Genomic DNA, 72089 nt, shown 5'->3' with positions numbered 1-72089 from the left:
ATTTTTGTATATGGTGCAAGATATGGATTGAAATTCATTTTTTTTTTGCATATGGATATACAAGTGTTCCAGCGCCATGTGTTGAAATTGCTCATCTAATTTTAACAAATGGAGCACCTAATTCCAGTGTGGCCCATAGACTATCTCAGCATAATCATTCCTAGTGCTTGTTAAAAATACAAATTCCTAGGTATTGCACTATCCCTTCAAATTACAATCTTATAACAAATATCCTAGCTGATTCTTATGAATACTAAATTTTGGGAACAACTGGTATAATGCTATTATTATCCATTAATACTTTACTTCAAATCAGTAACATCTTCATCAAAGATTAGAAAAGACAATTTAGAAAAAGTTCAGCAAAAATTTACTTATTTGGGGAAAAAGTACCAAGGTAAAAGTGAGAAGGACTAAAAGTAGAAAAGATAGTATGAGAAACTGCAAAAATAAAAATGGTCAAAATCAATATTTTTTTCAATCGGTAAAAATCTTTAAAAAATGTCAAAATATCTTAAATGACTTAAAATAAGCATTAATATGGATGATTCTTTTAAATAGTATAAGTGATTAATTTATAAAGTTTATTAAAAATGAGTAAAAAAGGACACTGGACATAAAACATATCATTTATTACATTGAGAGAATATTTCTTATTCAGTATTATCTTGAAAAGATTTTTAAGATAATAGAGAAATTCTTATGGTAAAAAATATGAAAACAAAATTGTTTTGTATGTCTTTAAGTACACAAAATGAGGGTTTAGAAACAGCAACTAAAAGTACATTCAAAGGGCACCCAACTTAGATGGTTTGACTTGTGATTTTTTACTTTATCATCCATGGTAGAAAAGTGCATTGACACAACCATTCTGTTTTCTATTTTTGGTATAGTATTCAATGAATTACATGAGATAGTCAGCACTTCGTTTTAAAAATGGGCTTGCTGTCAGACGGTTTTGCACTAACGTATGCTAATTTATGTGTTCTCAGCATGCATAAGGTGGGCTAAGCTAAGCTATGAGGTTTAGTAGGTTAGGTGCATTAAATGTGTATACTTAATTAATGATATTTTCAAAGTTTGTTGGGCTATTAGGACATTTTTCTGTCATAATCTAAGGAACATCTGCATGCTCTTGGGTGATTATTTTCTAAGTTATCTATCTACAATGAACATGTATATATTGCTGATGTAATCATAAAAGAAAAATAATCAAAGTCAGTCTTTGGCAGAGAGTACAAAGATGGTCCAAAGGAAAGGTATTGGAAGCTACTAAAGACAGGATTTGCACAGCCACACTTTAAATGAGAAGGGAGAGATAAGTGTCCTGTCTTCACTTGCTGAAGACTGCCTCCATGTGATCAGAACAGACCAAAAGAACTGGCCAAAGCAGACAGATTCTAATGCTTGTGTTTATCTGTTTTCCTGATAAGGTGTGGACCCTGCTCAAGTCAAAAGACCTCTTTCTCAAGTCAAAAAGGGAGTGTGGTATGGAGGGGTAAGTTGAAGCTGTCAGCCCTTTCTACCAACCCAAAGCCACTCAGTGTATGAAATGTGTTTGTTCAAAGTCTCAGAAGGGTTCACCTCATCCCTGTTCTGCAGTTCAGAATGTAAATCTTAAGTATTCACCAAATTGGAAACCCACTCATATCTTCTGGGTTTGTACTTCTGAACTGAAATTGAACTCTGGGACTTTGGTTCACATGACCTTAGAACAATGTAACTTTTTGTTTTGAAGAAGAATGGCTTTAAAAGTCTCATAAATAAGTCCTGCCTGTTCTTGGATATCAAGTAGCACTTATAAATGCCAGTTTCTAAATATCATGAAATTGTGAATAAATAAATGTTACAGAACCAGAAATGTACAGATTATACACTTCTTATTACATTCAGGTTCAGAAATAATAAAAAAAGTATTTGTCACTTTAAAACCTTGTATTGGAAATTTCATCAAGAATTCTGAAATAGGATATTAAAAGACACAAACAGATTATGATCCTGGAAAACATACTAATTAATCTAAGAAAAGCAAATTACATTGTCAAGTAAAGGTAGAGATATCTCTAAACTACTAGAAAGTTTTGAGGAAGAAATTTATATATACTTGTTCTTTAGATGATTCTTGACTTTAAAGTTCCAGGTAGTACAGATCAAAATTTGTATGTTGTCTTCTTTTTTGATCAGTACTAAAATAAACCCCCATCAAAACAATGATTGAGTATCCAAATATGCATAACATAGTTCATAAAATAAACTAAGTGAACAAATGTGTGTGAAAAAAGTTTCTCTTAGGCTTGTCAGAAAGATAATACAGCATGACTGTGAACTATAAAAACTGGGCAACTTCTCTAAAATAGCAACAGGCAAGATTTTCTGATGGAAACCCATATGAGATTAAAAAATAGATTTAAGAAGTGATCCAAGTTATTTTCACTATTCTTGTGGACTCTCTTTTCAAAACCAAGAATTGAAACATATACCACAATGGTTATGATTTTACTTGAAAAACAGAATCCTAATTTCTTATATAAGAATAGGACTAGATAAATCTATTCTTATTGTTTCATATTGTGAAATGCATACTATGAGATTTGTCTAACCTTAAATACCAGCATATTAATTTCACTTACTTTTACATATTTGTATGAAGTATGCTAAAAAGGGGAATAGAAAAAAGATTAAAAGGTAGGATAATTAAGGGAGAGAAAACTCTGAATCCCAATTCACCAACAGGAATAGACAGCATACTCAAATTTCTAGGCCTGTGGGTCTAACTTTGCATGCACTTTCCACTTAACCTGTTGAATAGTAAGGAGGAACAGCTGTTTGACTGGAGGGAAGATTGTATATAGAGATTTGGTGAGTCCTGTTAAGGAATTTAGATCTTTTTTTAATAACGGAGAGCTATTGATGAGTTTGGGTGTGTTTTGGGAACATGGTCCCTCCTGTTATCTGTACCACAGAAGCTGTTTGTGAGGACTAGAGACAGGAGACTTGTGGGACTGTGGGACTAGTCCAGATGAGAGCCAATGAGGACCTGATCTATGGCACTGCTGATAGAGGTGGACACAGAGACTGAAAATGTTTAGAAGGTGCATGTCAGGATGTTTGGCTGCAATCAACCATCATAAGTTAAAAGGAGGATTACTGAAGAAAGAAAATTTCTGAAGAAAGTTTCAAAGGAATGAAATGCTACAGAAGCCAGCATAATTTTAGGCCCTTGGGTGCTAAGCGACAGAGCAGGGGCCATACTCAGGCTCTCCCACAAGAGGGAGGAAAGAGGGTCTATTTCCAGCTGTGCTTTTTAAAATCCCAAGACCACTCTTTTTTTTTAATTTATATATTTTTTTAGTTGTTAATGAACTTTATTTTGTTTATATTTATGTGGTGCTGAGAATCAAACCTGGTGCCTCACACATGCTAGGCCATTGCTTACCACTGAGCCACAACCCCAGCCCCCAAGAGCACTCTTAGTGTTGGGTTTTGTGCTCCATGCTCAGGCAGAAACTTTGCTGGGAGCTCCGTGCCATCATCCCTAGCATTCCTAGAAGTGGGGAAGGATTGCAGAATAGAGCCATCTGTTCTGTTTGGTTATTCAAGTTGGCTTGGGTAGATGTTATGATCTGAAGGGGAAGGTTGGGAATGCCTCAGAAGTTTGTGGCCTGAGCAGACCATGATGACAGCATTTCTGTGCAAGAACAAGAATGCATTAAGTAAGCAGAGTTCACTTTCCGATCAGTTTAGTTTGGGATGTGACTGTCAAGATGTTATGTTTCTGTGACAATTCACTTGACGTCATTCACTAATAGAAGCCTCTCTAGGGATTGCTTATTTTCTTTGCTATGACTTTCCAGAGACTAGCATGGATTTTCAGAGGTACCTTTATTAGCTCTTAGATAAAGTAATTAAAATTCATTTTATACAGTGCAGCTTGTTCTGTTTTTATGTTTTCTGACTTTTTTTTTTTTACCAGGAATTGAGCTCAGGGTGCTCAATCACTGAGCCACATCCCCAACTATTTTTTTTCTTGAGACAGGGTTCTGTTAAGTTGCTCAGAGCCTCACTAATTGCTAAGGCTGGGTTTTAACTTGCAAACCTCCTGTTTCATGTTTACAAGCCACTGGGATTATAGGTGTGTGCCACCAACCTGGCTGAACAGTTTTTCTTAATGGACAAAGAACAGTAGATGCTGTTTAACTGGTTCTTGCTCCTATGTTAGTGAAGTCTGAATTGAAAATTTTTTATGCATCTCAAAAAGTACAATATAATGTATAGCAATTCTATAAGGGTGGAAGTTATATGGTTTATGTAAACTTCTTTTCTGAATATAATCCATGAACCATCAGTGTGTGTAGCAGTTAAATAGCAATTTTGGTCAGAGGACATTGGAAGACTGCGCTGGCATTAGACTGTTACTCCAACAGCATCATTCAAACACCAGCTTTCTGGGCTGGGGATGTGGCTTGCCTCACATGTGTGATGCCTTGGGTTTGATACTCACTTCCACAGAAAACTCATTGTTCTGTTTTCATTAATGAAATACAAAGTCATTTTTGGAGAAAAGAATGATAATTTATATATCTTATGTGATATAACATGACATGAATCATTTGCTTATGTGATAAACACTGCTACATTTAAGATCAGAATTGCTTTGAATATTTAAAGTCACTTTAAACATGGTCAGGATTGATAATAGCATTGCTGGTAAGGCCATTCCATAGATACCATTTTACTAAAGAGATCTTGATCTTGCCTGGTTTTGCAAGATATGACAATGAAGGCTAGTTGAATGCCAAAACTTTGAAGATAAATTATTGCCCACAACAGCTCTGCCACTATGTTTTTTTCTCCTCCATGCCAAGGCAGATGATCAGATTAAGGTGAACTAGAAAAAAATAAATTTGCTGAGATTAAATGGGAGGTACTCATGGTGGGATGAATCCATATTCTCTGGCAGGTGTGGTCCCATTTAGGGCCCTCTTGATAAAAGATTCAAGATATACTCTGTGCTGTTAGTAATGGGAAGTAGCTCAGTGACCTTGGACAGTGCCAAAAACATTTCAAATTAAAATTAGTTCTTACTCCACACAACAGTGTTTTTCTTCAAAGTAAAATGCAACAGGAGGGCAGTAATTGACAGCAGAGGTATCACAAGGAACCACAATTGACTCTTAGCTTCAATGGAACTCAAGCTGTAGCAGGTGTTATTTCACAATTTTAATTAAAATCGGTATCAGAGGTGAGATGTAAATTTACATAATTTTAACTATAAGCAGTTAAATTTCTGTGCTTTTTTCACCAATTTACCTAAAGCAAGCTGTTTTTATTTGTAAAACTCTAAAAATCAATAAATAGAAGATGCAATAACTGAATACTATGGTTGGTTTCATCTTTTAGTGGATACTGCTTCTCAGTGAAGATGAGAATACTCTGATATTGTGCTTGCAGAGCTCATGATCTAGGTCCCATGGTTACTGAACACTCAGGATTAGTAATGTTTAATGTCGATATGAATTTGGGTATGATGTGTTTGGAACACGTGCAGAGTAATCATGTCAGTCAAAATTCACTAAAAGCTTATGGTTTAGCAAAATTGTACCTTTGAGAACAGAAAACATGACATTTCTGAAGAATCTGAAAAAAATTAGAAGAAGAGTAACCTTCTACGGGAATCTGAAGCACATGCCATCCACAGTTATCACTGAGCAGTGATTTTTATAGATTTTGATGGACGTGGCATGAGTTTGTTGGGTTCTTTTTTTTAAACAAAATTATTCACTAGTTCTAATTAGTTATACATGAGAGTAGAAAATGCTTCAATTCATCATGCACAAATGGAACAGGTGTTCTGTTCTTTTAGAGAAACAACCTTAAAGGGTAGTTTCTTTGCAAGGGAAAAAAGATAGTGGATGGTTTTCAAATGGATATCCTTGCTAAGCTGTAAAATGTCTTGAATATTGTGGCAGAGCTATGGATGGTTATATTTATGATGAATAATTAAGGTTGTATCTTCTATAAGATATAGTAATTTCAATTCTTGGTCCAGTTAGCTGAGCTCAGTAATGAAGAATGTGCTGTTACAGTGTTATATTTAATACCACCTGTTAGAATATTTACTTAAATTTTCCTGTTTGTTATTGGTATTTAAAAAAAATCATTTGGGGTCTGTCTTCACATCCTTTTATATTTCAAAGCCAGAAGGACTTCTTAGAGCTGGTAGACTCTATACTTGCTGTGTGTGGAATAATTGTTAAACTTTTTCTATGAGTTCACTTAATATATGAGAGATACTTGTCATTTTGGAATTCTAAGCTGCTAGGATACAGTTCTTCAGTCATGTTATCATTGAAATTTAATATTTTAACCTTTAATTAGAAGAGTCACTGTTCTAGGCTGTGGCATGTTTTCATTGCTATTCTTTCATCATGTGATTTAAGTGTTGCTATACTTTACAAATTATTCCACAAAAAGACATGGAATAACTTTGTAATTCGGTACTGTCTATTCTGCATGAAATCCAGCACTTTCAACAGTGCCATACAGAGAGCACATGTGCAGTAAATATTTATTTGAATTAGAGATTTGCTTTAGGGCAGCTTGTAAAAGTAATGTTTTCAGTATTCAGTGACTGAGCCTTCAGTACTGGTAGTTTACCTAAACATTCAGACTTCATTTGAAGCCAGTAAACAGACAACTGTGCAATCCAGGGAGACCAATTTCTTTAATTTTCTATCCAATAGTAATTTTCTTTTACAGTCATGTTTATATAGAGTAAAGGTCAAGGGAAAAGGTGTATTTGGAGCAGTTACATGAGTAAGTTTGCTACAGTGAAAGATTTTTGGTATGCTGATGAAAAAGGGACAACTTAAAATAAAAATTATAAAATTCAGGTAGCTCTTTTTAAAGACAGTTTTATTGAGGTCTAATTGATAACAAATAGACTTCATGTTTAAAGTGTATGATTTTGTCAGTTCTGGCACATGTGCACACCCAGGAAACCATCATCACAATAAGGACAATGAGCAGATCCATCACCGCCCCAAATTTCTTTGTACTTCTATCCTCATGGTTCTCTGCCCCTTTTTCCAGGTAGGCACTGACCTCCCTCTCTACTGTCACCGTAGGTTAGTTTGCTTATTCTAGGGCTTTATGTAAATGGAATTCTATCACATGAACTTTTATTTTTTGGCTTCTTTCACTCAGTGTAATTATTTTGAAATTTATCTCTTTCTGATGATATCAATAGTTTATTCCTTTTGTATGCCAATGAGCAAGGAGAGCTGGCAAGAGAAGCACCTTGGCACTGCCCTCTCCTCCGTCTCCTCTGTGGGCCTCACTGTAGCCCAAACAGTTGGCTAATACTCCAGAGTAACAGGAGGCAGGAATCCACTAGGCAGCTCTTTGGTCAGTCATATTTCTTAGAATGCTGCTGCTCTCTTTTTTTTGCATTCAAAGCAAGCTGTGGTTAGGTGCTGAGCAACTTGTTGAGGCAGCTTATCTTCCCGGCCTCCTCATGATGCACCTGTGGTACTCACTATGCATCCTGCATTCTGCCAGCCCCAGCCTCATGTGCTCCTGGTGTGGTGCAGGCTCTGCAGGTTACTGGGAAGGTAAGGAAGGATTGCCATGCCTGATGCAGGCACTCTGTGCTTGTGGACTGCCTTTGTTCCACTAGGCATCCCTTTCACAGCACAAGTTCAAGGATGAAATTGTTGAGGATTTCAAGATGGTGAGCACAGCACAGAAGAACAACTGGGAGGCTCTTCTGGGTTCTTTGGTACTTGTGAGGCTGGCACTATCTGCCCAGAGTCAGAAGAAGGAATGCTGTTGTTATTTTATGAAAATGTGGCCTTGGACAAAGTTTACTTGGACTGGAGGAAGGCTCTGTTTTGGGGACTCAGTGGTCAAAGACCTGAGAGAATCATAAGCCCAGTACTTACTGGAACTTTAAATCAATGGCACACAGAGACTGGGTCACACATAGTTGCTTCGGGCCTTGCTAAGTTATTGAGGCTGGCTTTAAACTCAGGATGATCTTGCCTTAGCCTCAAAATCCAATGGGATTAGAGGTGTGTGCCATGGAAACTCGTTCTATTTTATTTTTATATTGAAATATATATTACTTCTGAAAATAATTTATTCTTGATATTAAGAAAGCATAGAATACAATTTTCCCCCACAAATAACCCCCCTTTTTTTGGAAAAGATGTCATTTTTTTCAGAAAAGATGTCAATAGTGCCAGATATATAATTTATTAATGTCTAAATGGCAAGTTTATTATTATTATTATTATGCTTTATATTAGTTACAAAACTTTATCTGTTCATATTATTATAAGGTTATATACTCTTTTCTATAACTTCATAGCATACATCAGTGTGTATCAAAATAAACTTTTGGGGCTTGAGAGGTGAGGGGAGGGATCATGGGTTAGAAATGATGGTGAAATATGATGTATATTTTTATATAAAGTACATGTATACAAAAGTGAATTCATGTAAATATAATTGGTATAAAACCAGAGAAATGAAAAAATTGTGCTCTATATGTGTAATAAGAATTATAATGCACTCTGTTGTCATATGTAATTAAAAATATTTAAAATTAAAGATAAATGATGGCATTATGTTCTAACAGAAAATAAACACTACTCCTCTTAAAAATTAAAAAAAAAATGTCTGTTGGTCAGTTGTAAACTTTATAAAGTACAAAATGTATCCTGAACATTTGGTAATACATAAACCTAGATGTAGGTATTTATAGTGTTGTCAGCAAAATTTTTAAAAAAATTACTGTAGAGTTAATTTTTCGCAATGTATACACATAATTATATGAGATGCATTTTGTACATATACATGTATACTACCATTATATATAATTAATAAATGATTACTACATCTCACATTTACTACATTTATTTGAAATTAATTTGTCTTTTGAAAGCACCAATATATGGCACTCTTTAAGATATACACTTGGTGTGTCTTCAAATTTGTCACTTTTATGTATTATGTTCTTTTCTTTATTCTCCTTTTTATAGAATTTCTTTTTCCAAATTATTGAGATTAATGAATTTTAAACAATTCAGTTTAACAGTGCATTCTGTAGATTTTGTTTTTTAACCTAAGACAAAATTCATCCCAATTTTAATAGGCTTATTGTTATGTAAATGACTTTTAAAAACCTGCATATATAACACCCTAACCTGACCTTACTCTGGACTATTAATATCTGGGTGGAGAGGATCTCAAAGTGATCCATGGTAAAGGCAGAACAGGGATGGGTCAGGATGTGAGATTTGTGGATGCTGAGTATATAGTAGTGAGTATTCATGAAAAAGTATTGGTGGAATAGGTATGGGTAGAGAAAAACGTGCTGTGAAGGAAAGAGGGAAAGAATCACCTGCTCAAGTGTTCAGATTTAAAAAGTCTAATGGTGGATCAATGGTAGTATGAGGGTAAAGGGTAGTTTCTTTGGAGGCAGAAATAAGGTAGAAGTGAAAGAAGAAGGTAACTCTGGCACAGTCTCCAAGAGAAAGAGTCAAATGAACACTACTCTCTATATTCACGCCATATATATATATTGCAAACTTCTATAACATTAGATCAAAGTCAACCAGCCTCAGCAACTTAGTGAGGCTCTATGAAAATCAGCAGAACCCCTTTTCTTTATAGAATAATTTATAATTTATATAATTTATAATAATTTAAGAGAGTGTTTCTTAGTAAAAAAAAAATATCTGATTTCAGTTTGTCATATGAGAGAGGGTGGGGAGGGAGAGAGAGAGAGATCATGCAAAAATTTAAAAAAGTAATCAGTGACACTCTTAGTGTCAAGGATGTAAATAATTTAAAAGTAATAGTGAGCTAGTTGGAAAACTCATCTAGGTTATTAACTACTCCTTTGGAAGTTAGTCTACTCTCCAAAATATAAAAGTGAGAGAGGGATTCTTTATTAAAGTGTATATAAGAAAAAAGAGGACTTTTGATACAGCTTTTAGTTGACCCATACTGGGTCAACTTTAGTGGGTGATTAGGGTTCTGCAAGATGATAAATCCTTGAGTTATTTGGAATACAGTGATTTTATCTAGTCTTCATAAATGAAGATTGAGTTCTAATATAAATCAGGGTTGGCAAAGGAAAAACATTTCAATGAAAAGTAAATGTATGAATAAACACATAAAACAATATTTAACCAAAAGTCAACATTCAGAATATTTATGCAATTATGTAATCACCAGTAATGTAAAAACAATGACACTAAAGAAAAAGTGAATTAATAAAAAACAAATAAATAATGTTATGAATGAATTAATTAATGAATAGCTAACAAGTGCAATGATGTAATGTGACTAGAATTTTCAAAGTCAGCTTGTAGCCATGAAAAAGTGTAAAAGTACATAGAAATGGTGTTTTACTACTTACTGAGACATACCTTATGAACTATAAATTCCACTCCTAGGTGGGAAGAGTTGAACACAGAACCCATTCACCTGGCTCTGTCACTTGGAAACTGCAAAAATTACCTTTTTCTTTTCCCTAAAATTTTATTGCTGCTTCCAAGAACACTACCCTCTATATTCACACTATCATTGTAGACTTGTAGCATGTGAACCCCTCTACTGTTCAAGTTTTTCTTCTTTTTTTTATTTCTCTTTTCTCCCCACCCCCATATATCTACCAATACTTATTTTGTATAGCAAAATCTACATACTCAGCAATCACCAGGCTTATAACTTACTATGTCCATTTCCTATCTTGTGCATGACCACATTAAGATCCCCTCCATCAAAACATCAATAGTCCAAAGTGATCAGAAAGTGGGTAAAATTTGCAGAATATTAAAGGTCCGTTACACAACAAGAAAGCTATAAAAAGTGAGCTTCATTTAAAGGTGAAAATAAAAAGAAAATCTTTAGACTTCACTTGTTAAAATAAAAAATCAAAAATATATGAGTCTAAATAATTTGAATTATACCTGTGAGTCACTTTTTTGGGGAAAAGTGATATGAAGACATTGCTAATGAGTTTAAAGCCCAAACTGTTTTTTATGAGACAAAGAATAGAAAAATAAAAAAAATATTAAAGTAATTGTGATATCATTTACATAAAAAATGTATACATATTTTTTCACAAATTGCTTTGACCTTATAAACAGTTATAAGTTTAAATACTCTTCTCTCTGGGAGAGGTCCTATTATTGGAAGAAAACTCTGCCTTAAAATAACCCCATACAGAGGCATTTAATGCAATTAACAGGCCTCAAGTAATAATAATAATAATAATAATAATAATAATAATAATAAGAAGAAGAAGAAGAAGAAGAAGAAGAAGAAGAAGAAGAAGAAGAAATAGTAGTGAGGTGGGGAGGATTTCAGGGTTATGAAGCATACCTGTAATATAAGTTACTTGAAAAGACATCATAGGAGAATTTTATACAATGTCTGAAGACATATATGTATATATTATTTATAAAAAGTGTTTATGAGTTCTGTAGTGTGGGTGCACAAGTCCAATACACAATATTTTTTTCTTGAATATTTTTTGTTGTAGATGGACACAGTACCATTAGTATTTTGTTTGTTGGCATTTTTTAAATATTTATTTTTAATTTTTGGTGGACACACATCTTTGTTTGTATGTGGTACTGAGGATGGAACCCGGGCCGCCTGCATGCCAGGCGAGTGTGCTACAGCTTGAGCCACATCCCGTTTTGGGTGGCTTTTTAATGCGGTGCTGGGTGTTCAACCAAGTATCTCATGAATGCTAGGGAAGTGCTCTACCACTGACCCATAACCCTAGTCCCCAAAGTCCTTTACTTAATCTTTTTTTTTTGGGGGGGGGCGAGAGTGTATGTGTGTAGTGCAGTGGATTGAATCTATGGCCTCATATCCGCAAAACAAGCACTCTATTGACGAAACTATATTCTCAGCCATGATCTGTAGTCTTTTACCAATGACAATGGAGCAGCCTGTCATTCAGACTTTGATTCTGTGCCCACTTGGCTCAGGTTGGAGGCAGTGCCTGAAGCCTTGACCAATCAGTCTCTTAGGTGAGAACTGTGCAATCCTCATGCAGCTGGTGATGAGGGGGAGGTCTTCCACAATCTTCTGTTCCCTTGGTGTCTAGAGCCCACCATTTTTTTCAATCATTTTTTAGGCTTCTGTCCTGGATCCAGAGCCCAGGTGTCTGTGCTATGTAGAATCTGAAAACAAACCACAGGGAGAATGCTGAGAATCCTGAAACCCATGAAATGGTAAGTGTGACTTACTATCTTGAGACTGGGTAGGAAGGTGGCTTAATGATGACAGGAGTGGCAATGGTGAAAACTAGGAGTCATGGCTAGAGACTCCTCATGGTCCTCTCCAGAGTTTTTTGGCCAGAGGGTCACTCTGTGGCAGCTTAGCCTTCACCTCCCTCTGACTAGTATAGTGAGGCTTAGATCGGCAGTTGAAAACCTGGGCTTATTATTCCATCATTGTATAATGTTTTTAGCTACTTTCTGAAGCCCTTTTTGGGCATCCCTGTGCCAGGAGTCCAGCATGTCCCAGATTGTGTGGTGAAGACTGGGATAATTTTCAGGAGAGAACCCCAAATCCATTTGTTGTACTCATGCATGAGAGAGGCTTCTGATTTTAGGGCTTGTTACTCATGAGGGTTTGTTTGTTGGTTTGTTTGTTTATTTAATTTTTTTGTGTGAGTGTGTGTGTGTGTGTATGTGTGTGTGTGTGTGTGTGTGTGTGTGTACGTTGTTTTCTTTTTGGTACCAGAAATTCAACCCATAGGCATTCATCCACTGATTCCCATCCCCACCCCTTTTTTAATATTTTTATTTAGAGACAGGGTCCCTTTGAGTTTTTAGGGTCTCATTAATTTTATGATGTTAGCTTTTATCTCATTCTCTTCATGAGTCCTGAGATTTTTAAATGTAGGGGAAGCAGTATCTCAAATCCAGAACAAAAATCTGAAATCCAGAACTTCAGCTGAACTCTCCATATGTCTCAGAATAAACCCCTAGTTTTCTAGCTCTCTGTTCACATATCCAAATCTAGGGTTCTCTGTTCACAGTGAATAAGTATAAAATAGAATAGAGAGTATAATGACCATGTAATCAGGATAATGGGCCTCTATCAACAACCCCTGGAGTCTAACTGGAAGATATATTAATGGGCACCATTGAGGCCTATTTCAAATGTAAAAGACCTTGAAGCCCATAGGTGGGAACACCTTCAACAAATTCCTTTGTCCCAGATTGAATTTGAAGAAAAAAGGATAGGTCACTGAAAGGATGAAAGTGAACCCATATGGTAGTCAGGATGCCTTTTCCAATGCCTATTCTAAATGCATTTTGCTCCATGTTCTGCCCAAAACCATCAAGAAACTTCTAAGATGGCACACTAAAATGAGTTTTTTTTTTTCCTGGTATCATTCCTCATACCACATGATGAAAGTTTTATTTATTCTTGCTTAAATAGATTTTTTCCTTCAAAATTAATGAGACAAGCACCCAGATTCAATTTGCAAACTGAGAAATTTTGGTTAATCTCAAAACTGCACTTTCAGCATTACACTAATCATTATTTTCCCATGTTTTATTTCAAATATATGCATCATTTATAATGTTTTTCTTCAAGAACTAGAGGGCATTTTTTAAAGATTATAATTTGTCATTCTGAGATTTTCACATGAGAAGAAAGCAGAATAAAATTAGGTGACATTAAAAAGAATGAATCTCTCCTAAATGAGGTTTATGTGTCCCAATTTAGGATTTTTAAAAACTGTAATGGGTCATCAATTGAGGGTTTATTTATTTATTAATTTGTTTGTTTGTTTATTTATTTATGGTCAGACAATCTGGGGTTGTAGCTCAGTGATAGAGCACTCACCTAGCACATGCAAGGTCCTGGGTTCCATCCTCAGCAACACATAAATATAAGTAAATAATAAATAAGTAAATAAATAACCCACAGAAACATTCCAAACATTTCAGGAAACTATTTTACTCTTGTGTGGCAGGAAAAAATAAAAGTGGGACTAACTTGTATTTAAATTACATGCAATTTCAATCTCTCTCTCTCTCTCTCTCTCTCTCTCTCTCTCTCTCTCTCTCTCTCTCTCTCTCTGTATTGGGGATTGACCCCAGGGCCTCATGCTTAGAAGGCAAGCACTCTACAAGCTGAGCTATTTACTCAGCCCTATTTTTTTGGAAAGGAGACCAGGGATTGAAATCAGGGGCACTCTACCACTGAGCCACATCCCTACCCCTGTTTTGTATTTTACTTAGAGACAGGGTTTCACTGAGTTGCTTAGTGCCTCACCATTGATGAGACTGGTTTTGAATTCATGATCCTTATGTCTCAGCTGATATTACAGGCATGCACCACCATGCCTGGCCAACTTCAATCTTTTTTTTTTTTAAGAGAGAGTATGAGAGAGAGAGAGAGAGAGAGAGAGAGAGAGAGAGAGAGAGAGAGAGAGAGAGAGAATTTTTTTATATTGATTTTTCAGTTTTCTGCAGACACAAAATCTTTGTTTGTTTATGGTGCTGGGTATTGAACCTGGGCCACACGCAATGCCAGGCAAGCATGCCACTGCTTGAGCCACATCCCGAGCCCCAACCAACTTCAATCTTAAAGACTAAAGTACACACAAATTAGATCAAAGTCCATGTCAATATCTTGGTAATATATATATAGTTGTTGATAGACCTTATATTTTATTTACTTATATGTGGAGCTGAGAATTGATTTCAGTGCCTCACATGTGCCAGACAAGTGAGCTCCACTGAGCCCCAGCCCCAGCCCCCTGGTACATTTTTTATGGGGGATATTGGAGATTGAACTCACTAACACTTGATTACTAAGACAAATCCCCAGGATTTTTTTTTTTTTTTACTTTATTTAGAGACAGTTTTTCACTGAGTTTCTTAGCATCTCGCTTCTGCTAAGGCTGGCTTTGAACATTTGATAATTCTTCCTCAGCCTCTTCAGCAACTGGGATTACAGGCTTGCACCAACACACCCAGCCCCTGGTACATTTTTAATACCTGTTTTACATACATTTTAACCAGTAGCCTTAACTTTTTTTCTAATATATATTTGATTTGAATCCAAACCCCAGAAATCAGTGAAACAGAATCTATTTTTTATCTCCAACACTTCTTTTGGTTATGTCAGTGTCTGAGTTAAGATTCCCCATTAAAGAATTTACTGTCTTGTGTTCTCATTCTGACCTTCCATATGACCTAGTTCTGAGTTTTAGAATATCTGAAACAAGGTTCCCAGAGATTAAAAAATTTGGGGAGTATTTAGAAAACACCACTCTCTTGAGTCTTGCCTTCTAGGGACCAGTTTGAATTTTAAGTGTGTAGCTTCTAAAGGGATGGACTAATTGAATGCTTTGCAGCTGGAAGGCGTTTTCTGTTATACTTTCTATCTAAAAGGAACTATATTTGTTTCCTTTTAGTAGATACTTTGAATAAAGGTACAATAAAAATAGATGTGTGGCAATATATTTAGCAAAAGGATTCCAAATTTTTTACATATATACCCAGAGTTATTATTTCTGGATTGTATGGCATTTTTTTTTACTGAGAATTATTATTTATATATATTTTTATTTATTTAAATACTAGAGATTAACCCTAGGTCACTTTACCAGTGTGCTACATACCCAGTCTCCAACACTTTTATTTATTTATTTTTTATTTTTGAGAGAGGGTTTTACTGAGTTTCTTAGGACCTTGCCAAGTTCTTGAGGCTGGTCTTTAACTTGAAAATAAATCCCTAATTTTCTACCTCTTATTCTCTTAAGCCACTGGGAGTACAGGCATGTACAATTTTGCACTGCTACCCCAAACTATTACTAGTGGATTATGTGGCATTTTTATTTTGGGCTTTTAAAGAACCTTAAAACTTTCATAAAAATATATTTATTAAAATTATATTGTCACCAATATTTTTACATATTTGTGTACCCTGGAATCCTTATTAATTATGAGATATTTTCTTGGTTTTCTATGGTTTGGTGCTGAGAATTGAACCTAGAGGTGCACACCACTGAGATAAATCTACATTTTTTTATGTTATATTTTGAGACTGGCTCTCATTAAGTTGATTGTAGCCTTGTTATGTTACTGAGGCTGTCTTTGTGCTAAAAATTCTCCTGTGTCATTTTCCGTAGCTTCTATAATTTCAGGCATATGCCACCATAAGTGACAATTTTAGATTTTTATAATAGTCATTCCAACAGCACTGCATAGGTTGCAGAAAATCTATTTGATTAATGCATTAAATCTCTGAGGCAAGTTTATGTGAAGTAGCCAGTGTAGGAGTGTTGTGTAAAGATTAGCAAGGATTGTGGAATGTGATAGACATTATTATCTAAAGTACATATATGGGACTGGGGATGTGGCTCAAGATGTAGTGCTCTCGCCTGGCATGCGTGCAGCCGGTGCTCGATCCTCAGCACCACATACAAACAAAGATGTTGTGTCCACTGAACACTAAAAAATACAAAAATATTAAAATTCTCTCTCTCTCTCTCTCTCTCTCTCTCTCTCTCTCTCTCTCCCTCTCTCTTTAAAAAAATAAAGTACATATATAAAGACAGGAATTGATGTGAACATACTTTATATACAAACAGAGGTATGAAAAGTTGTTCTATACGTGAAATAAGAATTGTGATGCATTCCACTGTCATGTATTTAAAAAATAAAACAAAAAATCTTATATGTAGTGCTGAGAATCAAACTCAGTGCTTTGCACATGCTAGCAAAGAAGTCTACAACTGAGACACAACTGCAGCCCATGTACCCAGCTTTTTATACTCTCTTTGTAGTAATTAGAAACAACTTTAAAAATTAAAATTGCATTGATATCACTTTTCCTAGTACAGTAATGTATTACTAACTAAACTTATTCTTAGTATTTAAAAAAAATTATCTAATGGATGACTGTTATTTTTTCCAGAGATTATTTTATCACTTCTTTAGGGCTTGGTGAAGGGTCATTTTTTTCAGAATATAGATGTCTTCTATTATCAAATGGGTCCATGCTAAGTGTGTTGAAAATAGTGATTCTAAAAGTTCACACAATCTACACATTTCCAAGACTATAGGAAAGACAATATTCACAACTAAGAAACCATTTCCCATGGAAGCATAGTACCGGTGTCCAACCTGGTGTGTAATCCAGATCTTTCAGTGGTAAGGTTGTTTAAGAACCACAACCATAGGTTTTTGGGATCCTCGAAAGTACACTGCACTGAATGGCTTTAAATCACTTACTCTTCTTTAAAATAAAATTTCTGCCACCTACTTAAAAAATAAAGCCCTATGAATGAGAAAGGTGAATGAGACTTAAGTTCTGTGGAGGTACTGAGGTTGAATTTTAATTATAGTTTATAAATATCAAATAAGAAGGACCTTAGAGTTGTCTCAACTTTTCCAACACATGATATGGAATATTTAGATGAACTGACATGAAATAATGAAAATGCATTTCAGGGAAGTGATATCACAGAAATTTTCAGGGTAGAATCTTGGAAATGTGGGGAAAATATATTCATATTCATATGCATTTCTATAGAAAAATAAGTGATAAGTACATGAGTATGAGGGTAAATTCAGTGTGCCTCATGCATTGTAGGTTGAAGGTAATGATAAAGTAGTAACTGAGGAGATCCAGAACTCTATAATTGTGGGAGATATTAACAGCAATTTAGAAAAAAGAAAATATAGTTAAATCCCTTTAGATTTTCCTCTGTCCTCTGTTCCTCTTATGAATTTGATTCTGTCAAATGAGATTAGGTGGGTATGGTTCTCTCTGAATTTATGTTTTCTTTCGTTTTTAGGATTTTGGCAGCTATGTCATGTAAAGCCCTGTCTTAAACTCACTTTGGGGGCTCTTTTACCTCCTGTTCTGCACTACAGAGCAGAGACTCACCTCACTCATTGTGTGCAATGAATTGACTTTTGTCAATCTTTGCAAACAATGGTTGGGAGAACAAGCATAAGGGAGGGTCTTTCATATCCTATAATATGGTTGTCAGACCATGTGGGTTAAAGGGTAGTTACTTGCTATGTTTGAAGAATCTTCCCTATGAGAAGGGCTTATGTATATTTTTTGTTTTGGAAGCCCCATAAACACAGAAGAGAAGCATTTATGTTCACAAACAAAGGAATGCCAGAAGCCATTAGATATGAAAATATAAATAAATAAATAAATAAATAAATAAATAAATAAATAAATAAATAATATCTTCTCTTAGAGCTTTTAGAGGTAAAAAGTTTATTTTTGTATTTTGTAAGAAAACTAAAATTTCTCTTTGGCCTGACAATATTTTGATGTTTTAAACTTGCTTGTAATTTCTACCTGTGCTTTGAATTCACCTATGCCTGGCTATCCCTTACCAGATAACAACCCTCTCTAAAACCTTACTGGTGCCTCATAAATTCTGGCTCCTGCTGACCAAATAACAATTGTCTCTAAATCTCAGTGGCAGCTCATAAATTCTAATGTCTGAAGCTGAATTTATTTTCTACCTTGAAATGTTAGCCATGTAGATCCTTAATCTGCTCTTTGTCATTGTATTATGATTGTCAAAATCTTGTTAGCTTTAAGTACCTTAGACACGCACCTCCTTAGTAACTTTTTGTGCTGTAAAAACTTTTTCCTGAAGATCAGGGTAATGATCTCTAGCATGGGATTATGTAAGAGACAGTCCTGGACAGCTTTTGTGTACACAATACAATCTTTTTTTTTTAAGAGAGAGAGAGAGAGAGAGAGAGAGAGAGAGAGAGAGAGAGAGAGAGAATTTATATATATATCAAATAATAAGAATTTATATATATATCAAATAATAATTTATATATATATCAAATAATATATATCAAATAATATATATATATATATATATATATATATATATATATATATATATATATATATATATATTTTAGTTTTTGGCAGACACAACATCTTTTTTTTTGTCTGTGGTGCTGAGGATCGAGCCCGGGCTGCACGCATGCCAGGCGAGTGCGCTACCGATTGAGCCACATCCCCAGCCCACAATACAATCTTGATTTAATTTGATTTAAAATTTGAGTTGGTCGTCTTTTTTTGTGTTTTGGTTTAACATTAACCTTTTTTTTTTCAACTTCACTGTAAATAAAACCAAAGAACACAACAAAACTCCTGTAAATGAGCCAGGTGCATAAAAAATAGTCATTCTTTACTGAAAGCACAGTATTCATTATAGAAATGATATAAGCTTAAAAATTAAAAGATCACTCAAATATCAAGGGTGTTTAGGAGTTAGAAATCTTTTCTTTCAGAATATAGGTAGTAAAATAAGACAAAATAGAAAATGTGAAGCATAAATATATTAAGTAATATGCAAAAATCACCAAAATATTTATTACAAAAAAATCATATCTACAGAAATGGTTCAAAAGAAGCAGTCTTTTTGTCAGGAATAAACATTTGGACAGGGATGGAAGTTTTTGTTCTCTTTTTAAGTAGTTTTACTTCTAGTGAAAAATCTTTATATTATTTCTGTATTTTACTGGATGGAATTAATTATAATTCATATGTCTGCAAAAAAGGTACTGAATGCAGAAAAATATTATTGCTCAGGTTTAAATCACTTCCATTATTTGATCTTTCCCTTTTTAAACCAAAAATCTACATAAAACCATCTCTTAACTAATATCTCTAACTCTCTATATTAGCAGCAACTAAGTTACAAAATTTGCTATGATAACTTGTCTCTTCATGTACATAAAAAGACTATGAATTTGCTACTTAGCACTTAGGTATAATTCTCTATGATGTTCTCTAGTTATTTATGTCTCTGTGCCAAGTTTTATACCAAGCTCTTAGTATGTGCCTTAATTACTCTGTGTAGCAATGTAGGATTTATGTCTTTTTTGTGACACTTTGTTCCCAGAACTGTGTCTAAAGGGAAATATGTACAAAATGGTTATCCAGGAAAAAATCTATCTAATATTATTTTTTATTTTATATTTATTTATATATTTGTGTATACATATTTTTATTATTTACAAACACACTTTGGTCTGAAACTACAGTGATACTAGTGTATTTTACCTTGAATTGGTTGTGAGAAACAAACTAAAAAGACTTTTCTCTGTGTTGGTTGGTGATTTCTTCAACCTCAGGAACCTAGTGAATAATAGCAGAAATAAATAAGTAACTCTCTAGTTTCAGGCAGAACCACCAAATTAGATGATGTTTTGCTTCTGCTTTCTATCTTGATTATTAGAAACATACCCTTAAATTTACATGGAACACTTTTGGAATTCTGTTCTGTTAGTTCTTATTAAAAAATCAATGAAAGTGAAAAATAATGCAGGAAAGATAAATAGTTAATTTCAACCAATTCATTTCTTAAAATAAATATTTTTTTTTCATATCACCAAAAATTTTGAAGTTAGAAAAGTTAAAAGCTTTAGAAATAGCCTAAGGCAATTTTTCTTTTACTCAGGACTGTAGATTATATCTCCAACTCATTCCCCTCTAAAATTGGGCTGTATGCAAATATTTTTTTAAAAAAGTGCTAAAATGCCCCACATGGCTTATAAGTTTTAAAATCCTGACAGGAGCTCAAATCTGCCATTTTTCTACTTTACAAAATACAAAATCTTAAATTTGTATACTTAAAAAACATTTGCAGAAGTGTAATTCAAAATGACCTAAAAATAAAATTAAAAAAATCATTGAAGGACTGACTCACTTTACATGAGGGACTTATAATATTGAATCCCTTATATTAAATGTCTTTTTATCATTGTCAAAATTTTCCATGTTTATATCATCAATATATTAATCAAAAATTTTTACGCAATTAATATGACAAATATCTTAGTTCCTATTTTATTCAGTCTTTTAAAAATTTTGTAATTAATATTAATAATTTAATTCTCATACTTGTTAAAGTATGAAACATATACTTTAAAAGCAATGGCCATAGCTTGTGAAAAATCCAGCCTAATTTCCTTTTAAGATTGGGAGCCATCTCATCACAAAGGCATGAAAAGTTAATTTCTGCTTCATTAACAATTACTGTGATTTGTAAATTTGCTTGAAATGCCTACCAGTGCCTTGAACTTACCCATGTCTGGTTTTCCCTGATGAGATAACCACCCTCCCTGAAACTTTAGTGATGACTCATAAATTCTGTCTTTCCCTGACCAAATAACAACTCACTCTGAATCTTTAGTGTTTGCATCATAAATTCTGATATTGTGATCTAAATTTACTCCCTATGTGCTAAACCATTTAGACCATTAACCTACTATGTGTCTTTGTATTATGATTGTAAAAATCCTGTTATTCGTGTAAGTTCTAAAGTCACCCCACTTTTGTAATTTTTTGTGCTATAAAACTACAGTCCTAGAGAACTGGAGTGCTGAATTCTTTTCCCATGGGTTTCAGGAGAGACTGTTATGCTCAAATGCGGGATCCCCAGAAGACCACCAGAGACCAAGATCGATGTAAGCATCAAAGAGGTGTTTATTGCAAGCAAACTCAGTCCTCCACACACACAGAAACTGGTGGCTTAGAGGCCCCGAGCCCGGGGTTTGCAGCAGTTTTATAACTCTTTGGGAAAGGCAGAAACCCCACATACATCATAGTGTTACTGCTGTTGACTGGCGATTGTGAGGAGTCCTTGCTTCCCCACTGTTGAAGTACAACATTAGAGAAGCACTTGGAGGCAAGGGCAGAGTGGAAAATAGAAGTTTATTAAAGGATAGCAGAAAGGGGAAGAAGGGGACCCAAGAGGTGGAATCCATGGAAGTGCAGTTGTTTCCCCTTTTTATAGTTCTTTCAGTGATGGAATGTAGGTTCCAAGGCCCAAGCGGTGGGACACTGGTGGGCCAAAGAAGTAATCTGGGCCTGAAGAACTTCATTAACATTTCTTTGGGATGGGCTATCTTTAAGTCTTCTGGGGCTGTTCATTAACATTTCTTTGGGATGGACTTTGGGCCTAGGGCTTTTGTCAGAACTTCATTAACATTCCATGAGTTGTCCTGCATTTCCCAGAATTCATTCTCAACATGGCCTCCATTTTAGATCTGATTTACCTAAATACACTGACTACCTAATTTTAAATCTGGCTTCAATAGCATCTCTTAGCAAATCATCACACACCTTGTGAATATCATAAACAACTCTAAAACATGATTAGCACATTCACTAGTGGGAACAAGTTGGGTAAGCGTGATTGGTTAATACAAGATGGGGATTCATTTGAACAGATTGGCTTAGGCCATGAGGGGAGAATATGCTGAACTATATGGTTTCCCAAAATGTTATTAACCACCATAAACTACTGGAAGTGTCATTTGGAATCCCAGGAATTTTCCCTGTCTCATGCTGATTAGTGTCTGCTAGGGAGTTGCTATGGATCCCAACCTAACCTGACTGAGTCAGGGACACCAGACACAGCAGATCTTTCCTGTTACTTGTAGATAAACAACTCAGCAGGTTAGGCATGAGCCTAGGAGTGCTCTGTGTGTCTTTCCAAGAATAAGAGTCATGCCCCCTTCCTTGGACAGTCTTTGCTCTGAGGTAGAGACTGGTTTCTCACCTTGTGCCTTATGTTTTTGTATGTATTTTTTTTAGCTATAGCTGGACACAATACCTTTATTTCACTTATTTTTTTAATGTGGTACTGAGGATTGATCTCAGGATCTTGCACATGTGAGGTGAGCACTCTACTGCTGAGCCAAAATCCTACCCACTTATGTGTTGTTTTTATTGGGCATTTTTACTTTAGGGGTTTTCTTCCCAGTTCAAAGTTCAATCTATCACCTAAAAAGAACAGAGATCAAAAAATAAATAAATACAATTTGATAATTATTGTCATTATTTTATATTAAATCCTGAATAATATAGAAGCATATATAATCCATAAACTGAAATGACTTTATATGTAAGTTTAAATGAAAATGTTCTGTTGGTTGGTTTAGTTCCCACTTATGGGAAAAAAACCTCGCCTTAAAATAACAGCAGCCTGAGACTCTGGGGTACATTTCTCAGATTTAAAAAACAAACAAACAAACAAACAAACAACAAAAAACAAAACAAAACAACAACAAAAAAAACAGCACTCAACGACCTGAGATTCTAGCCCTTATTCATGACTGGATTTGATAATATTCCCTGTCACTCCAAAACAGGGCTCACTTCTCTCAGATTCAATATTCATGATCTGAAGCCCATTCCAATCAAGAGCATTTTGTGGGAACTGTCCAATCCTGTCATCAGGGAGGAAGAGGGTGGACTTTCACTTCTTATCTCCTGAGTTCTCCGTTTATGCCATCTATAATCTCACACTTCAGAGTCACAGGTTGTTCTTCTATGCAGGATGTGAGGATCCATGATGAGAGCCACAGCCAAGTAGAAATGACGCATGGCAATTTTCTTGTCAGCCTACCCAATTTTGCTTAGAGGGAGGCCTCTCCATTGTAGAAATGGGCTTGCCTTGGACCCAGGTTATTTGCAGTGACATTGCATGAAAGGTGACCTTGCTCAGGGATTAGGGTGGATCCGGGTTTAGGGCAGATCCTGCTTCTTCAGGCACCTGCTCCTTGAGTTCCCGTTTAGTTCTCTGGGATTCAGAGAGTATTTGGGATGCAGAGCCCAGTGGAGGTGTATATTTTTCCCCAGAACGTGCATGTAGAGTGCCGGTGAGAGTTCAGGAAAAAAGAGTTGCTGTTGGAATCTACAAGGTTTTTGTTGTGGCTCAGTTATTTTGTGCCTAACCAGACTGTGGCAGATCCCAAGTAGCCCTACTCCTGAGAGCCAGGAAATGGTGAGTGTGCATTGGCCTAGCAAGGGAGGCAGGGAGAGGAAGACTATTGGAACCACATGACTGGCTCTGTTGAAAACAGGAGCTAGCAGATTGGGACTCTGGGCAGTCTCTGGAGTCATCAGGCTTAACTCCTCCACTGGGCCACTATGTTCTCAGTCCTACTGGCCGACCAGGTGGGGAACATTTCAGTGGCAGAGACTGTTTGCTGCCTTCCTTATGCTCAAAGGGCATCCTCAGAATCTGTATAAAATACCATGTGGCAGGTGTGTTCCTGCAGCCCAGTGTCTTACCAGATGCTGGAGATTGACCTATGGAATAATTATCAAAATCAAATCTCCAACGTCCATTTTCCTGCAGTATAGGACCTGTCATTTTTGGGTACCTAATTTCCATTTTAGCTATCTAATTTTCATTTTGACATTCTTTTATTTTTACTTTCTTCATTATTATTATTTTGTTAAAATTAGGTGAACTCAGGGATACTTTACTACTTAGCCATATCCTTGGTAGTGGAACCAGATTTATGGATAGGTAGTTTGTGTAGTTAGGTAAATTGGGTCTAATTTCCAGTAAAATCAATCAAAACTCCATGTTGAGGATGGAGTCCAGGATAAAGGGAATTGAAAATGTCCCTAAGGCCCTAAGCCCACCCCAAGAAAATTTTAATGAAGCAGCTCACAGCAAACATGGAGATGCTAATCCAAAAGCCCTTCCTGCCCAGATTACTCCTTCAGCCCACCTGTCCTCCATACTTTGGGTCTTCCCACCTACATTCCAACACTGCAAGATAACAGAACAAAGGACAGCAATGTGACAGGAATGCAGGATAGCTGAAGGAAGACCTTAGCTCTAAAAAAGGTAATATGACCTTAATTTTTTTTAAAGTTTTAAAAAAAAATCTCTTTCATGGATTCTACCACTTTGGTCCCCTTTTTTCTTCTTGGGAGAAGTCTTTTCTACTGTCCTTTAATAAAGCTTCTACTTTCTGCTTGAAACCTGCCTTGGAGAACTTATCTGGTGTTATACTTCAGCATTGGGGAAGCAAGGACTCTTCACCAATAAACACCCTAACAGGTTTAAATTTATTTTGAGTAGGGCCCTAGCTAAGTAGCTGAGATTATTTTTGTTAAGGTTTGATTTATGTAGAATTTGCTATTGCAGTAAAGCATACTGTTTTTACATATATATATATTCATATGAGGATCTTATTTATATTGTGATTCTTTATTATTGTAATATTATATTTTCACAATATATATGAATAGTAGGCCATGATAAGTTCTTTTTTTGCTCTTATAATTGAAAAGATTTTTGGCTAAAGTTACATATAACTTTGTAGATGAATTTTAAAAATTTATGCTTTGATTTCTTAGTTCATTTAAAGTAAAGCTTGATGATTTTTTTTATTATTGCATTATTGTTGTATTTAATAGTCAGGTTTATTTTGACATTATCATAAAACATGAAATATAATTTGCTCCCCTTCAGTATCCAGTAATTCCCCTTTCCCTATTCTCATGCTTTCTTCTATCATATATTTACTTGTAGTTTTTTTTAATTATTGCTTTATAGAGTGCACATAAAAGTAGACTTCACTGTGATATATTTCTATTTGTACATAGCAGTTTTGGTGAGGTATATTGTCAGTTAATTTGGGGGAAAATGATCACCTTTGTAATGATGAGTTATATTATTTACATGGGATGTATAATTCAGTCTTTTATGTGCTTTTTGTGACTTCTATTTCCTCATAAGTTCTACATATTTTGTTTCTAAAAATGTACACATGTGAAATACCACTTGCATAAGGCACCTATGTAAAATTTATACATAGTGTTTTATGCCCTTTTTTAAACTGGATATATTATGAAATGTGACTGGCCCCAGTACCAATTTTTCTTCTTTTTTTTTAATTTTTAATGTTGGTTGTTCAAAACATTACATAGTTCTTGATATATCATATTTCACACTTTGATTCAAGTGGGATATGAACTCCCATTTTTACCCCGTATACAGATTGCAGAATCACATCAGTTACACATCCATTGATTTATATATTGCCATACAGTGACCATTTTTCCTACAGATTACTATTTATCTCTTCCAAGATGTATATTGTATTGATCTATGCCCTTGGGCTTCAAGTGTTTGGGTAAGTACCATTGCATACTTACATGCTATCATGATCACATATGCTCTAATTTCAGTAAGTCTCTGTGATGGGGAGTATCATGTATATTCAATAGCAAAATAGTTCCCACAAATAGATACTAATTTAAACTCCGTTTGAGTTAATGATTATTAATTTGTTTTAAATGTTCATCAATATTACCTAATTTTTTCCATGATGGGTTTTTTTTTGTATTTCTAAAATTTTTAAGATTTTGAATTTTTATAGTTAATAAACATATCTCATGTATAAATTTGAAGTTCAAACTTCTGTCTTTTATATATTTTTGGCTTAAAAAATGAGAAAAGGATCCAAAAATGCAGCTAGACATTGATTTCAAAAAAAGAAAAAGGTTTAAATTTCTAAAATTGACTTTTTTCTTTACTCATTATTTATTATAGATTTCTTGTATGATAGTAAGGGTAGGTTATTTAAAGTGGATTCTAGGGCTTATCTTTGTTAATTACTACAGGAAAATTAAATAAGGAATTTCTCTACACTATGGCTGCAGGAAAATGAATAAATTTCTTTAAAATCATATGGTAATAAAATTGTTAAATAACATACTTACTAAACATCCACTCCTTAAATTTTTTTACTGTAATATTTTTGGCAGTAAATCATGAATTCTATCATCTAGATTTTGGGATTTAGTATAAAATCACATGGAATAAAATTAGGCCAATCCTAGAAGTATTCATACATAATTTGTTGTTTACTTAATGACATGTTGTGGAGATAGCAACTAATGAACATATTTATTTTTAGACTTGGTTACTTTTTGGCTTTTCAGTTTCTAATAAACCTTTTAGATTTATTTCCTTACTGAGTCACTCAGGGCCACTGATGTTTGTTTTTTTTTATTTATGTATTTTTTATTTTTTTATTTTGTAATATCCAGGCATTTACCCTTCTAAGAAATCTGTCTTGGGAGCTCTGTTTCTGAAGAGTTTCTTAACATTAAAAAAAAAAATGTATATATGTTGCCCCTGAAATGTACTGTCAATGCACTCTCTTCAAAATGGAGATAAAATAATATTTTTCCAGACTGACATCCCTGTGTTAGGAGCTAAAAATACATTGGTGGTCTTTGAAGAAATTTCATACAGTTCTGTCTCTGGGTAGTTTTCTGTGGGCTGCTGAATTGCCACTTAGTATCCAGATACCCATGTTTTTTCATCTGTACTATGGGAATAATTTCAGAGGGCACAGATGAATAATGCTCTTCATGGAGGCTATGAATACCTGTATGTTCTATAGTGCACAGCTGAAAAAGCCCCTGGAATACACTGTGCAGATTCTATTTGGTTAACCGTTATCTGCCACTCACATGAATTTTCTTTCAAAAGCTTGTAATAACCTCTTCACTTTAGGCATCCATGTCATCCACATTCCCAAGTAGAAAAGTTTGAATCTTTCTTTTCTGAATTCCAGGTTCCATTTCTCTTGTGGTTCAATGTGGTACATATAATTACGTTTTTTTCTTTCTTTTAAACTGTGTTTCTAATAAAAATGTTCTCTGTTCCAAACCTATATTTCCCATGTCCAGCTATGCTTAGAAAATGACATAGATAATTGTATTTGATAATTTATAAAGGGGAATTGAGAATAATTCTTGCTCATGTTTCCCTTCCTTAGAAACTGAACCTTTTCAGAACTGTTCCTGAAAAGGGAGGATCATAATCAATCAGATAAATAAAAAAAATGTTGATTGATTGTATATTCTCTTCTAAAAACTCTCTGTTCAGATCCTTGACCCATTTCTTGATTGGGTTATTAATATTATTATTATTACTATTACTATTATTATTATTATTATTATCATCATCATCATCATCATCATCATCATCATCACTATTATTATTATTTACTTAGTTTTTTGAGTTCTTTTTGTACCCTAGAGATTAGTGCTCTATCTGATATATGAGGGGTAAAATATTCCTCCTAAAAGGTAGGCTCTGTCTTCACCTCACAGATTGTTTCTTTTGCTGAGAATAAACTTTTGAGTTTGATTCTATCCCATTTATTGATTATTTGTTTTAATTCTTATGCTATAGGTGTCTTATTAAAGAAATTGGGGCCTAATCCCACATGATGAAGATTAGAGCCTGTGTTTTATTCTATTAGACACAGAGTCTTGGGTTTAATTCCTAGGTTCTTGATACATTTGGAGTTGAGTTTTGTGCATGGTGAGAGAGAGTGGTTTGTTGAAGAGGCTATCTTTTCTCCAGTGCATGTTTTGACACCTTTGTCTAATATATAATAATTATATTTTGAGGGTTAGTCTCTGTGACCTCTATTCTATACCATTCGTCTGCAGTCTGTTTCTTTTTTTTCTTTTCTTTTTTTTTTTTTGCAAATGCAATGCTGTTTTTGTTACCATTGCTCTGTAGTATGACTGAAGGTCTGGTATAGTGATACCACCTGTTTCACTCTTTCTGCTGAGGATTACTTTATCTATTGTTGGTCTCTTATTTTTCCAGATAAATTTCATGGTTGCTTTTTCTATTTCTGTGAGGAATGCCATTAATATTTTGATCAGATTGCAGTAAATCTGTATAGTGCTTTGGTAGCATTGTCATTTTGAAAATATTAATTCTGCCTACTCATGATCAAGGTTGATCTTTCCATCTTCTAAGGTATTTTTAATTTTTTCTTTAGGGTTCTGTAGTGTTTCTTGTTTAGATCTTTCACCTTTTTTTATTAAGTTGCTTCCCAAGTATGTTATTTTTTGAAGTTATTATAAATGGGGTAGCTATCTATCTTCATTTCTTTCTCAGAAGATTTTTCACTGATATACAGAAATGCCTTTGATTTATGGGTGTTGATTTTTTATCCTGCTACTTTGCTAAATTTATTTACTAGTTCTAGAAGTTTTCTGGTGGAGTTTTTTGAGTCTTCTAGGTATATAATCATATCTGCCATTTGCAGGTAAATGGATAGCATTGGAGAAGATAATGCTAAGTGATGTTAGCCAATTCCAAAAAAAAAAAAAAAAAATATATATATATATATATATATATATATATATATATATATATATATATATATATATAAAGAGGCTGACTCATAATAAGGTAGGGAGGGGGAGCATGAGAGAAATAGATGGATTCTCAGTAAAGAATAGGGGTGAAAGGAAAATAAAGGAGGCAAGAATGGTGGAATGTGATAGAGACCATCATCAAAAATACATGTATGAAGACAAAAATTTGTATCACCTTACTTTATATATATACCAGAGATGAAAAATTGTGTTCTATACATGAAATAAGAATTGTAATGCTTCTGTTGTCATTTCTTTAAAAAAATGATAGAAATATAAAAAAATTGTTCATAAATTATATACATTAAATATGTGCATGTTATATATGTTATATATAGATCTAGGAAAGGCAAGTCTCTTTCCTGAATTTTTAAAAATCAATTAATTTATTAATTTCTTTTAACTTGCTAATAGAGCAGAATGCATTTCACTTCATAGCACACACATGTGTGTGCTATGAAGTGAAATGCATTCTGCGCTATTAGCACACAATTTTATTTCTCTTGTTGTACAGAAAGTATAGTTACAAAACCCATGAAACTCTAATTTGTGTACAACAAGATTTTCATCTCCTTACACCATCTTACCTACCTCTATACCATCTCCCATCACCTCGCTCCTTGTTGTCTTATTCAAAGTTTCTTTATTTCTTCCATGCTACCTTCCACTTTCCTCATTGTGGATCACAATCCACTTAGCAGAGAAAACATTAGGTCTTTGATTTAGGAGGATTGGCTTACTTACCTTAACATGGTATTTTTTAACTCCATCCATTTACTTCCCAATTCCATAATTTTATTCTCTTTTAATGTTCAGTAACATTTCACTGTGTGAATAGACCATATTTTCCTTATCCATCCATCTATTGAAGAGCATATAAATTGGTTCTATAGTTTACCTATTGTGAATTGTTTTGCTATGCGCATTGATGTGGATGTGCCTCTGTATTATGCGGTTTTTAGCTCTTGGTGGTCTAAATTGAAGAGTGGGATAGCTGAGAAAATTTTGGTTTCTTTCCAAGTTTTCTAAGGAATCTTCTTATTCTTTTCCAGACTGGTGTCACCAATTTAGAGTCCTACCGACAGTGTAACAGTGGGCCATTTTTCTCACATCCTCACCAACATATATTTTTGCTTGTATTTTCAATAAATTTCATTCTGATTGGAGTAAGAATAAATTTTGGACTAGTTTTGATTTGCAATTCTTTAATTGCTAGAGATCTTGTTTTCAAAGCAAAACTCAAACACAGTTTGTTATAATTAGAATCCCTGATATTACCACTACATGTATAACTACTTGGATTGTACGTTTCTTTGTGAATACCAGATTTCATGTAATTTTTAAAATATCAATTCAATCCATTATTTAAAACAGTAACCTGTTATACTTTTTATTCACCATATGGTCTATTCATACATCACCTCTATATACATAAACCCAGGGTACACCTATATTTATCCCCAAACTCTAAAATGATAGGGTTTCACAACATGTTCCCAGAAATGGTGGAAGAAATACACATGCCACTTGCTCCATATATTCCTTTCAGAGATGGCCAAGGAGACCAGAGCTGAGACAGGACAGGCCACTACTGAGGAACATATTTTCACCCACCAGTCAGAGGACAGAGTGGATAGATGCAGACCAATTACAGGGGTGGTTTGTGTGTCTCAGTGGGTGTGTGTTTCAATTTGTCATTTTGTCTCATGTTCTGAGAACATGAAGGAAAAAAGTTTTTTTTTTTTGTTGTTGTTGTTGGTTTGAAATGGTCTGTTAACTAGTGAGCCTTTTTATGTCAGTGGATCCCACTGGGTTTGTGGTTAAAGAGTGTAGAGAGAAGAATGCAGCCGTGAATGTGTCCTGTCTAGTGGAAAACTTTGCAGGACTCCTCATGGCCAATTTATGAATGAACTGCTTCTTGCCTTGCAGATGGGCAACACCTACCAAGATCCTAAGTTCCCGTATTCTTCCTGAATTTTGGACACTCTCTGAAGGGGTTCTCCACAGCACTGGGAATCTCAGCCAGGATTTCACATGATTTTGCTGTGAAAGCCTTCTCAGCTATAGTTGAGAGCCAAAACTCACAGGAACCTCATATTTTAGACCCCAGTGGGCCTGGAATCCTGTGACCTTTCACCACTCCTTAGAACCTTGCCTGCATGCGATCTCCAGAGCTCTTACTGACAGAAGATTTCTCAACACTTAATGGCTCCTGAATGAATCAAAACCCACAGTGTCAACTTCTTCATTCTTGAAATTTGGTTAGGCCAATGCCATGAAATTTTTGAGAATCCCATGACCAGAAATCCCTGGAGAAACTTTAGATCTCCTGTTGCTCATCATGACTGAACCAGCGAGTTCCATTTTTGACTGAGTGGAATTCATGCCCATGGTGAAGAACAGAGATGCCAGTGATTAGGAGCCGGCAGGGAACTGGGCCTGGAGCAATGGAGTGCAGGTGTGTGATTCAACGTCTGTGGTGGGCCCCTGTGGTTCTGTCATTGGCTTCCAAATTACATGTGACTGACAAGGTGCAGCCTGGAGACTCGAAAATAAAAAGACATGTTGTTGTGAGGAGAGGATTTGGTGCGATGCTCAGAAACAAGTTGCTACATTCAAATGGGAAAGATATATGGGGTAGCAGCCCAGTTTGTGTTTTTGCCTTTAGACCCTGAATCACCCCATGTGGCAGATCTCCCTCCAGCACTGTGTCCTGGTTGACCTTTTTGTATTTCAAAAACAAACACCAATTTTCCAGAAAAGCTGCAAGAAATGCCATTAAAACTGGGCGGTGAGCCAAATGCTTCACAATGCACCCAGGGAGACATTCACACCCCAACAGCCACAGTTACCTACATAGAGAGGATTCAGCTCTGCTGCCTCCTGTTCATTTTGGAAAATATGAACCCATGTCCTCCTGTTCACATAGACTCAGACCAAGCTTTCATGATCTCACTACAAAGGAAGCTAAAACACAAAGCAATATTTCTAGTGGACGAATGTCAGAGGAATATACTCAAGAAGTCATTAGGCCAGCAAAGTTCCATGTTTGTGAAATGTTTACCCTGTCCTCTTCTTTTGAGATTTCTTCTGCCACACCCAAGTTTGTGAGCTAATCGGAATTTCCAATTCCAGAAATGTATTCACAGATTTTTCTCCTCTTCTCCTCTCATTGTGTCTACTTTAGGGAGATAGTAATGTCCAGGCATTGTGGTGAATGACAGTGGAAGATTTTTATTTGCCATGTGTTCCCATATGTATTAGACTCATTTTCCATTTTGCCTTTTGAAATATTGAATCTCTGACACTAACCCATAACTTTCTAGGCTCTGGCTACTTATCCTAACATCGATAAAAACAATCCTAAAGGAATAGAAGTAGAGGCATTTGATAGGAGGCATGGTGTATACTTAGACTTGCCTTTGGCTTCATCAGAGATACATATTATAAAACCTGTGACACATTTTCTCATTTTACTTCTCCAAGAATTTTCAAAATTAACAAATATGTAACTTCCTGACTCCCTGTCTCTGTCGCCTGGGTCACAGTGTATACTTTTATATTCATATATATAATCCTAGTGCCATCACAGGTATATTTTTGAGAGTACTCTCACTTTGGTAAATACGTTTTCATGAAGAGATCACTGCCCCCCAATACACTGAGGTAAATGAAAATTCAAGCTGTGGTGAGCTTTATACTTCAACAAGTTTAGACATGAAACAATGTAGAAGAAAATGAATATTTTGCTACATATGTGAAGGATATATATATCCCCTTATGAATTTCGATTGGCACACATACTATTACATGTTAATGTATTGAATATATATATATATATATATATATATATATATATATATATATATATAGAGAGAGAGAGAGAGAGAGAGAGAGAGAGAGAATGAATTTGCAAACATGAACTATATGTGTCATATACATATACTACCTTGATTCTTGCATGTCCATCTGTGTGGATTTATAATCAACTTTCAGGAGATATTTTACAGAAATATTCATTTTATTGACATATATATTCATTTCGGAATACTCGAAATGAACTTCAGTGAATATTGAGTACTAACCCTAGTTTTCTACAGTAAGTTACCCAGTTTAACATCAATGAAAGTATATTCATATGGGACACGATGTGTATTTTTAATTAAATTTTTATTCAAAATTGTAATATTCCTATTTCTTCAGTATATATACATCATAGGATGTATCATTTCATCCAGAATTCACAAATTGATATGCATATGATTCCCTTTCATTCACTCCCTGTATCAGATCCCACTTATGTCTCCATGTTGCTTTACTTGCTTTTTCATGAGATTTCTTTTATATCACCTAACTTTTGAATTCCATCATTATTTTCAAAGCAAAACTCAAACACAGTTCGTTATAATTAGTAACCCAAATATTACCACTACATGTATAACTACTTGGATTGAATGTTTGTATGTGAATACCAGATTTCATGTATTTTTTAAAATATCAATTCATTCCATTATTTAAAATAGTAACCTGTTATATTTTTTATTCACCATATGGTCTATTCATGCATCATCTCTATATACATAAACCCAGGGTACACCTATTTTTATCCCCAAACTCTAAATGATAGGGTTTCAAAACATGCTCCCAGAAATGGTGGAAGAAATACGCATGTCACCTGCTCCATATATTCCTTTCATCACATCATGTTCTGAACACAAAATGCAAAACTCACACTTATCTTATTCTTCTCCCAAAGCCTCATTTTAAAGAGAGCATGGATTACTAAAATCATCTACGTCTGCATTGCCTATTGTTTTCAAATTTCAATCCTATGGTGAGTATACACTTGATTCTATCAAGAATAGTGTGTTCAACTACCCCCCCTGTTGAAATTATCCCTGATCTTATCACTCATTTTGTACTTTGCCTGATCTCCTAACATCTTTATTGATATCTATATCCCCAAGTGCCTTGTTGTGACTGACTCTTCATGTGTGCTGACATTCCCATTTACATTCTAATAGAAATTCATTGGATTGCAAAAAGGGCCTTTGGTCCAAATCCTAAACTCACCATTCTTCCTTACCCTACAATGGAATCCTGCCTACTCTCTCTATTTCACTGCAAGTTCTCTTTTACATTCAGTAGTCCCAGGTACAAGATCTTAGGCCATTGTCTATGGATTTAGAGGTTTCATCTCTGCAGAACATAATTCAAAACTATGTATCCAAATCAAGTACCCAACAAACTTGTGTGCTTCAGATCTTACCTAGTTTTCTATTTTCATACTTACATTTCATCTTACATTTTTATAAAATCCCAGTTGCAGCTGGTGTGTGGACAATACTTTCCTCCCTCCGCTGCCCTGTGTCGATGCTTCCCCCTCTCCTCCCTGGGCCCTGGTCTCCTCTCCACCCCCACAAGGCCAGACATCAGAGTGACACATACCCCACCCCACTGGGAGCTTCTCTGGCTGGCCCTTGGAGTAAGGGGGCCAGCCAGCCCTGAGACCTTCACATCCTTCTGGGGTAGCTCCTTCGAGTGGGTGGGCTTGAGTCTGTTTTCTCTTTGCACCAAGTTCAACCCCGGTTCTTCTGGGAGAGCCTGTGGCAGTTGACTTGCTGAGCAGACCTGCACCCGCCTCTGCACTGCCCCTCAGACAGTTTGGGTCCCCGTGTCACCACACGTGCTGTGTCAACAAATGTGAGAGCCACCTCCTGTGGAGTTATCACCTCTGGGTCACATGAAACCAAGGCTGTCACGGAAAACCTCTGAGTCTCCTGGCTCAGACACGGGGCTGGCTGGAAGTGCACCTGCGGTTCCTTGGCACAAGTCCTTGTGTTGTGTTTCAGGGACCTGGGAGAGAATTCCATCAGGTCTGTGCAGCTGGACACCTTTATCACAATGAGGAATCTTAAGGAACTGTAAGTTCGGAGGCTTCCTGGGTCCCTTGTGAATATGAGGAAGAACTTCCAGAGTAACAAACCCTTGTAATTGCTTTATGCTCACGTTTTTAATAGCTATGATTGTTTATGGGTAGATGCAAGTTAAACTGTTTTAAAAAAAATACTATGGGGAAGCTGGCTTGGTGGTGCATGCCTATCATCCCAGCAGCTCAGGAGGCTGAGGCAGGAGGATTGCAAGTTCAAAGCCAGCCTCAGCAACTTATTGAGGCTCTAAGCAACTCAGTGAGACCCTGTCTCTAAATAAAAAAAAAATAAAAGGGCTGGGGATGTGGCTCAGTGCTTAAGTGCTCTGGGTTCAATTTCAATCCCCAGTTACCCCCAGTTTCCAAAAAAGAAGTGGTGCTTACTTGGGATCAATAGGTAGAAAATACCTTTTTTTTTCCCTTTGGCATGGCGGTAATTGAGGATGGAACTCAGGGGTGCACCACCACTGAGCCACGTTACCAGCCCTTTTTGAGACAGGGTATTACTAAAGAAGAACTGAACCTTTTCAGAAGCTAGGGCAACCCCCACTCCAAGCAGACAAAACAAGTTCTGGCCTCAAACTTGAGCCTCCAGAGTTGCTGGTATCCCAGGTGTACACCACGCACCCAGCGACAATCTTTTTCTTAAAGGGTGATGTCGTGAATATTTTGGACCCTGGGCCACAGGGTCTGTGTAGAAACTCCTTGGCAAGGTTGTTAAAGCATGAAGCAGCCATAAATAGTACATAAGGGAACAGGTGTGGCTGTGTGCCATTGAATTTGTACCGCATAGCAGCAGCAGCCTGCAGGCTGTGGTGTGCTAACAGCTGTTTTATATAATGTCAAGTAAATTCTTTTCTAAAAAGAGTGTGATCACCCCTTTAATTACCCCAGGGACACATTCTCCTCACTTGGGTTTGCTTAAAGGGAAAAGCCCGCATGGAGAAGGGCTTCTTGAAGGAGCCGGGTGGGTTCGAGCAGCAGGGGCACTGATGGATGCTCAGAGTTGGGGTGCCACGTGACTGACTGGGGCTAGTGGAGCTCCCCAATATTATGGCCCAGGCAGAGCGATGGCCTCGCCGCCTCCTTTCCCATTGCCACATGCCACTGATTTTGTGGCCAGTAAGTTCCATCTGTAATGTCAGTCCCCTGCAGGTCTCACTGAGTGAGCGTTCTGAGATGTGCCTACGAGATGCCAGATGCCAGAGGGTGGTCATCTTTGTGCCCTGACCTAATCCCATTCCTGAGGCCACTCCAGGTGGACCCTTGATTGGGGCAGGGAGGGTAGGAAAGGGGAAAAGGCCCAATCCCCGTGACTAAGAGCCCAAGAGGGCAGGCAACATTCCTCTGAGAAGAGGGGGTGCTCGAGCACTTGTCCCATGAAGAGCTTGTGCTGAGGAAACTTAAGGGTGCTCTTGCAAATGCGGGTCAAGAACCTCCAAATGGGAGCTCATGGCAGGCTCACTGGGGCCATGTGGCTTTGTGGAGAGCCACACAGGGAGGGAGCCTTCTGGGCTTCTTCCCTACTTCCAACCATGGCTACTCTTCTCTTGTCCATCTGGGTGAGACAGATTCTGAAGAACAGATTTCCCCAGTTCCTCTTCTTGACAAATTATTCTGCACTGGATGTAGGGCTGGATACTGAAAAAGCAAGTAGAAGGAAATGTTGGTTATAAAAGATCCCTGGGCTCAGGAGGCTGAGGCAGGAGGATCGCGAGTTCAAAGCCAGCCATAAGCAACTCAGCGAGATCCTGTCTCTAAATAAAAAATAAAAAGGGCTAAGGATGAGGCTCAGTGGTTAAGCACCCCTGAGTTTAATCCACAGTACCAGAAAAAAAAATCCAGATCTCCTGGGATGGGTGAGCATGATCTGTGAAGTTCATAACAACTTTTCTCTCCATGAAACTTCCAAATGAGTCAGGAGTCCAAAAGATCTGATTAAATGGGAAAAGGGTATCTGGGGAGAAAGAAGGGAGAGAGGAGAAAGATTCTTCTTTTAGGTTCTTAGGAGACTGTTGACTAGTGAAGAAGAACTGAACCCTTTAGAAGCTTGGGCAACCTATCTCCACCCCCACCTCACACACACACACAAAAAAAACCCCACACTGTCTGGCTCTGGCACTGAGCTTGATCCCCACCTGGGTTCCCATCAGTTGCTGCAGGGACCCAGCTGGGGCTGGCCTGGGCCCAGTCCTCTGGAGGGCCCAGAGGGTTAATTCCCATTTTTTCTTCCCAATGGCACAAGGCAGGTTGTGCTGTGCACTTTGTGGCCCTCTGTGTAAATTTCCACAAGGGATGATTAGAAACACACTTCGTGTTTGAGTCATGAAAATGCACTCTTAGCCAGCGAAGTATTGGGGTGGCTGGAAAAGGGAGCAGGAGGGGGGGCATTTCTGTTGGTAGCTGTGGAGGCTGAGCTTTGCCCGAGTGCTGAAGATGGGCAGGAGTCAGTGGAGGCTGGGCAGCTCACAGTCCCCTCTTTCTAGTCAGCCTGGCCTTTGTCTCTAACTTATTGGGTGGTGTGGCCAGGTTGTCCTGGGCCCTAGCCCAGGCTCTGCCTGCAGGCTTTCCAACGCAGTGCCTTTGGGAACTGCAGAAGTGCCCCTGGAGGTTGAGCCTGAGGAGATTCTGATAGTGGGAGTTCCTGCTTGCTCTTCACCAGGAAGGTGAGGTCCTGGTGCAGCGAGGCAGTCACAGGAGCTGTGCCTGGGACACTCTCCTCCCTGCACAGGAGTGAGGCGGGCATTTCTGTTTATCGGCTGCCCTCCCACCTCTAGAGTAACTCCTTAGCAGGATGCAGAAAGTCAGCTGCCTGATAAATACAATCAAAAGCCTCAGGCCTACTCTATGGTCTGCCCTGGGCCAGGCCTCTCTATTATAATGGCTTTAAGATAAATCATTTCAGTTTTCAGAGAAGTACCTTCTGCCCTTACCTCTGGGAATGATTAGGAGAAAGGTTGTTCACTCTTCCTTGCTGATTGCTAGTTTGACACTTTCTTTGCTCATTGGAAGTCCTTGGGAGGCTGAGACAGGAGGATTATGAGTTCAAAGCCAGCCTCAACAACTTAGTGAGGCGCTAAGCAACTCAATGAGACCTTGTCTCTAAATAAAATACAAACTAGGGCTTGGGGATGTTGCTCAGTGGTTGAGAGTACCTGAGTTCAATCCCCAGTAACTAACAAACAAACAAAAACACATTCAGAGTGAAAGAGAACAGAAAGCCGGTCCCCATGGTTGCTTTGTTGGTCTGAGGGATGCAGCAGCTGGAAAAACAGTCTGGACTAATGGCCAGAACCATGTGTGTGGATTTCCTAGGCTTACTGTGCCCCTTTCTGTCACTGAGTGTCAGGGACATGACAGGAAAGCCACGTGTCTTTGTGTCTGCCCTTCTCATAGGTTGGCCACTGCTCTTCAGCTCAAGCCTGGGCTCTCCCAGGACCAGGGCAGCTAGACTCTCCGGGTGACTTATTTTGGTGTGTGACTCCTCAGGAAGGAATGTCCGCTCTGATGGCCATTCTGATTTCTGTTTGAAAAGCTTATCCTCAGTTGCTGAGAAATGAAAAAGAAAATATTCTCTGTTTTAGTTGGAGGCTCACAAAACCCAAGTTGAACGTTCTCCTGCTCCCTGGACAGGGACAGTTAAGTAACGAGCACTATTTAGGGAGCAGGACTGCATTCTCCCAACTTCCTGAGTGATGCTCCTGTAGAGAGAGGGGCAGGCAGGTGGGACATGTGGCTGAGAGGCTGACATTCAGAAGTAAGAAAACATGCAGCTTTGCCAGGTGTTGTGGTGCTCGCCTGCAATCCCAGCGGCTCAGGAGGCTGAGGCAGGAGGATCACGAGTTCAAAGCCAGCCTCAGCATATTAGTGAGGCCCTAAGCAACTCAGCGAGACCCTGTCTTTAAATAAAAACATTACAAGGGCTGGGGATGTGTTCGGTGGTTAAGTGCCTCTGGGTTCAATCCTTGAACCCAGCTTGGCCAGTCAAAAAGTAGCAGCCATAAAAGAAAAAAGAAGACATATTATAACTTGTTGCAGAGTTGAGATCAAAGTCCCAGGGCTGGGGACTGAGTTTGGAATTTATCAGGAAAGTGCTCTTGCCATTGTAAGGTGTATCCAAGGTCAGGAAAAGGTGAGAAGGTGTCCCCAAGGTAACAGAAGCAGAGTCTGAGAACAAGGGCCAAGTGCAGCCTCTGGACCAGGGGTCTCAGCTCTCCCCTGGAGCTCGGTAGGAGGGCAGAGTTGGGTTCCACCCTGACAGACTCCATCAGAAGCTGCACTTGGTGCAAATCTCCAGGTAGGTTCTAGGTGCTGTTCCTCCAACAGAGAGGAAACTGTGGGGAAGGCATCTCCCAGCCAGCTCTGTGGGTGGCAATGAATGTCCTCAGCTGTTAAAGCTGCATTGTTCCGACTCAGTCCCAGCTCAGTGTCTTTTTCTTTCTTTCAGCCACATCAGCAGTGACAGCATCCTGTGTGACTGCCAGCTCAAGTGGCTGCCTCCATGGCTTGAAAGCACAACACTGCAGGCGTTTGTAACAGCCACTTGTGCCCAACCAGAGTCACTGAAGGGCCAGAGCATTTTCTCAGTACCACCAGAGAGATTTGTGTGTGGTAAGACCTCGTGGGAGATTTTTTTTTTCCATGAAGGGCAAAGAGGCCAGGTGGGCCTCCTGCTTGTAGGAGTCATTGCTATGATCCCAGGAAACCCCAGCCCACGGCTGCAGATTGGCCCCTGGATGCAGTTTATTTCCTGCTGAAATCACACGTGGCATTTACCATGAGGTGCCTCCTGTGACGCTTGTAGTATGTGTGTTTAATCAGAGGGCAGCATGCAGGGGCTCAGTGACACTCAGAAACATCAGTCATAGGAAGATGTTTCCAGTGTTTCAGGAGAGATCTGGTGCCCTGATATTGCTGGGAATTGATGCACCATATGATGTTTCACTGCAGAAAGGATGGGTTTGGGGATAACATTCGCTCTAGTAAAAACAGTCCCTCCAGGTTCACCTGCACTCTGGCAGTTTCTTCAAACTCCTGAAATCTGCAGGGGTAGCTAGAGATGCCTTCTTCCTACTGGTTGTTAGAATCTCATCTTTTTTTTTTGACTAGGAGTGCTCAGGATCCAAGTTTGATTGCAGAGAGTACAGAAAATGCTGAACAGCTGCAAACACACACACACACACACACACACACACACACAGGCTAGCCCAGACAGAAATGACACAGCCTCTCGGCCACGAACACGGAGGCAAAGATTGAGATGGATTTTGAGTTGTTCCTGGCGTTTGCTTGGAGCAGGAGAGAGGACAGGATAACACACCCGTCAGGCCCTGCTGGGCAGTTGCACATCTCTCCTGCTGCCAGATCCTGGCTGGGACAGTCCTAACCGAAAGCCCACCTAGCAGTACAGGGGTTCTGCTGATCCACGTCTGTGACCTACTTTTGGCTCTGATAGTAACCATTTCCCTGCTGGGAGTGAAAGAAGAATGTCCTCTGTCCACGCCTTCACCCTTCACCCCCCTGGAACAAACCCCTGCTTAGTGTGGCCTGATGGCCACCCTCCTGCCTGGTTCAGACCAGGGAGAAGTAAGCATGGAGAACACGGAAGCAGATCTCCAGACTGTGCTGGTCCTTCTTGGATGCCTTCTGCGGGGGGTCCCAGGCTGTGCCCAGTTCCGGCTCCCTAGGCACGGAATGGCTTTGCAGTTTGTGGTTCATCGCCCATTGCTCAAGGAGCCCTGGACCATTAATCTCTTTCCACAGCTCCCTAGAGCGAAGCTGTCTGCCACTACCTCCCGCTTCTGCCACAGCGCAGCCTTTCCCTCGGACAATCCAGGGAGGACTTTTAGGGAGGACTTCTGTGGCAGCCTCTGACCTCAGGAACTGGCAGACTCTAGATTAGAGGGGTTGTTGATTTCACCTCTCTCAGGCCCACCCTCTCGATTCAGTTCAGGCTTCCCCCCACCCCCACTCCCCAAAACCCCCAACCATCTGGTATTAATGGGAATCACAAAAACACTTGGCAGGTGATCAGAGTTTCCAGCTCTGTGCGCTCTCCCACGCCTTTAAAAAAAACAACAAAAAAAAATTGAAAGCATGACCTGCTCACACCATCTAACATGGCAGGAAGAGCCAGGTAGGAGCCACCGCTGGCAAATGAGGGGACACACCTGAAACCTGCCCCCCTGTCCCCCCACTGCTGGGTGACAGTACATGATGGACAGTTCCTTTGGAAGGCAGCCTTAACAGTTCCTCATTTAAACAGTTATGATCAGTTCCTCTCCTGGGACAAATGCACATCTAATGGAAACCTCTCCACACGTGTGTTCACAGCAGCGTTATTTATAATAGCTGAAAAATGGGCACCCAAGTGACCACAAGTTGATGGATGAATAGAGAAAGGTGGCATAGCCAGACATTGGAGGATTATCAGGTCATATAATGCCACCCATCCCGTCCCTCCCACAGCCTGGATGAACTTTGAAAATGATAAGATAAGGGAAAGTGGTCAGTGACAAAGGACTGCAGATTCTATGACCCAGTCACAGGGAAGTCCCAGGACAGGGAGATCTGTAGAGGTAGGAAGTGCCCTAGGAGGTGCTCCAGCCTGAAGAGAGATGGAGGGAGAAGGGGAGTAGCTACAAAGTGCTTCTCCATGAGGTGACAAAGATATCTTAAAGTTGACTGTGGTCATTACGATACCTACTCATGAATGCACCACAGACCATTCAGTTGTGAACTTGAAATGGGCAAGCTGCAGTGTAGGTGAATTGTTGCTCAGTAAAGCTGTGTGTGTGTGTGTGTGTTTGTGTATTGTAAATATAATTTTTACCTGTCATAAAAATGTGTCTCTTTAAAATGTGAACTTTGGATTTAGAGTCTTCAAAATTTCTGTCATCACTGATTTATAACATTTTCATCACTTCTGAAAAAAAACACAACCCCATGCTTTAGTAGTCATTCCCTCTTCTCCTGGCCCCCAGCTGTGGCGGTCAGTAGTCCATGGTTGTGTGTGACCTGCCTGCTCTGAACAGTTAACATGAGTGCCGGTGGATGGCATGTGGCCTGAGGAACTCTCCTTTTCTTACTTTGCCAGGTCTTCTCCCCCAGTGGGGGGATTGTATCTGGGGCTGAGCTACCCCCACCCCTGAGCATAGTTTTGTTTTATTTTTAATATTTTTTCAGGTATAATTGGGCACAACACCTTTATTTTATTTGTTTATTTTTAATGTGGTGCTTAGGATCAAACCCAGCACCTCACACATGCTAGGTGAGTGCTGTACCACTGAACCCCAGCCCCAGCCCCAGCCCCTGAGCATAGTTTTAAAGCATCAGTTCCTTTTCTGTGACTGAGTGACATCCTGCTGTATGGATATACATTTTGTTTCATCCATGCATTAGATGGCGGATATTTGATGATGCTTACTTTGGGGATTTTATGATTAATGTTGGTATGAACATTCGGGCACTAGTTCTGTGAATTCTCTTGGGATTGCACCTGGGAATGGAATCTTTGGGTCCTGTGGTAGCTCTAGGTGTGACATAAGAACTGTCAAACTGTTTTTTTCAAAGTGGCTTCAGGATTTTACACACCTGCTGGCAATGTACGAGATTCTGGTATCTCCTCATGCTTGCGGACACTTGCTATCTTTTTTATTTTAGATTTTGCTAGTGTGAACAGAGTAGAATCTCATGGTAGTCTTAACATTTCCACAATGACTCATGATGTTGAACAATTTTCTAGATGCTTATTGGATCGTGCATAGCTTCTTTGGAAAAATAGCTACTCAAGTCATTTATTCATTTCTCTATTTTGTTATGAGTTATCAATTCTGAATATTAGCACATTCAGAATTCTATATTTGTTATGAGTTGTCAATTCTGAATATTAGAATATTCAGAATATTAGACCTCATCGGGTCTATGATTTGTAAATAGCATTTCCTAGTCTGTGAATTGTGGTGGTGGTTTTTCAGTTTCTAGAGAGTTGTGCAAAAATTTTTTTAGAAATATTTTTTTGGCCAGGTGCAGTGGTACATGCCTATAATTCCAGCAGCTTGGGAGGCTTAGTCAGGAAAATTTCAAGTTCATAGCCACCCTTAGCAATTGCAAGACACTAAAGAAACAAACAAGAAAAGAATTCCATTTACAATATTTTTTTTGGGGGGACAGGTAGCAGGGATTGAACCCAGGGGTGCTTAACCACTGAGCAACATCCCCAGCCCTATTTTGTATTTTATTTAGAGACAGGGTCTCACTGACTTGCTTAGTGCCTTGCCATTGCTGAGGCTGGCTTTAATCCTGCCTCAGCCTCCCAAACTGCTAGGATTACAGGTGCACACCACTGAGCCCACTTAATTGTGATATTAACTGTGAATTTTTCAGAGATGACCTTTATGAGGTTGAATAAGTTCCTTTCTTATTGCTAATTTTTTGAATATTTTTATTATGAAAAGCTATTGAATTCTGTCTTGTGTGTATTCTATGTGTGTGTGTTTCTGAGATGATTGTGTAGGGTTCTTCCCCCCCTCTTTATTTTATTGATAATGATCTAGTACATTGATTTTTGAATGGTAAACCTTGCTTTCCTGGGATCAACTTAACTTGATTATAGTATGTGATTCTTTTTAGGTGCTGTACATTTTAGTTTGCTGGGATTTTTGCTGAAGTTTTTGCATCTATACTTATAAAAGACATTGTTCTCTAGGTTGTTGGTGGTGTGTGTGTGTCATGTTTTTCTTAGGTGTTTGTTGTTAGAGTAATAGTTGTATAAAATTAGTTGGAAGATAATCTCTTTACATCTACTTGTCCAAAAAAAAAAAAAAAAGAAAAGAAAGAAAGAAAGAGGAAAAAAATGCTTTGGAAGTTTTGGATTGGTTCTCTCTCTAAATGTTTGGTAGAATTCACTTGAGTCTGAGCTTTTCCTTATAAGAATTTTTAAATTCTACATTTAAAAATTCTTAAATTCTAAAGTGTCTCCTTAGTGTTGAGCCAGAATTTGTTTCTTCTTGAGTCAGTTTTAGGAGTTTATCATTTCAGCCAGGTGGTCTGGTTATCTGGGTACAGTTGTTAGAGTGTTCCCTGTTTTCCTTTGGCTGGAAGAAGGTCAGTAGTGGAGTGCCCTTTTTTGTGCCTTCTGTTTTTCCCTCCTGCCCACTAGTCGAGCTAAAGGTTTTTCAATTTTCTTGATATTTTCAAAGAACCATTTTTTGCTTTGAAGTGATTATCTCATTTTCCTTTCCTCCTTCTTTCATTTCTTCTCAAATCATGATTAATTTCTTTTTCCTGCTTGTGGTGGGTGTAGTTTATTATTCTTTTACTGGGTTAAAAAACTGGATTATTAGTCCTAAACTTCTTTAATAGAGGCATTTCCAGCAATAAGTCCACGAGCACCATTTTAGGCACAGCTTCCAAGACTTGAAAAGTAAACACATTGTTTTCATTCAACTCAGAGCATCTTCCAGTGTCCCTGTGACTTCTTCTCTGCTGTGCGGAAGTGCACTGCTTAATTTCCACAAGTTGCTTCCCAAATACTCATTTCACTGTGGATTTAAAAGTCATTCCATTGTCATCCAAAAAGATACTTTGTGTGATTTCCATCTTTTTAAACTTATTGGACCTATGTTTTGACCTAAAATATAGTCTTATCTTAGAGACTGTTCCATGTACATTTTAAAAGAATATTCTGCTGTGGTTCAGTGGAGAGTCCCACGGGTGTATATTAGAACTAGTTGGTTAATACTATTGTTCAAGTCTTCTTTCTCCTTGTGCATCTGCCTAGTTTTTCTGCCTAGCTTTTCATTGGAAATAAGAGTATTATTGTTACATTGTCTGTTCTTCTCTTCAGTTCTGACAGGTTGTGCTCTACATTTTGTAAAGCTCGGTTAGGTGCATATATTTATAATTTTTATGTCTTCCTGATGGATTGACCCATTTGCATAATAAAATATTTTGTCTCATATTGGGTGACTGTTTAATTGTCTTGGGATCTAAACTGCCTCTTGTAGGTAGTGTATACTGTGTCATAGTTTTTTTTTTATCCATTATGGTTCTCCTTGCCTTTTGATCAGAGTGATTAATTAGTTTACTGTTTTGTTTTGTTGGAGCGGGGGGGGGGTACCAGGGATTGAATTCAGGGGCACTCACTTAGCCACATCCCAGCCCTAAGTTGTATTTTATTTGGAGACAGGGCCTCACTGAATTGCTTAGGGCCTCACTTTTGCTGAGGCTTGCTTTGAACTCACGATCCTCCTGCCTCAGCCTCCTGAGCCGCTGGGATTACAGGCGTGCACCACCACAAGTATTTCTTGTAGGTCGGGTCTGGTAGCAGTAAATTCTCTCAGTTTGGATATTTTTTAAAATTTGGGAATGTTTTAATGTCATCTTTATTTTTGAAAGATAATTTTGCTGCACCTGAGATTTCCAGACTTTTTGAATACTTTGAATATTTCTCCCTCGTGACCTTCCTGGTTTTGAATAAGAAATCAGCTAAAAATACTTTCGAGGATCTCCTGTACATGATAAGTTATATTTCTTGTGCTGTTTTAAAGATGCTTTGTCTTTGGCACTTGACGCTTGACTATGATGAACCTAGGCCTTTTGAATAAATTTTGCTTAGAGTTAATTAAACTTTTCAGATATGTGGGTGCATGTTTTCCATCCAATTTATAAGTTTGGGTGCATCAGGGCTTCAAACATAGTCTCCTTCCTCCTTGTGTCCTGTGCTTGGTCTCGCATGATGTGTGTGTTGTCATGCTGGATGCTCTTGCACAGATCTCTGAAGTTCTGTGTATTTTCTTCATTCTCTTTGATTCTCAGACTGGATATCTCCGCTGACCTGTCTCAAGTTCACTGACTCATCTGCAAGCTCAGTTCTGCTACTGAGCCCTCTAGGGTGGATTTTTTAAAAATATTTTTAGTTGTAGATGGACACAATACCTTTATTTTACTTAGGTTTTTTTTTTTTTTAATATAGTTTTGGAGATTGAATCTAGGGCCTCACCCATCCTAGGCAAGTGCTCTACCAGGGAGCTACAGCCCTAGCCCTAGGATGGATTTTGTTTTGTTTTGATTTGATTCTGGGGATTGAACCCAGGGCCTTGTGCATGCAAGCCAAGCACTCTACCAATGGAGCTATATCTGCCCTAGGGTGGATTTTTAATTTCAGTTACTAGTAAATGCCATGGTTTGTAAGTGGTTCATTTTTATAGTTTCTGTTCATTGATCATTTCTCTTGGGTAAGAAAGTGTTCTCATGCTTTAATTCTCTTAGACATAGTTTTTGTTTTTCAAGAATTTTTATAATAGCTAATGTTGTTTAATTAGTCCAAGATCTCAATTTCCTCAGGGACAGTTTGTATTGACATTTTTTTTCCTGTTTCATAATTGGTTGTTGAAAATTGGACATTTAAGATAGAATAATATGCTGGGCACATTAGCACAGGCCCCATCCCAGCTGCTCAGGAGGCTGATGCAGGAGGATCTCGAGTTCAAAGCCAGCCTCAGCAATTTACTGGAGATCCTCAGCAAACTCAATGAGACTTTGTCTCTAAATAAAGTACAAAATAGGGCTGGGGATGGGGCTCCATGGTCGAGTACCCTGGGTTCAATCCCGAGTACGAAAAAAACAAAAAAGTAAAATGACTTGGCGAGTCCAGACTCAGATCTTCCCATCCTCCCCCAGGTCTTGCTGGCCCATCACCATTCCTTTAGGGCCTCTCCTAGATGAGTGTTGTGGAGCCTGCTCTGTACAACCCCTTGAGTTCCTGGTTGGCTTGCTAGTGAGTAGCCGATAGGTGGACACAGAAGTCCTTAAGTCACCCCCATCAGCAAATCCTGTGTCCTTCACCCAGGCCGTGTATGTATGTGCTGGCATGTGCTCTCACTTCCTGCTTGTGCGTGTCTGCCATCTCAGCACAGACAAGAAACGAGGGCTCCCCCAAGGTCTTTCCAGGGTGTTTGTCCACCCTGCATGAGGGCGTGCCCTTCCTGATTCCCAGGACTCTGGTGGACCTCACAGGGCCTGCTGCTGGCATCTCTTCCACCTGACTTTCCTTCAGTTTCTTGACCACTGTCCTCTTCACCCCGATGGGCACACTCACATTGGACAGTGGCATGGTTACACAGTGGCCACTATTTTCATCAGATGCCTGGGGACAGGGCTTCCTGTGGTGAGCCTTCTTCATGAGTGGGGCTTTCCAGGTCTTGTCCTGACCGGTCACACAGTGACACTGCTCTTATTGGGCTTTTGGGGGAGCTCCACCTGCCCCCTCAATGGTTGCTAGCTGCTGAGTCTCAAGGCTGTTACAGAGCGGGGTGGAGGCAAGTGGGTAACTCACAACACCAGAGAGCTCCTGTCTCTTTCTAAGAGGCGTCCATTTTCTTGAGTCCACACCACATGGATCATTGTGTTTGATTTTCCAAAAATCAGAACTGTTGATTTTGACCATTTTTGCAGTACTTTTATCATTTGAAGGGAGTTCAGATTTCTGGGAGTTCCAACATTCTGGAAGCCATTGTGCCAGAGTCCTTTGTGCGGACAGGACAAGTGGCACCTCTTGTGTGGCCATGTCAACAGGTGCAATGGATATGGGTCTCCAGGAAGCTTCCAGAGGGCTGGGTGACCGGGTGCTGGTGGCCCATTTCTAGTCCAGGGGCATGCTCATGACCTCACCTGGGTGGGGCCTGTTGTCCCTTGCCTGGTTTTGTGCAAGCATGACAGCAGCTGGTCCCTGTCTCCTCACGGTGGCCCTTCTCTCCCCAGATGACTTCCCAAAGCCACAGATCATCACCCAGCCAGAGATGACAATAGCCATGGTGGGCAAGGAAATCCGGTTCACATGCTTGGCAGCCAGCATCAGCAGCTCCCCCATGACCTTTGCCTGGAAGAAGGACAACGAGTTTCTGGCCAAGGCAGACATGGAGAACTTCTCCCACATGCCCACGCAGGACAGGGAATTGATGGAGTACACCACCATCCTGCACCTCCGCAGGGTCACGTTTGGCCATGAGGGCTGCTACCAGTGTGTCATCACCAACCATTTTGGCTCCACCTACTCTAACGAGGCCCATCTCACTGTGAATGGTAGATGCCCCCGTTGTTCTCTCCCAGGCATCCCGCCCCGATGGCTGCCCACCTCGGAGAGGAAGGAGGCAAACCGGCGATCAGATCACACTGTCCCTTGGGCTCCCGGGGGCAGGTTCTGCAGGTTAAAGCACCCTGTCCCTGAGCTTTGGGTGACTGTTGGGAGGCGGGGTGAGTTGCAGAACTGAGTCTTGAACTTCTCTGGAACCACGTGGTCCAGTTTCTAGGTCCCGCATCCCAGACCCTTTGGGAAGCTGTGCCCTTGAGTCAGTGGCACAGCTGTGGAAGCACAGGCCAGCCTGGGCAGGGGCAGGTCCTCACCTCTCAAGACAGTAGAGAACACGACAGCTAGGGGGTGGGTGGGACGAGGTCCTGTACTCAGAAACCAGCTTGTCAGAGCTGCTCTCTTGAGGGCTGCTATTTTTGGAGGGGGAAGGGGGGAATGTGAGTGGGCACATTTCCACACCCTGAGAACCCGGAGAGATTTTTCTGATCATTAAAGTGCCAGTGACAGAGTTGGTTCACAGGTCATCAGAAGTGCCTGCGGGCTACACTCAGTCAGCCCCGCAGACCACAGAACAAACTTGACCACACTCAGGTTGTCTTGGCGTATTCTGAGAGAGGCCTCACTGCCACCTCAAGACTCAGGCAACTAAGTGACTCTCTACCAGGGCATTTGTTATTTACACCAGGTAAAAGAGGTCCCAGGGTGCCTACCCACATCCCAGCCCTTTCCTATATTTTATTTAGAGACGGGGTCTCACTGAGTTGCTTAGCGCCTTGCTAAGTTGCTGAACATGATCCTCCTGCCTCAGGCTCCTGAGCCACTGGGATGACAGGAGAGTTCCATGGTGCCTGACTGACCAGAGCAGCTTGGACAGGAAGCATGGTGATGCCTGCTGTGCAGCTGGACACTGACTCTGGCATCCCACTGCCTGCTGAGCCTGAGGCAGTGAGCCCTATGCTTCTGCCTATGTGTGCTTAGCAGCATGGCCCTCAGGTGGCCTGGGGAGGCATAGACCTTCCCTCTGTGATTGCAGCTTGGTGAGCAGGTATTTCTGTTTCCCAGGCTCTGTCCTGGTGGCTTATGAAGGCAGGCGAGCCTCAGGCTTTGACTCCCAGGGTCCCACCTGTGTGACCCATTACCTATGAGGTGCAGTAGGCAGAAGGTCAGCCACAGCCTGAGACTCCATCCCCAGTTGGAGTGGACAGGTGGAGGAAGTGCCAGGCCGTGGTGGGGAGAGGCTGAAACTTTCTTTGGGAAGCTTACTGCTCCTGATTGAGGTGGCTGCAGCAGTTTTAGACTGGTGGTGGCACAGGGCATGGAGGTATGGAGTGGTGGCCCTTGCACACTGGGGGTCTCTACCCCAGAGGTGTTCCCTGCATTTAAAGCCAGCTGTCCCCTGACCTCCCCCTTTGTGTGTGTTTTCCAGTGCTGCCATCATTTACCAAAATGCCAAGAGACATCACCATCAGGACAGGCATCATGTCTCCCCTTGCGTGTGTGGCCACCAGCCATCCCAACCCACAGATTGCCTGGCAGAAGGACAGAGGCACATACTTCCCTGCGGCTCGGGAGCATCACATGCATGTCATGCCAGACGATGACATGTTTTTCATCACTAATGTGAAAATAGATGACATGGGCATTACAGCTATACTGCCCAGAACTCGGCAGGTTCTGTGTCAGCGAATGCCATCCTGACTGTCTTAGGTTCGACTCTTGGTGTACTCTGGGGGGTGTGTATGCACACATGCGTGTGTAGGGGTCTGAACTGATACTGAGGGGAAAGCCTGAGGAGTTGCTCTGTGGACCCTTGGGGTCACAGAAAAGTGTTGCTACTGTTTGAAATTTGGGGCTGCTTTTAGGATTTTTTCCTCTTTAAAAAAAATTATTTTTGGTGCTGGGGATTAAACCCAGGGGCACTGAACCACTGAGCTCCATCCCCAACCCTATTTTGTATTTAGAGACAGGGTCTCGCTGAGTTGCTTAGGGCCTTGCTAAATTGCTGAGGCTGGTTTTGAACTTGCAATCCTCCTGTCCCAGCCTCCTGAGCTGCTGGGATTACAGGCATGCCCCACCACTCTGGCTCCTATCTCTTTAAAAAGAGTAAAGGCCAGTGCAATGCCAGAGCCTTGAGCAACTGGTGACCAAAGAGCATGGAGGAGGGGTGTGGTCTTAGTCAAGAACAGGGAAACAGGACAGTTTGGGAAGAGGAACTTTTATGACCAGAGATCAGCCATCTTCTGAAAATCTTGTCACTCTGACGGAAGCCCTCAGGTGGGATTGTGCCATGTTTAGAACACCAAGCAGACCCAAAGCACTGAGGCCCCAGAGTGAGTGTGCCATCTCTTGATCTCTTGCAGAGACCCCATCCTTGGTGGTACCCTTGGAAGACTGCATGGTGTCTGTGGGGGAGACAGTGGCCCTCCAGAGCAAAGCGACCGGCAGCCCCTCTCCCTGCATCACCTGGCTCAAGGGGAACCGCCCCCTGAGCCTCACTGACAGGCACCACTTTACCCCCGGCAACTAGCTGCTGGTGGTCCAGAACATGGTGGTGGAGGATGCAGGCCAGTACACCTGCGAGATATCCAACACACTGGGCACGAATCGCACTCACAGCCAACTGAGCATCTTGCCCACACCTGGCTGCAGGAAGGACAGGACCACCATGGGCATCTTCACCATCGCCGTGGTGTGCAGCATCGTTCTGACATCACTCGTGTGGGTGTGCATCACCTACCAAACCAGGAAGAAGAGCGAGGAGTACAGCGTCACTAACACAGGTGGGAACAGTGGCCGTTCATTTCCAGGGCAGGAGAAGCCGGGTCCACACTCTTTGTCAAGAGCTCTTGTGCTCTGGGAACTCCAGAACCTCTAGGAATGTGGTTAGGGAGAACTGAAGCCTTGGTCCTGGGGACACTGGGTTCATACTCAGGGCAGAACCAGAAATGAAACTGCCTTGGGGCTGGGTCTGGGGCTCAGTGGTAGCACAATTGCCTGGTATGAGTGAAGCACTGTGTTTGATCCTCACCATAGCATATAAATAAACTAAAGGTCTATTGACAACTAAAAAAAAACAAAAACAAAACAAAAAAAAACTTCCTGCTGATGTCCTCCTCATAAGCGGAGGTGGATTGTCCCTGAAATATCACAGTGCTGTGGTTTTTTTAGTTCTGTCTCCCTTCCTGTCTCTCTCCCCATCTTTTGTGGTCTCTCATCCTTTTGACCTGGGCTCAGGTAAAGCTCGGATCTGGGAGGGCCTCCTACCTGCACCGACTCCTAGTCTCTGCACAGCCTTGATGGGTGCTGCCAGGGGATCCTGTTCAGGGCCTGATGGTGAATGCGCATCTGCATCTGTTATCATCGCAACCCTGATATTTCATTGTCTTATCTCCTTGCAGATAAAACCATTGTGCCACCAGATGTTCCAAGCTACCTCTCTTCTCACAGAACCCTTTCTGACCAGCAAGAAAGCCTGGTCAGGACTGAGGGTGGTCATCGGGCCAACGGACACATTGAGAGATCAACGCTAAGGCCTCTGACACAGTGAGGTGGAGCTCTATCTAAGTGACTGTCCTCCGTAGGTGGAGATGGCCTCCAGCTTCATATTCAGTTGTCTGACGTTAGGTGGGAGGGAGTGTTAGGTGAACGAGGCGGCTTCTGGTCCAGCCCTCTGATGTTCAGCTTAGTCCTGGTCTGTGCAAACTCTGCAGAAGTTTCGACATCCTGTCTCTCAGGAAGGTCACCATCTGGGCTTAGCAGTAAGCCTCCCAGTCGGGATAAGGTAGGACCACTGTCAGAAAGAGCTGCAAAGGACACCCCAGGCCCTGAAACCAAGCCATGCTTCCACAGTTGGCCCTTGGTATCTGTGGGTTCGAGTCCCTACACACTAGAAATATCAAGGGCAGAGAAGGTGCACGAACATGCAGCCTTCTCTTCCTTGTCATTATTCCCCCAAAACACAGTCCAACAGCTGTGCACACAAAGTTACATTTTACTAGTCATGATGCTTAATCTAGAGGTGACTTACATGGGACAGTGTATGTAGGTTATGTGCAAATATTGTGTTATTATATACAAGGGACTTGAGCATCCCTGGATTTTGGGATCTGTGTGGGGCTCTGGCACCACGAAGGTACCAAGGGATGTGAGTGCAGGGGCAGTGCTCAGACCTGCTCTGTATTCCAGACTCGCAGGGAAAGCTCTCTGCAGGGGGTGCTGTTTCAGTTGGTGGGAGATTGTGAGTGCTTGCTGAGCTAAAGGCCAGGCATGAGAGAGCTGCTCCTCTAACATGGCTGCAGATGCTCAAGGACTGCTTGCTGGGAAAGTGGTACTAGAAAACAGGCCCATTGCCGCAGTAGTAACTCACCACTGATAGAGAGACTAAAGCAGCAGCCCCACCTATCCTGCTCCTCAGGATCACTGAGACACTCTGCAGTTTCCAAACAGTGGAGTCTGTTGCAATTGTGTGTCTGAGAGATGCGAGCCTCTTCCCAGAGGATGATGTCCACAGTGTCACACAGAGGCAGCCCAAGCTCTGTGTTGGGTACAGTAAAGAGCCCTGGAAATTGATAGAAAAAGCCACTGGGACACCTGGTCCACCTAAGATGGGTAGGTGATGCTTTCACCAGGAAAAGCAATGCCATTTTGAAATCCAGATCTGGGTTGACCCACTCACTAAATGAAGAGTGGGGAGACACCTACATTTCCGTCTAGCACTCTTTGAATTTGGTATTTAGTGTATGAACAGGAAGCTCTGGCCTGGTGCCCTTTTAATTCTAGAAGAGTGTGTCTCTTAGTTCCTATTTATGGTACAGTAAACCTGAGCAAGAATTTTCCAGAATAATAAGCAACATAGGGGGTTTTAGTATGTGTTCACCAGGGCTGTTTTGAGGCTAAATTTCTAATTGTTCAGAAAACTCTTAACCCTGCATAGTACCTGATTCAATTGTTGGGGTTTTTCTTTTTCTATTTTTTTTTCTTTTGCCTCTGATCACAGTAGCGTGACTACATTCTCTAAGTACAAGTTTAGTTTAATCTGGGGCATGTGAGAAAGAAGGACCCTATCTCCACTAATGGTGTGGTGTGTGCCCAGCCTTTCCTGTGAAGGTCTTTGGGGAGGGGGCATTTGCAGGGTCGGGGGGCAGGACCCCACTTGGGTGTGGGTGGGTGGCCTGTTCTGTGGGAGTTGCCCTGACCTGGCTCATCTCTCCTTCAGAACCCAGGTGGCCCTCTCATATGCAGTGACTGCAATGCTGACATGGACAGTTACACCAAGGAGCAGGCCCCCCACTCTCAGCCCACATGCAGGGACAGCACACAGCCAAGTGCACTGTGTGGCCAGGATCCCAACCAGGGCGACCGAGGAGTCTCTCCACATCATCCTTGTAGACGGGTCCCTCTACCCCAGCAACCACGACAGAATTCTGACATCCTTGAGGAAGCTGGCGGTGTCCCTAGATGGAAAAGTTGATCTCTTACTGTCCTCCTGGCCTCCCTGGCAGCTGTAATGGCCGCCACAGCTGGTCATGCTGGGGCTTGGCTCTGACGGCCTTCTCTTTCCCCAGGGAGCTCCGCCTGGACTCTATAGGGAGGCTGTGCGATGTGGACCCTGCAGACCTGCAGCCCTGCCCTGCGTTCCCTTCAGGCATCACGGAGCTCCCAGAGGCCTCCTTGGCCTTTCCTGCTGTCTCCAGCGAAGCCCAGCACTTGCTCCTTTCCAATGGCCACCTCCCCCTGGCATGTGACTTCAGTCCCGAGTCCACACCACTGACAGAACAGCTCCCTGGGAAACGGAGGGGACCACTGCTGTCGGCGCCCACAAGCTAGGATCTGTCTTCCTCAGCTCTTGTCACACCAGTGTCCACGGGAAGGAGAGCTTGGGAGGTGGCCTGGGGTCAGCATCACTGAAATGTACATAGTTGGCATTTCCATGTGGAGCATGAGCCTGGCAGAGGACTCGCATCTGAAGCACAGAAATGCAAGAGGTTATTTGTGTACAAAAGCCAGAAAAAGTATTTGATAAGGTTGTACATAAGAGTTTCCATAGATTTCCTATATATTATATATCTTTGACAGAGGCTATTTTAATCTTTGGTGCATGGTTAACAACAGAATTTTACAATTTTGACAATATTATTTTCCTTTCAGGTTGCTGTTTCCTTGGAGGGGGTCAGGAATAGTTCTGGTGCCTTAGTGCATGGCGGGAATTTAGAGACAAAAAACACATTTGTTTCCCTTGGTTTCTGGTGGGTTTGGAAGGACGGGGCATCCTTGGTGTTGTGTGTCCTTCGCAGTCACGTTTGGCCTGTGTTGGTGGCTCCTGCAATGTGCCTTTGCCGTGAGGGGCTTTTCCCTGGAGGCTGCTTCTTTGAGGGGTAGAGTGAAGGTTGCTAATCCACCACAAGCCATAGGTTAGAACGGTAGGCCTTTCTCCCTTCTCTGAAGTTCACTTTTTGTTAAAAGCAAATGTGGTCTTGTTCATGTCGCTGGATTGTTACCTGAGGCTTTTTATTAAGGCAAAGGCTGCTGGTGTTGGTACCTGTTGATTTTTCAATAGTGATGTTTTAATTCTGTCAAATTAATATTACATTAGGGGATAAAAAGATCAAGTTCTCACCCTTCAGAGCTATTTCTACTGAGGAGCCAGAGCAGGCCCGTCCACACCCTCCCCTCACACAGACAGGACTGGGCATGGACTATGTAAGACCTAGACCTGGGTGTGTTTGCACTTTTGAGACCTGTAGCTAATGTCTTGTGAGTGCCTGCCGCAGTCTCTGGCTGGGCACAAATCACGAGTCTCCACACAGCTTGTAGATTCAAACAGCAATTCTTTATTCCCGAACTCACACCGGCCGTCTACAAACACGTTCTGGGGGAATCCACGTTCTCTGCCCAAATCCACTCTCTCCCAAATCCACTACTCTGCCCCAAATCCACACCACATGGGCTTCTGTCTCCCAAATATACTGTCTGACCCTAAGCACTCAAGAGGAACTCAGAAGCAGGATATGCCCTATTCTAAAGGGGGAACACCCTAATCTCCTATTATGCTAAACTGCCCTATTCTAAAGGGGGAACACCCTAATCTCCTATTATGCTAAACCGCCCTATTCTAAAGGGGGAACACCCTAAACACGGATCCTGCCCTGGTCCTTGAGCAAGGTCACCTTTCAGAAGTCCTTCCACTAGACAGCATGGGAGTAAGCTGGCAAGGAGATTGTCATACCTACTTGGCTGATGGCTCCCAGCAAGTGCCAATGTGTAATTCACTGAAAATTACATTGAAACAAATAAGGTCCTTAAAAAAATCTTAAAGTACATTTCTTTAGCCAAAAAGCTTAAGGGAGATGTTAGCCAAATGGCTACCTATGTCAGATGTTCCTGTCAGAGGTCATCATTGTTCCAGAGGTCATCATTGTTCCATTGTTTTGTCCTCAACAGTTAACTGATAAATGTTACTTCCACCAAATATGTGAATTTGCTGCTTCTGAGAGGCAATGTGAAAGAGGAAGTATTACTTTTATGTACAAAATTATTTATAGAAATTTTGGTACAATGTACATTGAAAACATATAAAATATTGAAGTGTCTAACAAATGGCATTGAAGTGTCTTTAATAAAGGTTCATTTATAAATATTGAGCATATGGAAGGAATGAAAATTGGGATATATGGTATCCTTAGGGAGACAATAAATAGCCTCTTTAGCCAGATAAAATATGTACAAAGAAGGTTTGCAGGTTAGAACCATGCAGCTTATTCAGCTAATATTTATTAAGCATTTGCTAGACACTTAAGCATAGGATACCATGGTAAGCATGATAGGAAAGTTCTCTTACAGAACCTGTTAGTCTATTAGGGCAGGGATATTAGTTAAGAGCTATGATAAGCACCACATGGCAAGATCTAGATCAAGTTTCAAGATAAATTGTCTTTGAAGAAAATCTGTTTAAGCTAAATCCTGATGGTTGAATACATATCAGCTAAGCACTGCTTGGAAAACTGTCTACCTTCTCTAATCCTCTAATGTCCAAATCTTGTTAACCAAATTATGCATTATGTGTTAAGCAGTCAATACAAATGAGTTACTAGTACTCTAAGCAATTGAGATTGGCATGAAAAAGAAATATATTTTCCATTCCTGGTCTAGAAGATACCATGCTAAATATAGCATGACATTTCTTCATTTTTAAATGCAAAAAAATAATGATTTTAAACATATCACAAACAGCAATTTGTGAAAGTCAACAACAAATTCTTCACTCAAGCTTAACTAAATTTTTATAGAGTAAGTTCATTTTTTAAACATAATTTATGTCACTTGGATGGTAAAATAGCATCCAATTATATGTTCAGTATCTGATGAGAGACCAGAGGTAGGATGCTATATATTTTAAGTTGTGGGTTTCTTTAGCAAGATTTACCAACTGGAGTATATAATGAAATATATAATGAGATAAGGCTAATGAATTTACAGGAAAAGTAGAATTGATGAAGAGGTCTAGGCTAATAGAAAAAAAATGAAAGATCAGAGAATTGCTGATAGAGTGTGCAAAAAAGGAGATGCCCAGGAACTGCAGAGAGTGAGTGATAAACATCACCAAAGAAAGTGGGTAAGGAATGAGATACTGAAATATAAAGCATCAGAAAAGGGATAGTTTTGGGGATGGCAAGTTTTAGGGTGTAGCCATGGGAGTAGATGGATGAAAGAAATGGAGAAAAGCAAGTAACTGTGAGGCCATAATGCTGATTGTACCTTGACATGGGTGGAAGATGGTGAGGTTTAGGAGTGTTGTCAAAGCTTTAAGTCATGTGTGAATATTTTCAAAATCTGAAAATTACCCCAGTTGGGGATCAAATGGGAAGTAAATCTCAGTAATAGGGTATATGAAAAAATCAATGTAATAATCAGCCTACAATCCCCTATAGAAGGAGGAACAAGGAATTGCTTAGAAGTGATGGAATGCAAACAGGATGCAGCTCTGGCTGCATCAAAAAGAAGTGGCCATACTTCAGGCAAGGACTTGTGAGCCTGGGGTGGACAGATTGAGTATGAGGTGGAGTTCGGTGGAATAAAATGGGAAGAAATAGCTAGGGGCTCAAAAGAAGAAAGATTTGGAAACCCAAGGCCTTGGTTGAGAGTAATAGAAATGGAAAAGAAACTGCACAGGCTTGGGCTAATGAAAATGGTGATTAAAGCCAGGAATAAAAGTCTTGATTGTAGTTGATTTTCAAACTCTTTCTAGAGCTTGAATGTTAAAGTGTTTCCCTATTGATGCAGACAGGAGTACTAAGCTCTATAAGCCAGACAATAATATCTGCCTTGTGGCTGACTTTCTGCCTTAAAATATGAGGCCTCTTAGTTGGGAAGTAGGCATAGCCAGGTAAGAATCATGGTGACACATTTAGAGTTCTTCTGTTTTCATACAAACAGGTTTGCACACAAAGGAGTGCCATCTTATGTAGGGACCGCCAGGTGGAATCATCTTGGGCATTAACTGGATCAGTTGACATTAATAGGTTTTAGTCAGCTTTCCAATGCTGTGACCAAATAACTGAGACAGTCTTTGTTAATAAGGAAAGGTTCATTTGGCTGACAGTTTCAGATGGTTGCATGGTCAGGGGCCTTTGGGCCTGAGGTGAGGCAGTACATCATGGTGGAAATATCCAGCACACCTGCATGTTTGCCAGAGAGCCAAGAGAGACAAGAAAGGTCTGGGATCTCAATATCCCCTCCAAGGGCATTGCTCCAATGACTTAACTTCCCTCCAATAGGCCCCAACTCCTAAAGGGTCCACCATCTCCCTGTAACACTAAAGGCTGATAACCAATTCTTTAAGACATAGGCTTTTGGTGGACATTTATCCAAGTGATAGCCATGGGTTTACTTGTGTTAGGATTCAGGGTTAATCCCATACTTGGCATGGATCTGAGGTGAATTCCAAATTGACCAGAAGTAGTAGATGGAGAGTTGGGAGAACGTAGAAAGAAAAGATAAATTGTCTTGCAGTTTGTCCTGTACACAGGCAACTAAAATTCTATATAACCATGAGAAGCCACAATACTGAAATCAGATCCCTATCACTTTTGTCAAGAATTTATAAAATTTTACAAAATCTAGCTCCCTTGATCTGCATGACCAGATAAAATTGAGGCAGCAGGTCAAAGAGTGGCACAGATCAATATAATTGTGGCTATGAACACATTGACAATCTAAGTCATTTAGGTGCAAGTTCTTACAAAATAGTTGCAAAACACTTAATAATTTTAGAGACAGTCTATTTTACCTACTGAAGAAGAGCAAGTGTATTCTCTCCAATAGAGACAGAAGTTTGAGGCAGACACAATTTACCTCTTTCACCTCTCTACTTTGGACAAAAATATGCAGAGACTGATGATGAATGCTGAGGATGGGAGCCTTATTCTAACCATATGAGGACACATGCATCTTAAATGTTTCCCACAGGTACAGTGGCAGGCTCTAAAGATAGGTATCCTGGATATATCCTCAGTGTCCAGAGTATCTTTCAGAGTATTGTATCTTTCAGAGTACAACAAACCAAACAAACACCATCACCAAATTCAAGAAAAGAAAAGAAGGGTAACCTGGAAAATGCTTAGATCACAAGTGACCTTTTAAACCCAATAAAAGATAAATGTGCTATATAAAGACTCAGTAATAACAATGCAAAAAGCAACCAAATGTTACCTTCCAGAGGACAATGGCATCATGACATTAATAATATACAAACAGGCTGGGAACATAGGTCAGGTTTTCTTTGTGTGGAGTGATTTTCTCTTTGCTTTTAATGATGTGAGATAAGCTCATAATTTTGTTTCTCAATGGTAGATTTTGCTCCCAAATTAGTTAACGTAACCTGATGCTCTATTCAGGTACCAGTGTTTTTCAACTAATACTTTAAGCAAAAGTGAAATGAATTGTACACTTCCAAGTTTGTTATATTTTCCCTTTTGGGGATATACTTCTATTTCTCAGAACATATCTCCATTGTTAAACAGCACACACCTAATTGCATTAATGAAGGTATGTATTTTATTATATATTTATAATTGTGGATTTTATTTCATTTTCTGTAGCTATATATTAGTACTGAATTTATTTCCAAGTTGTTTCTTATCAATCAAATGACTCCCTTAAAAATTGCAACTCATAACACAAATATTGTAACATTCTAAATTTCCTAGACTCAGAGTATTGAGATAAAGAATCATCTTTGACCAAATCTGTTGGAGGCCATATATATAATTATATATAAATATATATTTGTTCTAGTCATTACGGCAGAGAGGACACTCTTTCAGAAACTCCTGGGTGGAATACCCCCACCCCCACCCTCACCACAAGAATGCCTGGATCATGCTGTCCTAACTCACAGCCTTAGGATCAAAGAGCCTCCTGGAGATGGGCATCGCCTGCCAAAGGCCAAATAACCTATTTATTGTGAAACCCCTCCCCTGCCACCCGGAGAAGCAAGCACCAAGAAAAGACTTCTCCCACATGGAAACCTTATACATACAGATCCCCTTTGATCTGTACCACTATAAATAAAGCAGGCACAGGCTTTTTCTTTGTTAGAAGCTTGACCCCTCTTGTAGGCTCAACTGGCCATGCCCCTGATTTACATATATTCTTGCCTGTTTGACTTTAATTTCTTGATATATTAGTTTCATAACTTTTATTTCACAGCCAGCCTATCACTCCAAGGGGTACCCACCCTCTCGCCCACGCAGGACATGAGCGAGTCAAATCTACACAAATTGTAAATAGAAGGAAGCCTAATAGAAGCTTCCTTCCACCATCTGGATTTAAGATATCAAAAGAAAATTGTAGAGGGCTGGGGTTGTGGCTCAGGGATAGAGCATTCACCTAGCATGATTAAGCCCTGGGTTTGATCCTCAGCACAAGATAAAATAAATAAAATAAAGGCATTGTGTCCAACTACAACTAAAAAAACGTTAAAAAAAAGAAAGAGAAAACTGTAGAAGTTGTAAAGGAAGAACACCATTGCTGGCTCATACAAAATTTTTCTACAATCCCATATTAATCTTTGTGGAGTTCCACAAGGGAATATTAAGGGCAAATTGAAAAAAAAGCAGATCAGCAATGAAACCCAAAGGGTGGGATATAAGCTAAAGGAGATGTAAAGTCTAGAAAGGATTAGCTCCTGAGCACCAGGAATGTGATAATGAGCAAAGTCCATCTGAATCCAGCAAGTTCATGTGCTACAAGCAGAGTGGAAGGCACCTTGGCTTTTCATTTTCCTTTAATGTAGACTCTTACTGTATTGCATGATATGTTGGCATGTTGGCCTATTTTAAAAATTAGACACCAAACATTTTGAGTATTATTCTGTTAATATTGGAGTGTACACAGAAAACAGTGTTTGAGCAGGAGAAATAAGATGAAAATTTCAGGACTCTTTATCTGGCAATAAGGCATAGGCTCAACCTCAGGCCAACTTTGAACAGTTAAAGGCAATATTCAAAAGAGAAGGAGTGAAAGCCTGACTAGAATAAATTGAATAAATAAGTATAGAAATGGAAAAATAAATTGATCTTGGAAGAAGAATTGGAATACATTAGTAGCTTGTTAGAAATAAGGGGTTTCTGATTAGTTAATTAATTCTTTGGTAATTCTTAGAGATACATTCAATAATTATGAAATATACTATAGAACACTTTTTAACCTAACTGCTGAATTTCCTACCTGGAGTCCAAAGTCAATTTAATGACTTTGAACTCGCCAGAAGATGAGTATGCCTCATGCACAAGCATCAATCAAACACTAAAAATGTAGAGATTTTCAAAGAATAATAATCAACAAAATGTGCATTATTAGCTCAGCCAAGTATGTATATAGTATTTCCTTTGTTTCTTCTTTCCCCTGCTGCTACGTATTTGGTTTGTGATTCTTTGTGACATCTATTGGAATACCTGGAGACAAGACTCAGCTTTCCCTTCAGATTGTCCAACATTCTTGACACCTGCCTGTGGTATACAGGCTCTGGTCTTCAGAGCTCTGCAGTTTCTCATTGATCTCAGCAATAGCTGTTCAAACTTAACACATCACACCTTTGCTGATTTCTGATATGAGCAAATAGATCTTAATTCCCTTTTCTCACCATTGCTGCCTTCCCCCTACCCTATCACTATAAGCATAGACTCACTTCCATTATCATTTTTTGAGAGTGAGAGAGAGAGAATTTTCTTTTTAATATTTATTTTTTAGTTTTTGGAAGACACAGCATCTTTGTTTGTATGTGGTGCTGAGGATCGAACCCGGGCCACACGCATGCCATCGCCAGCCCACCATTACCATTTCTTGAGACTTTTGCTCCCATTTAAAATCCCAAAGAGTTTTCTGCCCCATCACCTCCATTCCCAATTCTTCCTCATGTATATATTCTTTTCCTACACTCAGACAGGACAATGTTGCCCTTATCTAGAAAAATTTATCAAACATCATTTGGTTTGGGACTTGGAATGCTCATTTAAATCAATTAAAAACAGTTCCTGTTTCCTAGTGAAGTGAAATGTAAATACCAGGTTACTTGGGGGGGCTAATTTAAGGAGCTTGCTGTCCCCCAGCACTGGGATCATGGCAGTGGATCTCAGGTAGTTCCCTGCAGTTGTTTTGGCTCTTCTGTTGAATGGCCATGTCATTGATAGATGGTGCCTTGAAGGTTGTGTATGCACTGTGTTGTTGTAAATGTCGTGGGCACTAAACCATGAGTGAGCTTCATTTTTATTCTATTCATTTTGGAATGGACAAGAAATTATTTTTTGTTTCTTGAAACAATTCTGCCAGACCTCTGAAACTAGTTGGAAAGTGATATTTGGGCCTTTTAGGTCTGCACTGTGAGGAAGTACAACCACAGGGTTTCTAAGAGGCCACTTTACAAATTCATCCATTCACAAAAGGCATCACCTGATTCTGCCTAGCTTTATTTGACTTTTTGAACTGTAGAATATTTTGTTTCCTGGCCGAATGGAAAAACGAGAGCAAATGAAATGCCCAAATAAAGACTTCTTAGTAGAAATCACTTTGTATTGAACTATGATTTCTCATGGTCATGAGCAAATAGCCACCTGTCTCAGAGAAGAGACTGAATTCTTCTCTAATGGAACTTAGCTGGAGCATCCTAAAGCTATGACTTGAACAACAGTCTGTTAGTCTCCCTTATTCCTTCCCAAGGATGGTCTGGGATGAACTGTGCTTTCAAGAGACGTTAGTTTCTAGCATGACAAAGCCCAGGTCCCTTCATTTAAAATGCTTTCTGAACACTATTTTACATAAGACCTTCTGAATAATTTGAAAAATGTTGGCCGTAGCAGAACTAGGCATGGTTTAATTTTACTTTCTGATGCTTCAGAGCAGAGTGGAGAAAACTTCAGATTCAGCTCCATTGTTTATAGCAGGGATGCTTCCTCTTGTTTATTTGGGGGAGTGTGGGCCAGGCTATTCCAGAGGTTCTCCTGAATTGATTCTTCCTTTATATTTCTATATTGAATGTTCTGTTTCTGCACCTATGTTTTTGGTGAAAATTGTCAGAATCAAAATTCAGCCACTTGCTGGGTGCAGTGGTGCACACCTGCAATCCCAGAATTTTCGGAGGCTAAGGCAGAAGGATCACAAGTGCAAGGCCAGCCTCAGCAGCTTTACAAGGCCTTAGACAACTTAGTGAGACTCTGTATCAAGGTTAGAAAAAAAAAGATAAGGGAGATGGGGATGTGGTTCAGTGGTTAATTACTTCTGGGTTCAATCCCTGGTACAAAAAATAAAAAATAAAAAGCCTCCCACGATAATTTCCTTACCATTTAACAGCCTTTGCCAACCACGATATTGCAAAGCCAAAGGCATTAATTTAGTCTTTTATTTAAAAACACCATATCTCACTTAACTACCAGCTAAAAATTCACTCCAAGATTCTGTGACTTTTTATTGCCTTGCTTGTCAGCTATTTCTCATTAAATTTCTGTTGCCAGAGGAGTTAAATATCCTGGATACCAAACCATTTATCCTTCTCTCTGCACTCTACTTTCCACCAGCAGTGGAGTCTATAATTTTATTTCATTTCCCAGAAAGGCACTGCAGAGATTTTTCTGATTCTCTGCAGTTCACAAATTTTTGATCATACCCAACTTTAAACCCTCTTTCTTTCTTTCTTTCTTTCTTTCTTCTTTTTTCTTTGTTTTATGGATCATAAGTTTATTCATTCTGTTGTTCTGACTGTTGCTTTCTTTGTACCAGTCCTTAGACTACTATGAGCAAATAGCAGGACAAATCTTCAAACCAAATATTTCCCCATTATGTAAATAAAATGATGTATCACCTTTTTGATACATCACCTATAAAATAAAACTTTGTAGGTTGCTAAACCACAACATCAATTTCCTGTTCTGATCCTCTGCCCATACTGATTACCAAACATCTCTTCTTACCCAACTCAAGCCTTGTAGCAATTCTGCTCTTCCAGATATATGCAGAGAAATGGTTTGAATAGAGTTCATGTCCATAAGTTATTATATTTAGCATATAAACAGAATTTTATGATTCCACCCTTACTTATGAATTCATTTGCTATAGTAGATTGAATAATTCCCATTACCAACATTTTATAGTTGGATGAAATAAAATTCAGAGAATAACATTTCTAATTGCCCAAACTAGATTCTGCCTCTGTAAATACATTCATTTTTTAAGTTCTGAAACATGTATTTTCCCTAGTCTGCTTTGAAAAGCAAATGCAGACTTAACTTTTACCAAATACTCAATTTTAATTACTTTACTTCAAATGACATTCAATTTTGGCAGATAAATATGACATTAATTTAATTGCATGATTTCACAACTGAAATCTATTGGAGTTCTTTGTTTTCCTAACTCAGGGAACATAAGTGCAGAGAGAGTTCAAATTACTTGTTAAGTTTCACACTCCTATTAAAGTACATCTACTATGTTTTATAGGCTAAAACAATATTTAGGTATCCAACTACCTTTTATTACTTATTTGCACTTGGAGAAATTATTATCAAATATTATCTACATCATTCTTTATATGCTGCTTTTGAAATTATATTTGTTATCTACACATTGTATTACATATATGATATTATTATTTTGTTGTATCATGTATTGGATTTATATATTTGTGAATTATAAAGAATCAGAACACAAGATCTAAATTTTCAAAATTGTTTAAGACTCTTCTAATACTAAAACTTATCATTAGACATAATTTAAACAAAGCATGTGTTTCTTAGATATTTTCAAAATCACCAGATTATATTTATCATAAAATGTTGAAAAGACATGGAAATACCAAATCAAAAGTTTAAGGTCACCCTTAATTCTTCCCTTCAAATAAAACCTTTATAAAACTTTGGTTTTACTCAATGTTTTGCCTAGTAAAAAGCAGTTTTTTGCACATACTAAGACTCAATGGACATTAGAAAATGAATGAATGATGGATGTTAATCCATAGGAATTCTAAACACAAATTAGATCACTGTATATGTATTTCTTTTTAACTTGTCCTTTTTTCACTTAAAATATTCCTAGCAATTACATATATTCAGTATCTTCATGCAATACAATTTTTATAGCTGAATCATGTTCAAGTCATTCAATTGAGTGAGTTACCTCATTTTAAATCTATGAAAAGAGGTTAACATTTTTTGAATTAGTATGACATACCTCTCCCTGACATTGCCCTGCTTCAAACCTCTACTGGATCTTTAGAAGTCCAGGATCCTCCACAACTGGAGATGATGTGCCCATCTGGCCCTATTGCCTCTTGACTTTTTCTGTTGACCCCAACCTAATTTCTTCCAGAGATATTATGTACCATTTCCCAGGAGTGACACCATGCTCTCATTTTGTGGGCCCTAACGCACCCTCCTCATTCCACCAGGAATGCTAGTCCTACTCCTCATCTGAGAACACATGTGTATCCTTCCAAATCCAAATCCAAGATTTTATTACTAAATCCTGTATCACAGTGGTCTTCAGGAATCAGCATAAACCACACAGAACAAGAAGTTGAGTAGAGATGAGGAGAACTGAAGTTTTATGTCAATTCAGAAGAAAGAAAAGAACATTTTGGTTTGAGTGAGCAGCCAACCCTCTAGACAGGGTTATTTTCCTGTTGTCCGTGAACAAGAAAAAGCCATCTAAAGCAGCACATTCTTTTCTTCTCTTCAGGAAACAGTGGAATTTAATTCTTCTCTTCTGAGGCCCCAAGTGATAGGAGAATGGATTGGTAGAGAAAAAAAGGATGCTGAGCATGTGCTCTACCACTGAGCTACATCCCCCACAATTTGTATATGGGGTAAAAAATGGGAATTCATAATCCATGTGAATCAAATGTTTGAAATATGATATGTAAAGAGCTTTGTAATGTTTTGACCAACTAATAATAATAAAAGAAAATGATGCTGACCCACTAGCTGCTGAAATGCTGCAGCCTCCAGTTTCAAGAAGTAAAAATGACCAATGGGAAAGCGAAGACAGTGGCTCTAGCCCTGCAGGAAGATATGCAGAGATGCCTTCCAGGATTCTATGACTGGTCACTACAAGATGAATGGAAAATAAACCCAAGTGCAGGATTTTGATGAGATACCTTATAGTAATTTTATATAGAAAAACTGGTAAGCTTTGTGTGGGATAAAACATTTAGTTAGATTTAACTTTCCCATGATGTGTGTGTGTGTGTGTGTGTGTACTTCAAAACATCACAGCACACATAATAAATACATAGTTTTACATGTCAGTTTAGAGTGTCATTAGGCTTGCTCTTGGTTTGGGTGTTTTTCTTCACATCTAGGTGGTTACCATCTCTTTGCTACTAAAACCAAAAGGGAAAATAATTTCAAGGTTATAAGCTGTTATTCAAGACCAACTATAACACTGCGCAGCAAGTGGCTGGCTGTTAAGACTTGTAGAGGGGAATCCTGAGGTATTAGAATGATGTAGTTAGTCATCAGGAAGAAAAAAACCTTAAATGCATAATATACTGTAAGAAGTAGAGTAAATGTGAAATATAAGAAAAGAAAAATCTTGCTTTAGAACTATTTAGGTTTATAGTTGAAAACTATGATTGAATATAATTATCCATAATATATTTAATGTTTAAAACTATTATAAACTTGAAAGTACATATAACTCTTATTCAGAGCCCTGATGCCCAAATGGTGGCAAATTTGCCTTAAGCATCTTTATTCTGGTACAAGTGAAGTAATGTTGAGATGTCCAGATCATATTTACTAGGCACAGCATATTCAAGATTATCTTGGTTTTGTTGTTGTTGTTTTGTAATATCATTTTGAGAGTGCTAATCAAAGCAAAATGAAAACTTCAAGGAAGTTGAGGTGGAAAGCATTATGGGAGGCCTGGCTGACACCAAATTGAGAAAACAGATTAAATATTCATAATTAAAATGTACCAAGAACTTGTAATAGGAACTTTCTATGTCATTAGCTGACCACCACAAAAACCTTGCTCCTATGCATAGATCAGCCACACTAACTTGCTATTGCCTCTGTTAAATTTGGCAGCAGCCCATAAATAATACTTTTTTCTCAAAGAGAAAACCATTTTCTACAATGTAAAAACTTTCAGAAGTTCTTTGCTTTGACTTATCACTTGGCTGGATGGAAAGAAGTTCAAAATACTCATTAATGTGCTTCAGGCATATAGAAAATTGATTCTATTTCCATGAGAAATAACTTTTAAATTATATAAATACTTGAAGTGTCCTATATAAGGAGGAGAAAAACATTTTTAAAAATCCATTTATCTTCTTCTGAGAAATGCCAGATCAATTTCACCTATCAATGAGGGTAATTTTATTTTTAATATAAGACTTGTAACATCCACTAGACCTTTATCTTTATTCATTGGTAGATATTTAGTTCTTAAATATAAAATAGAGAAATGTCAGCTTTCATTTTGTTTTTATTTAATTATAATAATAATCTGGGCTATCTTACTGCTTCTATGTTCTTCCTAGCTTCAGTGAGGAGGCTCTTATTCTATTTGGAATGCTGAATAAAGGGTAATCCTAATTGAATCATTTTCTGCAATCCTAATTGAATCCCTTCCTCAGAAAACTCACTATTATTAGTAGTAGTATTAGGGATTGAAACCAGGGGTGCTTATCCACTGAGGCTCATCCCCATTCTTCTTTTATTTATTTATTTATTTATTTTTTAAATTTTGAGACAGGGTCTCCTGAAGTGGCTCAGGGCCTTATTAAGTTACTGAGGCTGGCTTTGAATTTGCAACCCTCCTGTCTCAGCCTCCTGAGTCATTGAGATTACAGGCATGCAGTCTATGAAGAGCTTTCAAATATTTGTCTTGGAAAGTTTCTTTCACTTTTATTTTTCTTTGTGTTTAAGTTATGGGTTCAGACATACCTATGAATATAAGAAAGTGGTGAAGTTCTACCTTGATGTTCCATTAGAGCAGAAAAAAAAATATGTGCACATCTGAATTACATGTACAGAACAGTGGTAAATTCTGTTAGAAACTACATTTCTCCCTTTTCTAATTCAAGACAGGATTTCTGTGTTTTTGCTAATAGCTCACACAGAATTTGGCTTGAATTGGATGAATAAGAAAGTGTTGTAGATAAATTTTTAATGGCTGTAGAGTCTGTACCTATAATATTGGTCTTTCCCCTTAAATAGTACTGAACATGTACAATAATTTAGCAGTTTTAAACATTAGCAGGCTGAATGATATTCTAGACTCCTCAAAGAAAATTTGATTTTCAAACCTGACTTCTTCCATTTTTCTTTCTCCCACTGGGGCATATGGTTGTTGTCAATAGGCATCTGTTAAAGGAGTGATGTAGGTAAGGACTGTTACTAGACATCTGCAAGGTAAAGCTTATTCACCAGCTTATTAACTTATTTTCTATCTTTAGTTGTTGCCCGCATCCCTTACACATTTTTTCCTGCCATCTATTGTTCATATTTTTCTCTGAATTGTTGTTATTACAATACTCCATCTTTGGCAAGTAGCCAAATTTCCCTTTCATGCAGAATGATGAAACATGACGGGCTGAATTGTCACTCTTATAGATAATTAAATAGATGTTATACTAAACCTTGTGAGTCTTATGGGTAGAAACTTACCTGAAATATTTTCTTAGAGAATATTTTTAAAATAATGTATGTCAATTAAACTTTTTTCCTTATCCTCCCTCCTCCAATTATGGCATTGTACAAAAAGGTTCAAAAATTTTGGAACGTGTAACTGACACCTCTAATGGTTCAGTGCTAGTTAAAGTGAAGGCAGTTGCAGAGGTACTATGGAGAAACTAACAGAAAAGAACAGGAGACACTAATATGACATCCATGACCCCTAGCCATTCTCTGGATGGGACTCAAGAGCTCTGTGAATCTCTTAAATTCCATGCAAAATGTTGTATTTTGTGTTGATGGACATTTTTCCACTTAATCTTTTTTTGACATTCAAATTAATAATTGAGAGAGCTTTAAAGAAAGAAATTAAAACACCTGAACAAGAGAAGAAAGGGTGTTTATAAAAGTGAGGGGGATGTGTTGGGGAATGCTTCAAGACTTCCTGTGTTTGTCAGATACCACCTATTACAGACAAGCTGTAGGTTGTCTGGCCAGTTAGTGGGAAAGCATATATACCTACTGCACATGAAGAGTTATAAAAAATGATCACATGTTTACAAAATAAATATAAACAAAATTTTTCATAATCCTATGTAATCTTATTTTAAACAATCTTAATTAGACATTGCAATAGCCATGTAATGAATTTCCTAAAATGACTTGTTAAATCTTAATGTGAGTTTGCAAATAGGCTCATCAAGCCTTGAAAACCTATTGAGGCTCCTTTGAAGCTGAACCACCTTATTAAAACAAGAATAATATCCATAAATATTATAGATCTGGTGAACTGGCTTTGTAACTTAGCATTGCTATTTGATTTTAAACATGCCATATAATTAATAGAAAACTTATTATTTAAAAATGTAGGTTAAATGTCCCTATAGAAACTAAATTTACTTTCTGTTAAGAAGTTTCCCTTTCTTTAAAGTTCAAAATGACTTCTGATATTTCAGTTAATAAAGCTAGGAAATGCTTCCTTTCCAGAGAAACAGACCAGCCAAATTACAAATGTGTGACATAAATTTAAGAGGTATTAGGTCATATGATAGGAAATGAAGCAGGATAAGAAGAACAAAGCAGATCAAAGAAAGGGTACTCCTTTACATGCAAAGACCAAGAGCAAAGAAATTGCCCTAATATTGTCATATTTTTATTATTGTGGACATAATACAAAAAAATGTAAAATATGACAAAGAAAAGTCAAACTTAAGTAATTTAGAAATACTCTAACATGAAAATTTTAAGTGTATAAAATATTGATTAATAGTGGTAAATCTGCCAAAGAAATCCAATAGAGAAGCCTTAATATCCAAAATATACAAAATTTGTACCTCATGACTAACAAATTTCTTTTAAAACTAGAAATATAAAGCACACACTTACTCCAGAATATCAATGAAGTTATTTTCATAGGGCTTAAAATTTATTTTAAGGTGTTTAGAAATACATTAATTTATTTGTGTAGAAAAACATGTCTCAGTTCTAATAATTATTTTGTAAAACACAGTACTAGTTATCCATAGACCTCATGTGTGTTAAGCAACATTTGAGGCTTACTCCATATCTAGTTCTTACAGACCTGTGCCATAATAATGTCAAAAAGATGTGTTTTAATGAGATTAAAAATATACTTGCTTCAACCCTCCTGAAATCATCTTGATCATTGCAGGCTAATGCATAGAAGTTATGCATTTATAATCTAACTTTTATTCTTCATCTTTTTATTTTTCTTCTTTTTACTATCAATCTTCCTATTTACCTGGATTTTCTTATCTCTCATGTTGAAGACATATGGATACCCTTAATTTTGAATTTATTTAATGTGTTTGTAAGAGAGAAAAAAATTAGTTCAAAAAGAAAAAAGTCAACTTGCTGAATATTTACTGAACATTAATAGCAGATAATGTGCTAGATACTGGGTAAGAGAATTGTGAAAGAAAAAAAATACTGTATTCAAAATATTCATTCTTATTTGAATACTGTATTCAAAATGTCATTCAGGAAATGAGAAAGAAAGAGGTGAAAAAAGGAAGGAAAAGAAAAAGAAGAGTCTTGCTTCTGCAATTCAGCTCCCACACTGCTAGGCACATAATAAGCATTTAATAAGTGAAAATTCACTAAATTGATTATAAAACATTGTATTTAGCTTTGTTTAAGCTCTTCTACATAAAAACCTAAGTACAACAGCCAAGCATGAAACTTTATGATCTCTTCAACTCCCTGGGCTTTAATATGAAGGGAACCACTTAATTTCTAATTGGAGTTAAGAAAAGAGATAGATTGTTTCTAAAATGCCATGAAGGTGCACACTACAAGCTCAGGATCTAGTTCTTGAGAGACATCATCCAGTTTTCTACCACCCAGAGACACTGGGCCAGATCAAACAAATTTTACCATTCTGTGCTCAGGGACAGAGCATGAAGCAGAGTGGAGCAAGGTGGGAAACACGGGGGAGACTGGAGACAGGAGGTGGGATGGGTGGGGGGCTGGGAGGGGTTTCACCAGGACAGATAGGCCCATGGGGGCTGAGGTAGGGGAGTTTGGCCACTAAATTTAAACTTTTATGTTTCCATTTACCCTTCTAAACCAAAGCAAAATGATTCTTTGAATATATTAATACCAAACAGAAATATTGACTGCTGCTTTTTTTCATAAGGCTTCCCAAAATATTCCCTTTCTTGTTACGTTGGAAGCCATGCAAATCTTCAGGATGCCACCTGGTGTTCTTTGAACACATGATCCATTAAATTACCACTTAGAGACTGCTCTGTGTTTTCTATCTTGTTTCACTTTATCTTTTTTATAATCAATTTTTTAAATTTATATATGACCGCAGAATGCATTACAATTCTTATTACACATATAGAGCACAGTTTTTCATTTCTCGGTTTGTATACAAAACGTATTCACAGTAATTCGTGTCTTCATACATGTACTTTGCATAATAACATCCATCACATTCCACCATTGTTTCTAACTTCCTACTGCCTCCCTTCCCCTCCCACCCCTCTGCCCTACCTAGAATTTGTCTATTTCTCCCATGCTTTCTCTCCCTATCCCACTATGATCAGCCTCCTTATATCAGAGAAAACATTCAACATTTGGTTTCTTGGGATTGGCTAACTTCACTTAGCATAATCTTCTCTAACTCCATCCATTTACCTGATAATGCCATAATTTTATTCTCTTTTATTGCTGAGTAATATTCCATTGTGTATGTATGCCACATTTTTTAATCCATTCATCTACTGAAGGGTATTTAATTTGGTTCCACAGTTTAGCTATTTTGAATTATGCTGCTGTAACATTGATGTGGCTGTGTCCCTTTAGTATGCTGTTTTTAAGTCCTTTGTGAATAGACTGAGGAGAGGGATAGCTGGGTCAAATTGTGGTTCCATTCCCAATTTTGCAAGAAATCTCCATACTACTTTCCGTATTGGCTGCACCAGTTTGCAGTCCCACCAGCAGTGTATGAGTGTATCATTTTTCCCACATCCTCACCAGCACTTATTGTTGTTTGTCTTCATAATAGCTGCCATTCTGACTGGAGTGAGATGAAATCTAAGATTTGCTTTATCTTTATGAAAGCATTATTATTATTCTTATTGCAGCAATGAGGAAACCAAGTCCCAGAGTGTTTGTTTCTCTATTCCAAGGTTGGTTACCAGACTCTCTTGCTCCAATTTCTGTGCCCTTAAATGATTTACAGCCTCTCTCTGCACAAGAGTTCCAGGATTGAGACCTGGAAAAGGGAGGGCCAGATGAAGGCTTGGAGAACTGTCGCGACCCCTTGCCCGCAAGGAAGACGCAACTCAGGAATCTTCTTTCAGCAGTTTATTCAGGC

At 38.9% G+C, this 72089-nt stretch overlaps 1 pseudogene; it reads left to right on the top strand.

Annotated features, from left to right (window-relative positions):
- The first annotated feature begins 34962 nt into the window (after window positions 1-34962).
- Window positions 34963-53903, top strand: LOC143389774 (leucine-rich repeats and immunoglobulin-like domains protein 1; annotated as a pseudogene).
- Window positions 53904-72089: the final 18186 nt, after the last annotated feature.

Source organism: Callospermophilus lateralis, unplaced genomic scaffold (genome assembly GCF_048772815.1).
Source record: "Callospermophilus lateralis isolate mCalLat2 unplaced genomic scaffold, mCalLat2.hap1 Scaffold_62, whole genome shotgun sequence".
NCBI lineage: Eukaryota > Metazoa > Chordata > Mammalia > Rodentia > Sciuridae > Callospermophilus > Callospermophilus lateralis.
This window is presented reverse-complemented; position numbering and strand designations above follow the sequence as displayed.